Here is a 72,089-nt window from a genome sequence, read left to right on the forward strand (position 1 = left end):
CAAAGCTCAGCAAGGATTCCTGTCAGCAATGGCTGGAGAAGAGATGAGCCTGTAACACAGGAAGTGGCTTGTGAAGCAAGAAGCAGCCTTCCTCATTTACCAACAGTTCCCTTTTCTGCTTGACCCCTCTCCTGGACCCATTTCGACTAGCCAGGGAATATAACAGTGCAACCCTACCTGTCAGCAGGGAAGCATGTTTGTGCATCTCACTGTTCTATCTCTACCAGAGCTTGGCTCTTGGATCTCCTCAGGCTCCTGATAACCTCCTGATGTTACCACAGCTGTTTGTTTAACATAAACCCATAAAATTCCTGAGGTTACCACATCGCCCTTTTCTCCTGTCCACACCCAGGACCTCCTCTCATCTTCTTACATCCAATAAACAACTCCCTGCGGGGTCCACATTTACTGTGATAACTAACAAGTCCATTAAAACTTCAGCTCTGACACACATTTTATACAGCAGCCTTCAGTGCCCTGATGTCAGGTAAGACTTTGCTGAGGCATTCAGACTTTACCAATAAAATAATATTTGTATTCTCACAATCATCTACTGAAATCTCCAAGAATGCCATAGCAAGAGCTATGAAGTACTTTTAAGGAAATATATATATATTTATTGTTTTAATTATTTTTTTCCCCTATAGAAACTTCAGCAAGTTTAACTTTATATAGACAGGGTGGAAAGCTTTTCACAAAGAAAAAAAAAAAAAAAAAGATATTGCTACAAAGCCAGTTTTGTCCAGCTCACCTATTCCTTTGGTTCAGAATGGATCAGATGCAAGTAGCACCATAATCAAGTTTTTCTGGTTTGGACCCTGGGTGGACAGAATATAGCTGAAATCCAGATGAGCCACATTTTTTACATCAGGTAAGCCAAGATCACATACAGGGCAAAACAAAGCAATTTGCAAATGTCCCTATCTAGGCTGCAGGTCTGCAAAATATGCTGAGCTGCTTGTGCTTGTTTGGAAACACTCTTAAGTCAGCAAGAAGGTCTCTACTTGCTGCATTGCTTCATCCCTACCTGGGACAAGGTCCTGTGCAATTGTTTGTACAGCTGGATAGAGCATTCAGGATGTCTGTTTGAGATGCAAGTCCTAATTCCCCTCCTCTCAGTCACTTGAGAATATATTTTCTGACAGGCTGTACTATACACAGTTTCTTCATTCAGTTTTCTCTGAAGCTGAGATTTTGATAAATGCGTAGGTCTACAATTATACAATGGAATAGTAAAAGAGGATGAAAATACTAGTCAGTCTCTATTAAGAGTTTTTCTTTTAATAAAACAAATATCAGAAAGTGCTTATTTGTACATACCTTTCTGCAAGTCCTCGGCCTGTTTCCCAATCAAAGACAATGTTGCTCATGCAGCAGCAATAAAGCTGTCATACCGCCTTTGGCTGTAACTTGCAATCTGTCCGTATCCAATACTCCACTGAAAAGAAAAGGTACAGACAAGCCCTCAATCTGGATGAATTGACTGGCAAGGGGCTGTGCAACCTAAAGTTCAGCTTCCTTTTTTTCCTTGGCAAATGCATTTAAATCCTCCAATATAGACTTACACCATTGCATCCAGGTGCCTTACCCACAGAAGCTTCAGAAATTAATCACACTTTCTCTGCAATCATGGAAACATCACTGATTTAGCATGGAATTACTTTTCAATTTTTCTCCTAAATTTTTCTACCTTTTCCTGCTTCCCACAAATACCTGTCCTGGCTGAAAATACCACATATCGTATTTTACTCTTGCAGATGATTTTATCTGTGACAGTTAACAAGATTCTGCAAATAATTTTTAAAACTGTTACATCTTTGACATTTCTTAAATTGTTTTACAGACTTTGTTGCTGTTTGGTTATGCTCATAGGCACCTGTAAATTCAGTATACTCAGAGATAGTCTCATGTCCCACACTTTCGCAAACTTTCAGATTTGTGATTCATTTTAGAAAAAAAAAAATGTCACAAAAAAAAAAAAAGTACCTTTTTTGTTATGTTTCATAGGAGAAATGCAAAACACTTATGAACAAGAACTGCAAAAGAAAATATTGGAGCAGGGAGCTGTGTTTATAAAAGTCTTCTTGTCAGTTTAATGTATGCAAAATGAAAGATACTCTATAAAGCCTGTTAATAAAAAATATTCCCAAGCTAAACCAAAGTCAACGGCAGTATTTTTGCTCAACTTTAAACATTATTAGTTTCATAACTAATTATCTCACAATTGCTAATATTTTGCCTTGATGAACTCTGTGCTGCCTCTTCATTATGAAAGTGCTGCAAGGTAATACAGCAGTTACATGACAATGCAAATAGGACCCATTCAATTTGCACAGAAAAAGGTTGCAAGGAGCAATTAGCACTTCATTAATGTGATATAAAATGCTAATTTGCCATATATCCCAAGTGACTCAAAACTCCTTTCCATCCATATGTGCAAATAATAGTTAATATGATGCAGTGTGTGTGAATCAGGTTCATGGTGCATTAGCCGGAATCCCTGTGTCAGTTTTCTGTATAATAGCTATTAGTTAATATGAACAGTAGCTCATATTTAACCTATGACAGCAGTGTTAAATGATAAAAGGATCTGCTGGCAGCAATATCTCATAATTCCACCCCTGTAAAGTTCTCCCTTCCTTGCTATCCAGGATGAAGTATTGGGAACTGACTTCTAATCTAATTTATAAAGCAGATTGAAATGAAGTGCTGGTAGCACTCAGCTCGGCTGCTCAGCATTTTGAGAGGCAAGATCATTCCCAGTGACTTGCACAGCTCAGGCATTTGAGCACTCACTGGCAGCTTCTAATGATCAAAGTATTTGACTTAAATAATTGATTTATTTATACCAGTAAAGAAGCTCCAGGGGGTTGTGAATATTATGAGATATAATCACACCACTAGGGAATTAGAGACACTCAGATGTGCCTTGTGCCTGCTAATGCCCTGCGGGTGTGATTAGGATATCACACATCAAAGGAATTTGCTCTAAAATTTTTCATATAATAAATTAATAAAAGTAATTTATTTAAATAATTCCACTGATTTAACGGGACAGATCTGATGTGAGATGCTGTGTGCAATGAACTACTGTGGGTTGATGCAGGACAGAAGAGAAACCCTGACCATCTCCAGTAGCTGCCACAGCACCAGCAGAATACTCTGGGTAGCAGCCCATGATGAGGTGTTAGCATCACCTCAAAGCTTACTGCCTGTGATGAGCATTCCCAGAGACTTTAGCCAACCTGCATTGTCTGAGATGGAGTAAACAGTGCTCCTTCAATGAATCCTTTCCAGAAGAGAAATGTTGATTACCAGTGACACAGAAGGCAGTACAGCATGCTGGCACAGGCAAGCTCAGCGAGAGTTGAAATACCTCATAGATAACCCAGTCTTCTCTGACCAGGTTATTTGTTCAGGTTTTGAAGAAGAAAAACTGCCTTACCTGTTTATATGGTATGGCCATCGTAGACTGCGAGTGTTTTACAGTCCTTAATGCACTTTCACCCCAGCATACAAAAACAATAGGGAAATGTCCTTATTTCAATTGTATTCATAAGAAATTGAGTCACACAAGAGACCAACTAAGTTGCTTAAGGGCACACAGAGTCTGTGTCAGACCAGGGAATTAAATTTGAACCGAGTTTCTGTAGTTTGCTTCTATTCCAGAAGTACATGGGCTTTTCCACAAGGACATTACAGAGCACATTACAGCAACAGGCAATTAACATCTTGTTATCTTTAACCTCGTCTCCTGCAAGGGAAGTATACAGACATTTCAATTCCAGGGGTACAATTCTTTCTTATATCCAGGACTCACAGGGAAGTAATAAGGGCAATGATAGGAAACACAAAGGCAGCCTTTCAGAAAAAGGTTGTGCTTAACCCCTGTGGTTCCTCTTTGGTATGAAGACAGAAAGCAGTATGTGGGGACAAGTTGTGCCTTGGACAAACTAGTACTCCAGGTGAAAAACATGATGGCTGTTCTTGGGTTGCAAAAAGAATGAGTAAATAAGACTTGTTGAAACCACATCTCTACTCCCCTGGGGTCAGGCATAGCCTGTCTTTAATGCCCTCCAAAGATGTTGCAAAAGAACTCCAAATCAGCAACGCTGTTTAAACAAGTCGTGCAAGTTGTAAGTAAAGAAATCAACAACAGCTATAAATTTATCCAAAAGCACCATCTCTGTGGCTAAAATTGGAATGGGAGGGGCTTCAATGGATTTGTTCATGCCTATGGGCAAAAGCCTGAGGCTGCATTCGACTATTCCACACTTAAGTGCCATTCCCATCCTTGTGTATCTGTTCTGATTTTGGCACAAGAAGCATTGTGCATGCCTACTGGGCCCACTATCAGTCTATGTCACAGCAAGAGGTACCAGGAGACATATCACAAATCAGATGTCCATCATATCATACGTGTTTTTATTGCAAGGGTCTGAAGTCAGCTACCCCAAACACATCCAAAATTCAGTCTCGCTCACTCAGGGAGTTCAAAAGAAATTCCTGTCTTGGAATTTCAGGATTTAAATTGAGTCTGGAGTCATGCAGTCCACTACCAATTAGCCTGACAGTGTTACACATAGCATGCTGTGTTGAAAACAAATGTATACATTTCTCTGTGTTTATAACCTCTCTCTTTCTTTACATCATTCTTCCTACAAGCACATAATAAATACAGTCAATCCTACTAATGTAGTTTTATGGGGGACTTTTTTCTCTCCCCACCTTGGGCATACAGCAGCATTCACTCAATGGGATGTGACATAGGCTCTGTGAGAATGCAGCCCCATATTTAATAGCGCTGGTTCTGCCCATATTATCTTGTAACGTGACATCTATTTGCCTTGTACTAATTATGTTGCTGTGATTTTTGGGTTAACCCATCCTGATTTAGCTTTGAAGAATCAAAATGAATACAAATACTGTAAAGAACCAGAAGGACTCAGAAAGAGTATTCATATACGGGCCCATTTTTAAAAAGAAGGATAAGAATTCAGCAAATCACTGACATAACTATGATCATTCGAGACAGTCATGTCACCAACTCTGATCCCAATTTCAAATTCTTCTTGTTTTCTGTGACTGCCAACTTGAGCTTCAACAGCCACCTGATCTGAGGGAGTCTTATGCTGACTGGGTAATCTCAGAGGTGATGCCAGGCTGGATTATAACATGGTTCGGTAATTCTGATCCTAACACTACCTCAACATGCATCCCACAGCATGGATGCCTCTTAGTTAAAACTGCAAATACAAAGAGTCTACCCTTGAAGCACACAGTCAAGTTTGCAAGCATCCAGTGAAGATCAAGGACTATTAACGACATCAGGTTTTAGAACAGAGGGGTTTGTTTGATTGTTTGTTTTTTAACAGTGTCTGCTCTGTTATCTCTATCAGCTGTGACCTGTGTGTTACTCTCAAGGATAACAACAGCTACAACACCTTGAGCAAACCAGCTTCTTAGGAACCCAGAGAAGTGAATCACTGAGAGAGACCAGAAAGCACAGACCTTCAATGTCTCAAAGAAAATACTTATTATTAATTGGAGACAAAACTTGAATGTCAAGGAACATAACAGATGATGCTTATAAATATGCCAGAATGTTCCATGATTATAAGTACAAGTATTATTTATTTCTATATATGGATGTCTATAAGGGACTATGAAATTCTCTTTATTTGCATGCAGTGGTGCCCTTGGCTTTAGCTAAAGTGAAGGGTGGCTAGAATTTCTCAAAACTCAACCCCAACAGAGCAATGGGGAGCATGGAGGGACCTTGTGTCTACCATGGCTAAGCTCAGAGGAAGGAACATAACTGCATGCCAATGCAGGCATGTGAATCACAGGACAAAGGTGACTAAAGAGTAGCTTTGGTGAGCAGGATCTGGCCTTGCAGGCTTGGCCATAGCAAACCAGGGATGGTAGTGACTAACACATGGCTCTGATGAGCCAAACCACGGAGACAGCCCAGGAACAAGAAAGAAGGTCAAGGCTTGGGGTGATAGTGGCTCATTTTCCCAAGGATACAAAAGTGTGATATTTGCATAAACTGAATCTCTGACTTGCCCCTATCTTCATCCTCCATTGCAGTAATTCAGTCTGAAGGTAACAGATGAATGAATCATCATGCCAACTCACACCCAAGTGAAAGATGTCAAGTAAAATCTAGGGTTGAAAAGGAGGAATATCAGGGCATAGGAAGCCAACAGTAAGGCCAGCAAGGCCAGAGGTCTTTGGAGATGAGAGGCAGTAGGGCAGATCTCTGATGGGTGGTTTTTTCCTTATCCAGAAAGCCACCCACCTTGCAGCCTCTCACACCAGCTGAATTCAGTTAGAAGTTACTCTTCTTCATTCCAGTGCTGGTGTCCCAGGCATTGTGAAATCTTAGTGCTGGCAGTGTTTGCAGCTGTAGGAAATAAGATATAAACTCTAGTGTCATCAGTACACTGCTGACAATGGAGCCTGGTAACCCTATCACCAGCTAGGGCCTGAAGGAACAGAAAGGAAAAAAAAAAGAAAAAAAAGGCAGTTAAATAAACCACAGACTTGGTGATCAGCAACAGACCTGCCTGTTCATTCTGCCTGGAAAGGAAATTCCCTCCTTTTGAGCTGGCTGTTAATGTGCCACTCTCCTCCAAAAATGTGTGACATAACATGGCATTGTCCTCCTGAAACAGCCAGGCTTCTCAGCAAAAGTTTAAAATTTGGGACTTCAGTTAGATGATTAAATCCACACTTACTCTCCTGGAAAAAGGTGCTCAGGGGGTTTGAAAGTAGAGAAGTATGAAAGAGAAAGTGCCAACATGAGGCACAGCAGCTTGAAAGTGTCACTCCATGTACTGATCTCCTGGTCTAGCCACCCCATAGTCATGGAGGGAGGTACCCTACCTTGCATGGCTGCTTTGTCCAGACTTTGTGGGCCACATGGATCTTCTTTTTGAGAAGAGGTTCTGTGAATCAAATGAAAAAAAAATGTTAACTGCAGGGGCCAAATTTAGTCTGTGGTATACACTTGTAGAGATAGAGCCAGTACCATCCTGGGAGGTACTGAGTGACATATTTCTACATGAAGTAGAAAGAATAACGCTTATCTTTTTAGAACTTTATATTGCTCCTGATAAAATCAGTAGGAAATTTGTCTTTGGTTTCAAAGGGAGTAGAAGCTGTACTATAAATTTTAAATAGAGTTTGCAAGGTATTTTTTTAATCTTGCCTTCTTCCAGAAAGTTACAAAATGAGAACAGCTTCTTTGCAACTGATGAAAACAAATGTAGAACTCATTACTTCTTAGCACCCATTGTACATGACAGAAGCACTGTGTTTTTTTTTTAAAGTGCACTCCCTGTTTGATGAAGAGCTGCAATGATTTTAAGTAAAATGTTTAAACCTAACTCCTCATTACTTGTAGTCCCCCACCCCCCTGCTTGCCTGACAGGCTTGGAGGCTGTGAAAGGAGGAATGTAATGAGTATACATTAATGTTATATACTTTCCACGGTTCTTGTTCTGGTGTGACCAGATTTATGTACAGAGTAGCTTGAATGTAATCCATCAAGATTATACATAGCATTGGTTTCAACATTTCTGCAGGTAGCACAGCCTCCCAATTCTCTTAGCTGTGGTTGTATGAAAGGAACTGAGATGTGGTGACACAATGTTCATTTGTTTTGGTGGCAAGACTCAATTAAAACAACATAACGGGGTTTAAAAAAATACTAATCTGTGAAAAAATGTGAAAGTGAGTTAAGTAAAACCTTCAAATATTCCCTTGTTCAGGACAAGCTGTGTGGGCTGACAGCTGCTCCCAGGGGAGCGAGAGGTCTTAGAAAAAGCCCTGCTGCGAAAGGACTGGCTGTTAAGGCAAATCCCCACCAGTTGGAGCCCTGAGGAGGGTGAAGCCCAGCTATTGATGCCCAAACACAGAGAAGACATTGTAAAGGAAACATGGGGGATGAGAATGGCAGTGGAGGAAACAAAATAAGGACCATGTCCCACACGGGGGGACAACAAACTTGGGAAAGAAAGAAACTACTTTTTCGCTCAACAGTTTTCAGGAAGAAAGACATGTCCCGTGGTGTTCAAAACACCACCTGGGCAATTAGGGTCACCCCATGCTTGAGGCATGGAGGAGAACAAGACTGTGGGTTCTTAAACAGAAAACATAAGTACAAGGAGCCTTCCTTGCAAGGAAGAATCATTTCAGTTGCTGCCATCATTGATGGACACACACAAAGAGTGACCTGAGTATTTCTATCTTCCCATTTTCATCACAGGTTTTGCAATAGCCAAGGTTGTTCCCAGAACCCTAGGATCCTAGGGCCTTGTCAGCAGTGGTCCTATTTTCCAAAAAGGATTGAAGTCCAACCAAGTCATGTTTTAAAGTCTTTTCTCTTCACATGCAAGCTAAAATCACAGGTGTGCTGCAAACTGTTAGAAGTAAGTTTTAGGCAGTCTCAGTCAGGGGTGGGCAAGGGAAAGGAAGAAGGGACACATAAGGAGCTTTGGCTCTGTAGAGTAGCTCAGAGTAGCTTCACAGAGCAAGGATTGATGCAGAGAAGAAAAGCTCTCATTGTTATTATACATTGTCCAGAGCCATAAAAGGATTGAAATTGAGGGCAATAATCATAATAATTTACATTAGAGAGTGCCTTTCTTTGAGGAACTTATAGGTAATTTTACACACCTGCAATTCTGATATGCGATTACACCTCTCTATGTTGTTACTCCTATAGCTGTTTCATGGCATAGCATATAGAAACCCTGAAAGTTAAAATGCCGTGCAAGGACACAAAGTCATAGCAGCTACCAGGACCACAAAAGTCCTCCTCCCAGACCTCTCACTGAATAGATCTGTATAGTCAATGCTGTTAAGTGATATGAATATAACAACCTATGAAAAACAGAAACATTGAAGGAAGATTAAACACTAAAGGAAGACAAGGAGTTTCCTTATTTAGCACTGCAATGCTCTAAGTCTCTTGTATACCATTCCTAAGTTCTTCTAATGCATGAGTTGCAGAAGAGCAGAACAAATTGCTGGAGTCCTCCACATGAAAGAATATTTCCCATGTGTGAAGTTGGATTTATTTCCCCAGAATTTTATTCCCCCAGAACCTCTTTCCATGAAATAAATACACTCAGGGAGAGGAATCTATTTGCAACCTCCATCCTTCACAGTGAATTGTCTATGATAAAGGTTGTTCCTACAAAATAGGCAGGGTATTCAGCTGTGGAAATATAATTAAAAGACATCTGTACAGTTCTTGGAATCCTCAAAGAGAAGATGTGGCTAGCAAGACCTGGGACAGCCCATTAGCAGCCTGGTTTTCTCATGACAAACTTTCATGTACACCCCATGGCAGTTTCCATTAAAAGCAGCATTGCATTTGTTTAAATTTGCATTAAGAACAGCAATGCTTTAATTCTTAGAAGACAAAATCATCCCAGCAATTACTTTACAAGACAAGCAACTCTGCCTTCATTTAAAAATAAATAAATAAAAGGAGCTGTGTAGTTTTGGTGTGCACAGAGAGCTGCAGGAACTACATGGAGCTGGCCACACTGAACCTACCCCAGGAGGGCTGATGAAACTCACAGCCCTCCAAGATGCACATACTACAGACCTCTAGTGTGAGACACCAAGATAAAGCTGGGAAAGAGGTGTAGCCCATGCTGCTTTAACATACTCATATTTTCTCTTGGACCCCTATCTCCTGTGCTGGCACATCCATGCTCATGAACTCACAGCAACAAACAGTGAACAGTCCAGCTGATTTGACATTAGGTGGGCCATTCATTGGACTTGATGATCTTAAAGGCCTTTTCCAACCTAAATGACTATTATAGAATTAAAACTATGAATTTGCAATGTGATGCTGCTGTGTAGGAACTCCAGCCGTAGTCCCCAAAGCACAAAGGATACTCTGAACTGCAATATGTGGGGCAGAACAGATCTGTTTCTGGACTTATGACAGATCATGTCTTGTAGGGGCAGCATATGTTTGTGTTTCAAATGGTTGTGCTTCTATCAAACAAATCACAAGGAAAGATACAGCAGTGTTTATGTTTTCACAAGCCTCACACAACAAACTAACACCATTTCCAAATAACTGCCCTAGCTGACCACACATCAGCAAGCACCTCTATTACTGCAAATAAAAAGAGCAGTGCTTTAATATAGGAATAGTTTGCAAATCACGAATTCCCTTTTCCCAGGCCCCAGTTGTTACTTTATTATCACCACCATCTTTAAATCCCAGAGAAGGAGCTAGGGATTTAAAACAGATTATCAACATTATAGCAACATTTATGGAACTTGGATCTAAGCAGAAAAGTTGTAAGAAGGAAGACTTCGGAGGAATTACTGGATGGTTGGTCTGTGTGCACTGCTGGAATGCTTACTGCTTCTCCAGCTAAGTTTCGGTTTGGTTTTACAAGCATGGCATCCTTTGCACATTTGCACATGGTATATGAAACTTCACCCTGCTTTCCCAAAATAGCAGCTCTAAATGAGTTTCATGGTAGATGTCCTGCTGATCATACATGGGTTTATGAGCAATACAAAGAATCAATAGGATGCTTGCACTCCATGCATCAGCCCAAGTACAAGCACACTGCAGAACGCCTGCCACATGCCCACACAGCATTATTTGCTGGCTAATGAGCAAGGAAACACAAATATAGTCACACTACAACTCAAGAGTAAGTTGAGCTGAAGTAGTAGCATACAATGGTGGAGGAACTAGAGAGGAAGTGGAAGGGAAAATATGGTAGCATGTCTTTTGCACTCTCCCTTCTTCTACTAAACACATGCAAGGTCCTCTATAAGCCAGCAGTAAGCTTAGGATCCACCTGAGGGCATCATCTTGACACAGCAACACACCATATTCACATGCAGCACTTAAACCCTTAGAAGGGAATATTAATACTTATCCTTCATACTTTAAAACTCCTACTAACAGGGCACAGGAGTTAGCTGGAGCAACACAGATCATGAGATGCTAATCTCTGATATAACTAGAACTTCAAGAGCACTAAGGATAAATTTCTCCAGCAAGACAGATCACATTACATCTTATAGAGTTATGGAAAGGCAGCCAACATACTGTGATCCCCATTCCTACTATGTGATCAAACACATCCTACTCTTTTATTCAAAGTATCTCTGTTTTGTTGCGTGACAAGAAACCCACACAACCAGAGAGGAAACTGCAATGACAAGAGAGTCACCTCAGCCCATGACTGGGTTGGAGGTGTGTCCATCACACAACTGAGCGTGATCCTAATACGTGACTAGAGCAGAAGCATCACAAGCACATGGTTCCAAGTTCATGAGCCCTCACATCACAGAGTCCAACATTCATACAAGAGAAGCCATCACATGTGACAATTGGACAAGAAGGAGTGTCCCACCAAAAAAATAAATAAATGGGCAGCCTGCAAATCACTCCTTGCCTTACAGCTCCAGGGACTTTGAGGCAGCACGTCTTGAGCTGGATGAATTAATGCCAGGTCTGGATATAACTTGTAAGACTTTAAATTGTGCAAACCTACTACAGAGGCAAAAAGGAGGGGAAGTATTGCATATATTGCATAGTTTCTAAGTTCTTCCCCACCCAAAGAAGCTCAGTAAGGTGAACGGCTGCACTGCCAGCAATTTTCTCCTACAACGTCTATTTCCCAGAAGGCAGGGACCAGGCCTAGTTAAAATAATCAGGTCCCAGATCATAACATCTTGCCCTCCTTTCTGCACCAGGAGTACCATTATGCTGGTATGCATTGCTCAGCCTCTCACTATCACACATACAATTAAGTTCAGCTTCTAAAAGCCCTACCTGTAATTGGAGCCAGCTGCAACCTTTCTGACACATACTAATTGCCAGTAATGATTTAAGTGCAGTAAATTCGCATGCTGCAATTGTTTTAAATAAGGGAATCTCTCATAGCTTTTCCCTGAGAAAAATCTGTTAATCTTTGCTGCTGACTTATCAAATCCTCGAGTCACCTGTTTGCCATCATTTTCATGAGCTGATAACGTGTTTATTAGAGCCATAATATGCAGGTGGAAGCGTAAAGGTCTCATTTGGTGGAGTATGAATTCTGTCTAATATATCTGCATGGAAAAACTTGGTTTTACCATTCAGCTGTGCCTTTGCAAAGAATAAAATCCAAAATAGTATCTTTTATTCTTTTCAAATAGAGAATTAGCTTTTCTAAGCTCAGTACATATCCCAAAATACCTTTTGGATGAGCATGACAGATTGTTTTTTGTTAAGCCCAAGATATCACTTCCTATGGTGAATGCATGTAGTCCTAGATAATTTCAGCTTAATTGTATTCCCCTTTTAATTACATATATATATATATATATATATATAAGCAAGTTCTACACAGAAATATATGCCATGTTGATTCTACAAGGCTGGCTTAAGAGTTCTTCCCACAAACTATTTTAATTTCCTACAGAAGGTACCTGAGATATTGCAAACAATACATTTTGGGCAAAATTAACCTAGTATCTCCCTGAAATATTCAATCTCCTTTCTGAGTAGTGGAAGATTTTTTCTTCCGGGTGGGAGATATTTTTGGTTGTAGTGGGTTTTTGTTTTTTGTTTTTTGTTTTTTTTTGGGGGGGGGGGGAGGAGGAGGAGGAGGGAAGGGTGTTTGTTTAATTTTTCAGGCATGCTAGTAAAATTACAGCAGTTTGAAAATGAATGTGCAAGGTTTGTCAGTCTACTTTTTCCACCAGTAAGCTACTTAGAGTGGACAATCACATAGCAAATGGGTTCTGCTGCAGCTGAGTTCACTGGCTCTTCAGCTGGTTTATCTGTGTGACTACATGACCTCAGCTCCTAGGGGAATGCATATGAAAAACTAGCCTTAAATGAATGTTGTCATGTCTAAGACCAGGAGAATAAATACACTGTTCCAAAACAAAAACGATGCCGGTTGCATTACAGTAAGGAACCATTCCATTGCTCACGAGTATAGTGAAGGAAACAACTGTCTAATTTTTATTGCCAATTTTTTTTTTTTAATCGGAATATTGAAATTATCTTCCCATTTCAGGACATATATCAATAAGACTTACTATATGCCACTGCCATCACAGACTCCACAGTTTTCTTTTTTGTTTTAGAAATGTCCTTAATTCTTGCCTGTGTCAAGTAGGTGAGGGCATGGACAGACAGAACCTACAGCAAACCATGAACAACCACATACAGTGTGGGGCTTACCCCAGAAACATGTTCAAAACCCTTGCCTGTGAGACTTTAGGATCCTCCTGCTTCTATCACAGGGCATTAACAGCAGGGGAAATGTATGGGCCAAAACGTGAAACAAGGATACTCAGCCAAGTATCTCCAGTTATATGAAAGATAAGAGAAATAAGTACTAAAAGAGAAGTACTAACCAGCCACTCAAAGAATCAAGGCAGCTTTGCCTTGTGAAATAACAAGCTTGAATCTGAAGAGAAAGAATATACGAGAAAGAAAAAAAAAATAAAAAAAAATAAAAAAAAGATGCCAAGTGAAAGCCTAGATTATGACTGGGACAGCCAAGCTTTCCAATTGCAAGAAGAATTTCATCTGAGTTAGGACTCCTCAATTTGGCTCCTGAGAATGTAAAGTAGAGGCCTAATTCTAGGACAGTATGTGGTTTACTATAAAACAAATCTAGCATATAATAATTTCCTTCCACAATTCCCATGACTTGTGGCATGGGCCCAAAACCTCTTCCATGATTCACGTCCAAACCTCCCAGGAGAGCTCTGATGGCCAAATTGTTAGTTTTAGTGCATGAGTAGTTTGGGTGAAATGACAAATGCTAACACTCACTCACATTGTGGAGAAGAGATGACCACAGTTATGGGCAGACAGCAGAACTCCACTGATGGTTTATTATTAGTATCTTGAATATGCGTAAATCCCCCCCCTCCTTTTTTTTTTTTTTAAGGTAAATAACATTTTCCTACCTAACTCGCCACTCCTCGGGGACAATTTGTTAGTCATTCCACAGCACAGGCCAATTCCTCTTTTCCAGAGAGGAGAACAGAACGTCTCAGCAGATCAAATAATCAAATGCACTGACATTCTGAGGTGCCTTAAAATTCTTAAAGTCTGCTTCTATGCCCAATAATCTCCTGAATCTGCATTTTATACAAACTCTGAGCCAGTGCTGACCATGCCCAGACTAACACCTCCTGGAATAGCTTTCCCTACCACTGAAAACCTTGCCAGAGTAAATAATGTACCAGTTTGCTGATGCAGTCTATTCCAGAACTCCTCCTAGCTTTAACCTTTCCAAATAGTCTCTGAATCTGAAAATACAGCTAATCTGTGGCTTCAACTAGTCAATTTATTCATTCCAAATTTCATGTTTGTTGTTAATTATCCTCTTTTTCTTCCTGTTTGCAGATTAATCATGGATCAATCCATCAAATCATGCACAGAAACAAGTCCCAGCCTCATGGTCTCTGTTCACTACCCACTGATCAGTTATACCATGCTTTTTTCCTCCTTGTCCCGGTCTATATGGCCAGAACTCTTGAATCAAAGAGAATACTGACAAATATTAAATAATATATGTACCTTTGGCAAAACTTTGCAGGAAAAAAAAAAAAGGCATTTGTGAGCATTTTTTGTAAGCACAAAATTTGTGAGTATTCTGGATTCACCAGTTTTCTAAAAATACCTCCTTAGATATCTGACTATTAGCAAGAAAAATATTAGAGAAAAAAAAAATAATTAAGAAACTCGTGGAAAAAACTTTGCAACATTTGACTATTAAAACAATCACTGGAAAGACTGCATTGTGCAGTCAGCTCTATCTAACCACCTCACCTAAAACTTGTGGCAGTTAAAGATAAGTAGACAGTGGCAAGCAGAAAAGCAGAGGTAAGCCTCAGAGGACTAGCAACATCCCTTTTTTTTTTATTTCAGAACAGTTCCTGCTTCACATGTGGTGTCCCACACACCCAGTGGACCACGAGCTCTGAGTGGGAGCAGCAAGCCAGCTATTCCTGTTTTTGAAGCAGAAGTGAGGGCAGAGAAGGAGAGGACCATGGTGACCACTGAAGAAGCAGAATATGAAGAGCAAGATTTCCTGATTGAGGTTAGAAGAAAACATGACTGAAGAAAGTAGTAGTCTCCTAACATATTTTCTGACACCTCCCAGAGATATCTAAGCAGCACTGGACTTATCAGATAGAGGTACTGAGAAATGGAAGTGAGCCAGGGGCCCATCATGTGAGGACAGGGGACAGGCAACACTAAAATCTCAAGCTTACAGACCAACGTAAAATATATGGTGTCTATGCAGCCCCTTAAGCATGGAAAGAGTAGGGTAATACTGTGGGAGACAAAGATGGGCCTGAAACCCTGTGTGTTAAACAGTCAAGGGCATGATGGAACGGAGTTGCTTACAGCCATTGCAAATCCAGTAGTGCTGGTAGGAATAAGAGTTCAGGTCAGGCCAAGGCACTCCAGCTTGCCAAACTTGGAAGTGGCTTCATTCATACCTAAGCATCCTCTCAGCCTCCTATCTGATGGGCTCTTAATGCAGTTCCCCCATCTCCCATGTGTGAATAGGCAGTTGTAAAGTTATGTTCTTACTTGCTGTAGGATACCAGAGCTGCAATAACAGTGAAAAGTCTGGAGAGAATTCAGGACAAGAATCAAGTATTTAAGAAAAATGCCTGGTTAACTATCATTAATAAAAACCTCTTCACAGAGCGGCAAGTTTCTGTATGTTATTTATCATCTGAACTTCCCTTGAAAACAACCGCTAGCCCCCCGAGGACTTTTCCAACAGTCACAGAAGATGTCTAATGAGGCAATGTTTAAGAGACCTAATTATGAGAAAAAATAAACCTTGATAACCATCTTATCCCACATACAGCTCTAATATGACTTAAAGCTTATTTTAATAATCCTTATAGGTGAACACAGCACAGTCCAAGCTGCACTGAACTGATGCAGCTACTGAGAGATGGTGAAGAGGAGCTGGAAAATCACCCACGGCAAGACACCAGACCAAACGGAGGTTAAAGAACAGAGACAAGCTACGGAGAACTGAAAGCAGCAGCCTTGAGAAAGCAGGGCTTTGCCTTGCAAACTAATATCATTATATCAATTTTGGCCACTTTGCTCTGATCACCTGTGTCAACAAGGCATTTCCTCTGTTCTGTACCTTGAGCCACGTTGCTGCACCTGCCCTTGAGGGAGGAGTTATTGGATTAACCCAGCTTCCTCTTATCTGTGTTTACTCACCAAAACTACTCTTCAGAGAAAACTCCCTGAATCAGTCCCAGAGCTGCAGTTTCACTCATATGCAAAAACCCAGATGTAGCATTAAACATGCAGAGCTAAAAAAAAAAAAAAAAAAAAAAAAAAAAAAAAAAAATGACCTCATTGTGAGTAACCACCACAAGCCAAGCTGGGTGAAGTCACTGGGGATTTTTCTTTCCAGCACGCCCACACCACTGGGACTCTTTCTGAGGGACAGACACCTGCAGTGCTGCTGGGCACAGCCAAACCTTTCTTCCTCACTTTCCCTGAACTGGGGGAGAAGAAAGTGGGCAGCCAAGAGAACAGATGAGGAAACAGGTTCAAACATGTTGCTTTTGCTACCTGCACTGGGCCAAAAGCAAATAAAGAAAGAAAGATGAAAAAAAAAAATGGAGGGAAAAAAAAAAAAAAAAAAAGGGAAGATGATGATGGGAGTCATAAGGAATTTTGCTTAACACCACTGCTGGCTCTGCTCCAAACTCATGACCCTTACAGCATGTCACTGAAGGATTGCTAGGCAAGCTGCTGGAGTCACTGAAGCAAGAGAGAGAAGTCCCCAGATTTCTTAGTGTATGTAATTTTGTATACCGTGAGCTAACCATAAAACCCCTGAGATACCTCTTGGTTTTAATCTTAAAATGGGCCTAACAAAGACACAGAGGACAAGGAAGGGAGAAGAAAAAATTAAGGGGTAGGGGTGGGGAATCACACAGCCTTTAGCTTTAAAGCTAAAGTTCTGATATCAAAGATAGCAGGCTTCAGCAACATTTTGTTATGTGAAGCAGTCATTCAATCCAGACCTGGGAATAAAATCTCAGGGCTGACTGCCCAATTGCTGAGGCGGAGTGAGACACAGTTCGTAATGAGTCTTCCCACAGAACAATCGGCTTCTTCAAGGTGAACTGAGATCCTAACCAAAGGACAAACAGGAAACTGTTAATGACAATCTTAAAAGGTTAGATAAGAAAACAGGTGCTAAAGTGCCTTATATTTATCTACTTGGCTTTCACCTGCAGATATTTGTCACCACTTAGTGCCTCCTGTGCAGACCTCTACTGACCCACCATATTACTTGCAGAAGTCTTCACTTCACATCATTTGTACTCAAGAACTGTAAGCTCATATCTGCTTGTGAAAAATCTGAAAGTGTTCTTAAAGGCAAATGAGCTTGCATTTCGCTCATCTGTGAATGGTGTTTTGCCTTTGTAGAGGCCATTCTCTAATAATATAAGCCTGTATTTTTGTCAAAAACAGTGATTTGGACCTTAAACCCAGGAATCCAAAAGGTTTCATTCAATACATCTATTAACTTTTAGCATACTGATTTCTTGGGGCAGTGTTCCCTTCACAGCAACATGAAACTCAGGAAGCTTTCATCATGACAGAAGGACCAGTTCAAAATTCAACAAAACATTCAGATGTAACTCTCACAAATTTAAAGCTGTAACATCTAGCTTTCTAGGCCCTTGTGCCATTTCTACTGGCAGAAGAGTAATCCCTGCCAGTAGAAGGAAGCCTATACCCATCAGTATGACAACCTGCAATTTCAGAAAAAAAAAGCCACAATTTTCTAAAAGTGGGCAGGAGAGAAGGATATCAGCACACTGAAATGTTTTCTCGCCCTCTAATTCTAAGCACTTATACCATTGCTTCTGAAGTCCCCTTCTTCTATCAAGTGGAAAATTTCTGAGATTCCAGAGGCACACACGTGACTTGGCTAGAAAAATGCAAGGCCCAACCTTTTAGCACACAGGCCACCCACATGAAGAGATCACTCACAGGACCTGGGATAAGAAATCTGAACTCACAAACAAATCAAGAGTTTGATCTTGGGCAGGTTTAGCAGGGCTCAGAGTCATATCAAATGAGTCTAACAGGAGGCTCTGGCTCTTTGCAACCAAAGCTTTATGATAGAAGAAGACATGGATCAATATTGGAGAATAACAAAATGCTGTGAATGTAGGTTGGTTGCAGAGGTACAAAGGAATACTAAAATACTTTTGAGTTGTAGGTAAAGAGGAGATGGGAAAACACAATTTCTCACCAGAGGAAGGAAAATTAGGAAGGAAGTGAAAAAGAGGAGTTGACAAGCAAACAGGACACTCAGATAATATCTGTTAAATTGAGACTTTCTCAATACCTAGAAGACAGAACATATTTAAGGCATAATGATGCCTTAATACCACATCATTTTCTGGTATTCTGAAAGTTTACATAGCTGCAAGGCAACAGTTTTTCCCGATAAAATCATTCAGCAAGAAGCTTTCTAGTGATTCACTCAACTTCTAAAATAAACACTATCACAGCTGATTATAAGTACTTACCCATGCTGTAACTGCTGTCATGTTCAGATACACAGAAGTATAACACTACCTTCAGTAACAACACCAGGAAAATGACATTAGTTTTCTGAGTCAAGCAAGGTCTTTCTTTCAGCTCAAGGGCATTCATCTGTTTGCCTGTAACACGGGAACTTTTGAATGTCATATCCAGGCAAGCCCAATGTTCAGGAGAAGTTCTACAAATCAAAGCACAGACCATATGATTTTGATGACAACCCGTTCACCCAAAGAGAAAAGTGCAGAATGCATGCAATCCCTCGCCTCTCCCTAGCCAAACCAATAACTTTATTTCCCCCTACAATTGCTTATACACGGAAAAGAAAAATAACAGTTGCTATTAACCATCTGCTTCTCACCCCATTATAGTTAAAATGTGGGCAACTGAATAATTTACTTCTTTTTGCTCTGCCTGGGAGATAAGACTGCTGCGAATGAAAAGCATGTTTCCAGATCCTAGCACAGGAACAAATAAGGGACCTTCAGCAAATGGGAGAAGGGGGGTAGGAATGGGGGATGGGGACAGAGGAACACCCTGTTTCTTGGTAGAGATTAAAATGGGAATACTCTAAACATAAAAGCACAAAATGGTGGCCAACAGGAATCCCTGAAGAAGCAGTAGATGGGAGGGTAGCTTGGAAAGAAACCATGGGGAGAAAAGCATGATGAAATGAACCCTGGGTGCCTACAGCACATTCATGGTTACAGAAAACACATAACATGGTGATTTCCAATATTACGTCTTTCCAAAAGTAGTAACAGCCCCTCTGACAACCTTTGAACTTTTTATGAGCCAGGTTTGTTGAAAGAAGTGGGTTGAAATGAAGTCATGAGGGATGCCGGATTTACTGTGTACTGAAAGGTGCTAGAGAGGCAAAAAGACAGGGTAGGCCATAGTACAGGCCAAATGTCACACCTAGGGACAGTCAAGGAGCATGGTGTTGATCTGCACGTATGCATCTAAAGGCAGGTGCTTGCTGATAAAGAGGCGGCATTTTTACCTCAGGGTATCTAACACACACGTCAGCTACCTTAAGGTTAAAAAAACAGTGAAGATGAGGCACTACAAGTTTTACCACAAGGTGACTTGCCAAGATGATTGTTGTGCCCCTGCCCAGGGTTGACCTGAGGGAGTTTACCTCATGGTAAAACTAATAGTGTGTTACCTTCACTGAGATTTCCCATTCAGGCAGTTGACATGTACCTCTGTTACCCTGAGGAAAAAACACTCCGTTTGTTCTAACAGTGAAAGTTTGGTGATTCGCATCTCAGTGCCCTGTTCAAGAAACTGAAACCACTTTTCACTGGCTCTAGATGTCATTAGTATTTTTTCTTTGCTTACTTTCATTTAAAAGCAGATCATTTGACTAATACACAGATGCATACATACAACAGACAAGACTCTTCAAAATCTGCAACGAACCTTTCCAAGTACTGTGAATACACTTCATAAAGATCTGCAGGTACTGACTGAGTAGTCAGTTTGATTTCTCCACACAAACTGAACATTTCATCATGGCACTGTCCTGCAAACAGTTGAGAGGAAATTTAATAGAACACGTTCAATTCTTTACCACCATCACTCTGGAGGAATTTTGAATAAACCTTATTATTCAGCATTGAAAAATATGTCAAAAGTCAACATGCAAGTGAAAACTCTTTCATGCATACCCATACCTTATTATTATGTTCATGTGCCAGTATCACAAAGTCAGTGAATACACATTAAACCTTTCACAAGCATTAATTATTCAGAATAAAGCTAAATTTTTCCTTAAAGTACATATTATTAAAAAATTATCAGAAGCTTCCACACTACACTAATTGGGAGCCACTTTCATGTTCCCTGAATCACAAGACAGATATGCTGGGCAATCACTGTAAGCCCTTCAGGGCAGGGGCTGGCCCTTCTTTGTTCAAGAAATGGCCAGTATATATTTTTACTCATAGTTCACTATGAACAACGATCAGTGACAATTAGTAGCAATCTCAATGATCTGTAAATGCTCCTTTACTAAGGATTTTAGAGAGCTGTCTTTTAACAAAAGGTCTTTTAATTAAAGCAGTCTTGGCCTTTCTGCAGAAACAGGCAAAGGAATTGGATTGATTTTTATGTGTCTCATTCAACCAGGCAAGATACAACAAGGTAGTCAAGCATCCTCTGACCCCTTCCACATTTCCCTGTTCCAGTAAAATGACCTTTCCCATTCTGCAGCACCACGAGCGGCTGGCTGATGGACATAACTGGCAGCTGCCCTCAGTACAATACTCAAAAAGATTGTGTATCTCTACACAGCAGTCAGAAACACATGGTGTGCCTGCTGGAAGCCTTTTAGGTGCATTGGCAGATAAACTCCCAACTGGTGTCTCTGGCATTTCCCTCTGGGATAACACAACATAACCACAGAATCACAGAATCACAGAATTTCTAGGTTGGAAGAGACCTCAGGATCATCGAGTCCAACCTCTGACCTAACGCTAGCAGTCCCCACTAAACCATATCCGTAAGCTCTACATCTAAACGTCTTTTGAAGACTTCCAGGGATGGTGACTCCACCACTTCCCTGGGCAGCCTGTTCCAATGCCTCACAACCCTTTCAGTGAAGAAGTTCTTCCTAACATCTAACCTAAAACTCCCCTGGCACAACTTAAGCCCATTCCCCCTCATCCTGTCACCAGGCACGTGGGAGAACAAACCAACCCCCACCTCGCTACAGCCTCCCTTGAGGTACCTATAGAGAGTGATAAGGTCGCCCCTGAGCCTCCTCTTCTCCAGGAAAGAGAAGCCAGACTGCCTCCTAGCAAAGAACCAACACCTCACGTCTGCTCTGCCTTGAGTGAGCCACCATTTCAGACATCTGCACCCTTTGCATGACTACATTAGGAGTTCAAGAACCTGGGAGATCTATGCACCGACATAAGTCTCATACATAAGTCTCTTAAGTCTCAACACAAGGAAGCTCAGTCATATAGCAAATAGAAGTTAAGCAGGCATACATAAACAGTTAGCTTTGGGCCCAGATTCCTCCTTTCCACCATTCCAATAGTGTAAAGTTTTCCAGACTTCCAGGTACACAAACACAGAAAGTTAAGGTAGAAATAGTTTTACAGTCACAACTAGTGCAGCCACTAAGAATAGGCAGGCATAAAAAATGACATTTTAGCCATCTCCTAGAGTACTTCAAAGGTCAGGAGACTTATCACACTTTATTTATTCATTTTGATTACAGGACAAGGTATGGATTATATAGTGGCTCTGAGTTGGGACATGCAAAGATGGTGTTAACAGTCACTGTAACATACAATGCAATAAAATATGGCCTGGATTTTCTTTTATTTCAGAGGTTTTGGTCATGTTTACAAACCTTACTGTATTGATATAAGGGCTAAAAAATGTATTCTGGTGGGAGCTGAGATTCTCAATGCCACCATCTTCATCCAGAAGCTAGAAAAATGTCAAATATTGTGAGAATCACAATACAAATCACAAGGGAGGGTAGGCAACAATCTAAAAGAACCTAGAATCTGCCATGCCAGATCAGGCCAACTGCTCAAGTCCAGTATCCCACTCCTAGCAGAAGCATTTAATCACTGCCTCTGATTTAAAGACAATAACCCCATAATGCACCTGGCCAATTATGAAATGCTGTGTATGGATAAGGGAAAATCCTTCCTGATCCCTACAGAGACTAGCCAATGTCCTGAAATATGAGATTTAATTAAGCCTGTCTTATTACTTCAAATGTTACAACTATTCATAACATTTTCTAGGCCCTTTTCAATCCGGCATGGCATTCACATTTACAACCTCCTGTGGCACAGGAGTCTACCAGCTCAGCTTCATGCTGTGAGGCACCTTCTGCAAAAGAATGAAATTTACGGCCCTTTTTTCCTCATTTTCTTAACACAAAGCCATGCCAGCCAGAAATGTATGTTTTTTCAGGTGACATCACCTACCTCAGCTAGTCACCCCCAAGACCACACAGCTGTTGGCCTGGTGAATGGGACAGGGCCTTAGCGCAGAAACAAGGTGACACAAAAAACAATGACATGAACCTTCTCTTGATACTTTTTTTCCCCTACTCATATTTTTATCATCCTCTCACCTGTTAATGAAACTTATAATGAAAGTCTTCTTAACAAAGGGAAAAGGTTGTTGTGGGCTGAGTCTCTGGTTAATTTGCATGGTCATCATAGCAAGAGTCTATAAGTAACCAATGTCAAAATAAACTGTGAAAAATTGTCAACCAAATAGCATTTTCACTCCTATCAATAGCTCACAGAGTCCCTAGGACAAGGCGACAAGGCTCCAGGTGGAGCAGCTGTTCCTCTTTGCTAGAGAAACCTCCATCTCACATTTGCCCTTGCCTCACATACATGATACCCTGTTTTACAAAGAACAATGTTGAAGTTGGACTAATATTGCTACACATGGAAGGTATTGCCACCCTTAAAGCAAGACACTAGGTTTGCCTGCAGGGGAAAGATGAGGATTATTATCTACAGTGGAACAATTGTTAATAAAAACATTTTTTAATTATATTATTATTACTTTAACATCCATTCTGGAACACACACTGCTTTCTACCCCTGCAAATGCAAAAAAATTCACTATTAACATTTTGAAAACAGCAGATAAGATAGAAATGTAAAACCTTAGGTACACGTATAAAGAGAAAAGGAAGGAAGGAAGAGGGAAGGCTACAAGTTAATAATTGTTCAAAATCTGAAGTCTACAGTAAAGAGGGAAATAGTTTCGTTCTGTTAAACAAACATCTTAGTAATCACAGGGTCTCCTGCATGCTTGTCACAATCCTCTGTGTAAATTACAATAAAAGGATTTGTAGATTTGTTGGTTCAGACTTTGCCTTATACAAAGTCACTTCTGAAGAGAATTACATTGGAGGAGGGAAAAAGAGGAACCGAAGGAGAAGTCCATTCAGAGAAGAAAATGTTGTAGTTTTGGAAATTCTCCTCCCTGAAATTGCACAGTACCTCATTTTGGAAACTCCCGAGTAATATTGCAGCAGCCCTGGAACTGAACAAGATTCTTGGCAATGCCAGCTGACAATCTGCCCCAACTGTGGCTGCAATGCTACACAGCCAGCGAGGCCAGAACCCTGGCAGCCCATTGCCTGATTGTGTGGACCACTATTGAACTGGAAACAGTTTCCTCTAGGGAAAACTGACATTTCCCCTGTGATTTTTTTTTTTATTTTTTTTATGTTTCATGTTGGTAACCTGTATGACAGAGAAAAAAAATATCAAGAAACTGGGGGTGAATTCAGCAGAAGACCCCCAAGATGGTTGGAGGCTGGAGCACTGGCCCTATGAGGAGAGACTAATGGATGTAGGCTTGTTCAGCCTGAAGAAAAGATGGCTTGGGTTCAGACTGGATGAGGAAAAAGCTTTTTCACCATGAAACCAGTAGAAATCACACAGTAGAATAGGTTGCCCAAAGAGGCTATGCAGTCTATGTTTCGGGGACTTTCAAGACCTGACTGGATGCAGAGCTGAACAACTCAGAGTCCTTCTGAGCTCCTTTCTAACCTAAATGATCCCAACCATCTCCACCAAACACAGATCTAAGAACAAAACCACTGGGAGGAGATGGACTCACTCAATTGCAAAACACACCATCCCCTTCCATCTCCTGCAAATGTCATACAGCTATTCAGCTTCTCCTCATCATCAGTGCCTCTTGATCTGCATGACCAAAGAGCTTATCAAGTACTTCTTGTGTTATCTGACACCTATTTATATACATTTCTACAGCTTTTACTTCTGTGGTGCACAAACAGTGCACAACTGATAATGAATCAAGGTTCCTCAAACATCCAGAGCAGAGCCTACAGCCACCAACTCCCTGCAATGTCTGGAAAGGCTTCAACCTTTCTTTTAGTTGTTGTGTCCTATAAATAATATTGTCTGTGGTACTGAAGGCTCTGTTTGACCTTCTGTGACAGATTACAGCGGTAGGCTTCACCTTCCCATTGTTTGCCATCTACCTGGCTATTGTTAGCCAACTAAAAAGTTTTCAGGAGCAAGTGAGGCAAATAAAGTTATCCCTAAATGTTTTCCTTCCTGTTAACATCATGCTTGAAAAAAAAAAAAATATGGATATCAACAAGTGCATAATATCTATTGAAAAACTTTGAAAAGCTTTCATCAGACTTCAGATGTGACGATGCTCAGCACACAACAATAAATATATTGGTCCATACAGATCCTGAGGTCCTTAAAATCCAATACGAAGTATATGAAGTCTCTGTGAAGATTCTAACAAAACTTTACAGGCTTTGGAGCACACAAACAGAGTGGGAACAACAGATTGCTATGATTTCAGAGAACTTTGTGGTTTTCCCTGTTTGCCAAAGCAAAATGTCAAGGGTAGGAATCCAGGGAAAAACAAATGTACATGGAAAAACAAATGTACACTTTTACCGTCCCATACAACCATGTTAATTAAAAACATGGTACTTTTCAGTATACTGATCTCCACACCTCTGCAAGGTAAACATGACACCCTGTTTTACAGATGCTGAAGTGAGGTGCTGGAAAACTAGGTGATAATGTTGAAAATCATACGATGAACAGAGAACCAAATCCAGGTTTCTCAAATCCCAGTATGGTGTCTATACACTGTTAATGTATCTTTTCATACAAAAATTAAGTGTCTTCTGTCCTCAGAAAAGGCTTGCAAAAGTCTTCAAAAGGTTCATTTTCTCTCAATTTACTAAAAGATTAATTTGTGAAAATTTAGACAAGAATTTGACTAAAAATATTAACCAAATAAATGCTCAGACTAGATCTCCTTTGAACACTGTGAAATGGAATTACCTTGGAATTTTTGAATTGTATGTGCTTTTTCTACCTTTTGCTTTTTTCCATTTTGTACAGCAAGAACAAGCCTTTACCGGCTGAATAAATGAAGAGACTGGGGTGGTGGTGTCTAGAAACTACAAGATTAGACAAGTAAAATCTACCACAACACCTGCTGCTCTTCTAGATGCCCCACATGCAGCATTTTTAGCAAGAATTACTGAGTCAAGAGATATCTAATTAACATTTAGTCCTTGTGCTTTCCGAGTCTGACCCAGGTGCAGCAGTGAATATGGTAGCTGAAGTTTCAGTTTTCTAGCTTTCAGTTTTTAATGAAAAAAAAAAAAAAAAAAAAAAAAAAACTATTTTCTATCAAACAGTAGTTTTAATGGAAGGTTTTTTGAGCAGTCCCATTGCCAAGTGCTCTCAAGCCCCATTAATTCACTGTGTAAAGGCATTTAGTATCTCTAAGTGCTCAATACTTTTGTACTTGACCCTCTGGGATCAACATAACATGATACTTAGAGCCAGAAAAGTAGTTCCAAGTAGCACAAAACCTGAAAGAGTTGATTCACATTCACTGGCAGCTTTAACTGGGATGGACAAAGCATTTACCGTTGCCAGATGTCACCTCTGTCCTTCTGTTGGATGTTACCATCCCAGGGACAGTGTAGCAGAACAAGCATCCCCTCCCGAATCCGCAGGGTTTACAGCCTGAAATCAGCAGCAGCTCATGAGTACAGCAGAATAAAATCTCCTTTGGCTTGGGTGCAGGCACACATCACATTCAGACAGCCCCGTGGCAAGGCAGCATCCCCAGCAGAGGGGTGGGGAAGATAGCTGGGAGCCGTTTCTCCTTCAGCTATCTCTGATTGAACTCTGTCACCAAACATGAGTCAACACCCAAAGCCAGTTAGCTGGCTGCTAGTGTACAGTGCTTCTAGTTTATAAAAAGGAATGACCCCATAAAAATAGTTAGGGCTCAAACTTTCAGTATGCACATCTGTTCTTGGAGGCAGACTCTAAGGTCACTTTGAATCGCGGAATGAAGTATACAGCTAGTGAAATCCAAGAAAAATGACTGCCTTTCCCCTTGTGTCTGAACTTTTATCTGCTCATCTGAACATTTTGCAAAAACCAACAGAAAACCTATTACAAAGATTGCTGGTGCATGAAATGATTGAGAAATATTTGCAGTTTGAAAGCAGTTTCACTTCCTGCCTTATACCACAAAGAAGCTTTTTAATAAAGTTAACATCACTGTTATTTGTTTTACAACTATGTTCTTATTTGTCTATTTTTGATTTCTTGAATACTTATGTTAACACAAAGAAAAATTTGCTCTTGGAGCCAGAAGTTCATGGTTTTTCATTGTAAGCCATGCTGATGATAATGTAACGATGTTTCTAATAATAATACTTTGCACTTACACTGTTAAGCAGCTTTCATCCAAGTATTTCAATGCACACTACCAATTTTAGTTAAGCTACCTAAATACATGCATGCGATTTTACAGCTGGGCAGACTGGGTGATTTTGTGACCTTCTTCCCGTAAGCATAAAGCCTGAAAAACTAGATTGTGGAGTCCTGAGTTAAAATACCCCAGGAACCATTAAACTATACTGCCTAAACAACACCTATTCACAGTAGTTAAGCTCCAGAGCTGGTAGAATACTAATTAAATTAATTTTGCGAATGCTTCTGTGCTGCTATTTGTGAGGTTGTGTTCCAATATGCAGACAAGCTGTTAGATAGTCATAAAATATATTTGTGAGTCCTGCAAGTAATGAATTTCAGCATGAATAACTATCTAAAGACAGTCCTACGAAATAAAAATCATAACAAAAAGCTATCGTATGTTCCCTACTATTATTTTTGGTGACTTAAAATGTTTCAGCTACCCACTCAGAAAGCCACGTGACCAGTATCATAATCTTGCAGGCTATGTCTCTTTCTAGAAACTACTTTACACTGTGACCAGAATAAAAAGGCTAAATTTGTTCGTTATGGTTTTGACTAATTCTGTTAAACACAAAAGCAAATACCTTTCTGACCCACAAGGGAATTTCTATAGGGATGGCTGACCAGTAGCTCTTGCTTTCTGTTCAAAAGGAGGGTCGCTGGTTTCTACGACAGCCTCTTACAAAGTTGTGTCATTGGCAGTGGTGGCGTGTCAATTACCCGATGAATATCACACAGCAGGTCTTTGTTAACAGGGTGATACTTCAGCCCTTTTCCTGTGCTGCATCGAAGGTCACATTTCTTGCATCTTCTTCTGAAGCCATCTGGGGGCATCTGCTGGCTGTTGGACTTGCTGGACCCTGGCTCAGATTTTGCAGGATTCTGGCAATTCCCCCGCAACTAACATGGCATGTATATGTTGAATGTCCCTCCCACACCACCACCACCACCTTTTTTTTTTTTTCCCCAAGAAAGTTAAACATGCATATTTAAACTCAGAGCTTTTTATTCCTTTAGGGCTAAGTGAGTTGCAAGCCCCACACCAAAACACACACCCAGTTGGTAACAAATGTGGGAAAAATGCATTAAAATGGAGTATGAACATCAGCAAGCAAAGACGGTATCTGGTTATTGATGTGTAACTCTTTCTTCCATGAAAAAAAAAAAAAAAAAAAGTAATAATAATAATATTAATCTTTGCCCAGAAATAATCCTACAGTGAGTTGAAGGGTGGGAAACTATAGCAATGTATATATTCCTCCTGCGTAGGTAGACCTGAGTAATTTAGATCCATTTGTGTAGCACTCTGTAAGGTTTAAGCATCAGCACCTGAAACAACTGGAAATAGAAGATATTAATGAAAGAGTGCAGTGGCTTCCTTGCCCCCAGGAAGGGGCTTCCTTGCCTCACAGCAGACTGAGGCTTTTGCCACTCTCTGTCCAAGCCCTCCTGTTGCCTGCTGGCCACTACACGTCATGCAGCAGGGAAGGCTGCATCACCACTGGGCATGCAGGATTTGCACCCTGTTTCCAGGAGGGAAGTGCCACTCTGGAGACACACGGAGAGCCCTCTATGCTTCAGAATTCTGCTTTTTAGCCTTATCCAGCAGTAAAATCATTCCTTGCAGATGGCAACATCAGCTGATGGTCCTTTGCTGTACCCACGTTACATTCAGTAGCCAAACAATTAATTTTAAACACCATGTATAAAATACCGTGCTACTTTTCATGGTAAAGACATTAAGCTGTTCACTGTGGCAGCCTTGGCCTGATTTCTTTCTTTCAGCTTACAATTTATTTTTTTTCCTTATCCTGACCATGCACTCAAACACACAAAGATCATCAGGTCACTGCAGGCAGGGCTGGGCTGATGGTGAGTCTCTGTGCATGCCCATCACGTACACATGTACCTGGAAGGATGACCATGTTTCAACCTGGAAAGCAGGACATGAACAATGGACAAGTAACATTCAACAATTCAAGTAGTATATACAAAAGAAACCTTGGAAATCAGAGGACAACCGTTCCTTGTTTCACCAGAGAAAATGAGGTCAATTTATAACAGGGAACAAGGTGTTTTAATAACAGTATTTTTCTCTGTATGATACTTTTTTTCCTGCCAACTCCCCACATTTTGCGTCTATGCTGTGACATCTTTTATACCCATGCCCCACATCCCTGCACTAACTTTATTGTTACCCCGGTTCCTTCACTCCAGCTTCTTATAACTAAAAACTCCACGTACATGCACATACATGGAACATATATACCTGTGTTCCTTTTCACCCATATGAAGAACCTGTAGTCCACTGTCCAACTGTCCACTGCTCTGAACCTCCTTTGCTCTCCAAATTCTCTGCATTGCACAAGATTTAGAACCAAACCTTGTAACTCCTTCTAGAAATAGATGTAGGTACCAAATGTGATATTAAAAGTGCTGGGAATTGTACCTCTTCACACCTATTTTCCACTAGATCTGAGCACTCATCATTCAGGGTATTAGCTTGCCTTCTCAGTCTCTGGAGCTAAGCAGGGGCAAGTCAGGCTGCATTTGGTCACGCAGTTGGGCTAACATATACAAAATATTTGTATTCACCATATGAAGAACGGATGTTACCATGTCGATGGGCACTGTAATAAATAACAGGTTACACAATACAATGGAATAATCTTCCATGCTATAGGAATAACAATTGGTAAATATGCTGGTTTCATTTTTATGGAGCATTTCAGATTTTGTCTGGGTTTTAGTGCACTGTAAGCAACATTTGCTTTGTGTTAGGTTACTCTTCCCTTTTATTCTCTTTTAAAGCAATGGAGATTTGTTCTATAGTTACTGATTTTTTATTCTTATCATATATACCACTGTGGTATCCATATAAATGCAGCAAGATTAACCGTTCAAGTGTGACTAAAGAAATCGTGGAAATAACAGGGATAAAGTGATATATTCCCCAACCCCCACTTCAGCAAACAAACAAAAAGTTGCTGAACAGTACATGTCAGCCAACATAGAAATCTTCAGTATTGTTCCCTTCTTGATCTTGATTTAACAGGCAGAAAAATTGGAAAATGTGGGAGGGGAAAAAAAAAAAAGGCACTGTACAAGTACAGTTATGAGGACAAAGAGAAATTCTCATGTGCTGCATTAAATCCAATTTTCAAAGCCTTTCCCAATGTAAACCAAAGACCTCCTTACTGATTCAACTAACAGAGGAAATCACAGCCTATTGATCCAGTTAGCATAGCTGCAAGTTGTACGCAAGTACGCAGACACTTATTAAACACATTTTGGAAACAAAAAGTTGTTTCTGGTACATCATCCTTCTCAACATGGCTGTAGCAATGCTGCCAATTGTGCTGCAGTTTAATATAGATTTCCTATGGAAATTAATTCCACATGCTGATGCTTTACTAGTTAATGCCTATGAGTTACTCATTTTTCTGTTTTGCATTTATCAACTGTCAATTTCATAGAATACCCCCCACCTTCTCATATTATGAGACAGCGAATAGTAGCTCCTCATGTTTCCTCCACTCAGTAGTTTCCAATAACTGTCTTATGCTTCTCAAGGAAATTTTACAGTGTTCTAAATCTCTTTTTATACAGGCCTCTTAACTAGGATCATTACACTCCTACTTGGTCTATTTTATTTCATACAGAGTTTGTGAAGCAATCAAATACTTTCAGTATAATTGATAAGACCTTTATTTATAGAGGTTATTGTTACTGTTTTCCTTATTAGTCTTTTCCTTTATAGATAAAAGGCAGTTGTTAGGTGCAGACAAGCATACATCCCTATTGAGATTGCAGAGGACAGGTTGTGTATTCACTTTCTCTAAGTGATCTCATGTATTTCTGTAGGGTTGACTGACTGTGTTAAGGCTATAAATTGGTTTGGGATATAGTTTTGCAAGGAAAGCATTGTTAACCAAAGCTGGATCCTCTTACTCTATTCATATGCTTTTTATTCTACTTTATTCTCCTTCAGCAAGTCTTCACTTGGGAGATTTGCAGCTCAGAAACAGCCTGAAGTCATTGTCTCACAATAAGGAAGCATATCTAGGGAGACCAATTTCCCTTCTGTATTATCAGTACTCTTCATGTACGTGATAATTATAGGTCAGGGCCTGATTCTCAGCTTACCACCACAATAATGAAACTCTATTAATGTCCACTAAGTTGCTCCCACTATAATAGAGATTTCCAAACCCTACAATCAGTTAAGATAAATATTACTGTTTTGCGAATGACCTTGTGTGGATCTTTGTGACCATATGTTTGAGTTCTAACATGCATCCTGGACATAAACATCAGCACACTTTTTTTTTCAAACAATTTGTGAAAGTGGTTTTGTTAAAAGCAACATTTGGTAAAAAGTCCTTTAGTGGATGAATTTCTGCACTTAACAGAAAGCAAGAAAACAATTGTTTCCTGTAATTGGACAGTTTGATTAGAGGCAGGTGGTGCAGAGCTAAGAAAACTGGAGCCACGAAGCCAATTTTAGCGTCAAGCACATTTCCTTTTGCTTTAGGATCCAGAAGCATAACATGTAAATTACTTCCAAAAAAAAAAAAGAAAAAAAAGAAAAAAAAAAAAAAAAAAAAAAAAAAAAAAGAATGTAAATTTAGTTCCTATTTATTATCCCTACTGGTACTCTCTCCATAGTAGAAGCTTGCAGCACAGAAAGGAGGTGTACATTTGATGTTCATAACACACTACGCACACAGAATCATGGGTATAAAAAGAACATAGAAACACAGAATTAGGATTAAAAAGAAAAAGCTCCTAAAGATTTCCTTGAAAAGATATGCAAGAGATGAGGTGAGTACCTGTTCTTGTACAACCCAATTCAAACAACACACCTGCACTAAACTATTATTGAGAGTAGCTGTATTACTTATTATTTTTATCACTAGTGAAATAAGGAGTCCCAGTGATGGACCATAAAGCAGCACCTCTGAGTGCAATGGAATTAAATTTCCTTCAGCTCTTGCTGAGATTTCAGTGGGTATCAATCCCAATTACTACACAAATAAATACAATAACCGGGTCTGCTCATCCACCTCAGCGCGCATTAAGCCAGAAACCATATCTAGTCAAGAAGAAACTGTAGATATATGAGCAATCTGAAGAGTGCAGTGTCAGTCTGAATCTTGCTCCTCACCGCGGTGTACCCGGGTATCTGACAGAGCAGACTGACTGATATCAACTGCTTTAAATTGCCCTAAAGTCCTGCCTGCCGTGGGAGAAGAAAGAGACTGAACATTTTATATACAGATGGTTTAAAGTATGCAGAATACCTTACATTGAACTGGGATAGAATTAATTTTCTTCTTCATGGTCCACTTCACATTGAGCATTCATAGGAGTACAGCTTGAACAACAGGAAGATAAAAAGCTCAGGGACAAATTTGCTGCTCCTGTAGAGCAGCGTGTAACTTTGGTCAGTGTTCAGAGTAAGAAATGGATCTAAACGAAGAGAACCAGCTTCTCATAGGATGATAACACACCAATTGCCACCAAACACTCCTCACCTACTGAGCAAACTGGGTGTGCAGGAGACATCCCACCCATCACCCCCATCCTGACATGGCAGAGAGGATGACGTGACCCCATTCCACCCGCTCCGACCAACAGCCTGCCGCACGTCTCGGCAGCGAATGAGAACAGAAAAGCGATCCCAGCGGTGCAAGGCTCGCAGTGCGGCTCAGCTGGGCCCCGCGCGTGGGAGGAGGAAGTCGTCTTGGTTAGCTGTCACCCAGCACCACCACCAGCGGCTGCACACTCCCACTCCCGCCACCTGCATCCTACCCGAGCAAGCAGCACCTCTTGGTCCGGATTTAGACGGTGTGTGAGCACACAGCCTCCCTCCTGCATTGCTGGGAAGGGAACGGGGAAGGCCCCTGCGGACGGCGGCGCTAACCCACGAAGCGCTGCGAGCATGGGGGAGGCAGGAAGGAGCTGAGCTCGATGAGTGCAGGGCAAAACGTGCAAGGGTGACTCCTCATGTTATGAGCAGCTCACAGCTGGGCCCAGCATCCCAACCCAGTCTTGAGCATGGGAGTGCCTTTGGGCAAAGCTTCATCCAGAAGCACTGCCTGGTACGGTACTCAAAGGAAATTCAGACAGATCAAGTTGGAAGTGCCAGCAGCGTGATCGCAGGGACAGCTGACACTCATGAAAAATACATGAGGATGATTTTCAACACCACTTACATATGTGAAGAGGCAGAATGAACTTCCCCAGTTGGTGCTTGTATCAACACATATAGAAACATTGGTACTATTGCAATAGCAATATTTTCACAAGGAAGATAAGTATTGAACAATATCTTTTCTGTATTGGGTATAAACATATCTTCAATCAACATCAGCCATGCGTGGCCTCTTTTCCATCTATACTTTCTGTCAAAGACACATTCATCGTGGGCAGCACCAGGCATACATTCTAGGCAAGTGACTTTTTGCATTAGTACTTGCACCTTTTAGATGAGGTAACATGCTGTATACAATGCCCTCGATATTTATAAATTAGACTTAGTAATAACACGAGATTAATGAATAATAGACCTTCTAAATGGTTTCTTAAAGTCAGAAAAAAATGCTCTTTCTTAAAGAAAACTACAAATTCTGAGATGAAAGTGTGGCTATATGAAATCTAGGAACGGCCATGCATCTCTGACACATTTCACGGTCAGAGCTAATAACTTGTTAGATCCATCTCAAAATATTCTCTAGCTTTTTCTTAGTCATCCAAAAATTGTTCTTACTCTGGACATTAATTCTTTGAGAGGAGCCCAGTCAGGACGCAGCAGGATGATTCTGTCAAACCCATCATTAGTTCAGTTGTGACCGGACAGAAAGATTTCACATAAGAGAAGTAGCCATTTCTGACAAAATGGGAAGTGCAGCACTTTCTGAGCATCTTCTAGAGCTCATGCCTCATTTGGCAAGTTTCTGTGATATTCACTAAGAGAAAAAAAGGATGAACAACTTCCTGGACATTGGTCTGGAAGAGGCTCCCTAAAACTAAGAATGTGTTCCTCAACACTAAATAAGAAAGATCATTCTCTGTTAACGTCTGTAATATCTGATTGCTCCATAAGGTCCATAAGTTCAATTCTAGTCACAATGTCAGTCCACTGAAATTCTTCACATTTCCTCAGAATAGTAAAACCAAATAGATTCTCTTTGTTCAACACAGTATTTCTCATGCAGCCATGCTGACTGTGAATAATCAGATCACAGTATTTAAGCTGTCTCACTATATTTTGCTTTAGCTTTTCCAGCATTTGCCCCATGGCTATTGTCTCTTTTCATACTACAGTATTTACCTAAATGATGCAAAAGCACGGGGACACTGTGTACACTTGCGCAATTGCTAGATGGACAAAATTGGAATAAAGTCAAAAGAGATTTTAAAGATGTTTAAGCATTTAACTCCTACAGCATTAGGAACAAGGCATGTCACAAAACCTGGTTGTTAGACTGGGACTGGAACAGAACTGCATTCCTCTGTACAGCTGGAGTCTGATGGTCATGTCTGAAGTGAAAAGCGTCTTTATCCCTAAAGCAGAGAGAAAGCAGGCGCAAATCAGCTGGAGATAAGGTCAACAACTATGGCAAGGGAGGAACTCCTGTCCTTGTTAAATCTCCAGCAATTTCTAGTCCAACTAAACCTCCTCCAGGAGCTGTGAAATGCACCAGCTCCTCCCTAACCTACAACCTTCCACTTCAGACACAGGACACATTCCTTAGCCCATCCCGTTACAACAAATATTCTGCAATAATCATATCAATACCACAATAATAATAATAATAATAATAATAATAATAATAATAATAATAATAATAATAATAATAATAATAATAATAATAATAATAATAATAATAATAATAAAAATACTGCTGAAACAAGGCCCTCCAAGACACATTCATTCTCCAAGAGGAGAGGCTGAGAGAACAAAGACCATATGGCACGTGTTACTGAAGGTGCTTGGATACTCCATTGAAATGTGTGGTACAGAAACACACATAAAACAGAAACCACCCAGCTGATAGTACTCTAATATATTCTGATTCTCATCTAGGTCATGACTGATGTTACACTCTTACCAGTCCTCCAGCCTCTCCTTGTTATCTCATTTTGTCCCATTTGCCTCAGCATTCAGGAAAGCTAGTTACCTAAGCATGGGTTATATCGACCTTGAGAAATTGAGTTTTCAGGCATTTCGATTTCATGATCACCTGTTCAGGTGATCCCGATCTTCTCTAGTAATTCGCTTTTCTCCCTTGGGAAATTTCTGCCATCTGTCTTCTATTCCTTCCCGAAAATGGAGGCAAAGATAAAGCTTTCAGCAACACCCTCAATAAATGCCTTCACTTTTTCCTCACAGGCCCCATCATCCCTTTCAGTAACCTCTTATTCCAAATGAACTGCAAGCAAATACATTTAATTCTCTTTAAAAGTGAGCAAGGGTTTCTATCATCTGTTTTATTCTGGCCCACTACATATATTTCAAATGCTTATGCACGTTTCCTTTCATTCTCCATCTGTCTTTCTTTTTTTTTTTTCTTTTTTTTTTTTCTGTTCACTTTCTGTTGAGGATTGTCATCTAATGTAGAGCATTATAAGAGAAGTCAGGTCTTCTAAATCAGCTGCTTATCCTTCGACTTGCTATGTGACCCCATGTGTGTCATAAAGCCTTTTTAAGCCTCAGTTTCCTGTCTTTAAAAATGATGTTGCCTGTTTTAACCAGTATATTAAAATAGTTTAATTTCATCAGAATAATAACACCTTATAAATGCTCAGTACTATTTCTATTTCATGCCAATCATGCCACCCACATTAATAAACTGCTTTGTGTTTACCTCTGGGCTGATAAATTTGTCATAATCGATTCTCAGGCTCTGGGTTCACAGCAAATAACTAAATCTCACTTTGCAGCCATCACTCCCTTGTTCTTGAATCCTTTCCCTTCCTGTGCAACTTTCCTCTGAAAGTACTTCATGAAACCACACAGAGACAGCCTGTTAAAGTGAAACTTATTTTTTAAGCTCAACAACAGCTACTGTAAATAGAATGGTCCCCTATACTGCTAGTTGTTCTCATTCTTTAAAGATTTTAGTAACAGTGTCTGAATTCATGCATTCATTAAAAGCACTTTCAACATGTTGGAATCACGTTGAAATGGGGAAGGAGAATCTAATACAGGTAACTGGGGGATGGATCTCATCTAGTTAGTTGTGGCTTAGAGAGATGCAGAAAGTGTGTAATATTCAAATAATGCCAACAAATTAAAATTTGATATAATTCACTTAGCTTTGGTTAGGGTTTTTGATTTATTTCTAAGTATGATATTATGTGAAATAACTGCCAGAGACCAGACACTCTCATTTTAGTTTTGAATGGCCTCATTAACATTCAGCTCCATGAATTCTACTGTTTTTTTTAGCAAAGCAAAAATGCCCTTCCTACTCAGAGCAACCCAACAAAACCTAATTTGGTTACTGTCACTGGAACCTTTGTGGACATAAGTCCAGGTGGCCTTTGTGCTTCATGTAATAATTTGCTAACATCTTTTACATGTCGAGCCTTAGCTACATTCCCCATATGCCCAAAACTCCTCTCATGGAAATGATGTGTTGTACAATTCATTGGGATAGAAACACCTCAGTCATCATTTATCCTTGTTTATAAGAGTTTGTATTATCTCTTCAGTTGGTTGCTCTAGCAGAGAGAATTTTCTATCTGTTGCTTTCTTTTATAATGTCCTATAATGTTTCCTCTGGGCACCTTCAGTAACACCCATCTGTGGGATACAGTGCATAAGGAGAAAAGTGATGATTTTCATCATTACTTTACAATATGAAGGCTTAATCAATGGCCTGATCTTAGACATTGACAGGACCAGAGCAGAGCTGAGTGCATATTCCAAGTCAGGTATTCTTCTCTGACCACATAAAAAGGGTTATGGAGAAAACACAGCTATGGCTCTGTCTCAGTAAACCCATCAGGCACAATAACCCACAGCAGGATCACTCCAGGAAACTTGGAAGGGAACTTCAGGTTCTACAAACCAAAACTTTTTCTGTATATTTTCAGTGATCAGCTATTTACAACACATGCCTATTATTTCCACATACGACTCCTCAAGGGTGCTGCTTTTGTGCCCTGGCCTTTTACGCATTTACTCCTAAACAACATTCATGATTTTTTTTTTCTTGAATATTGCTATCTAAAAATTTTCTTCTCCCTCCAACATCAGTTACCTGTTCTTCAGGTCACCTGTGCTCACCACTATTTTTTTGCCCTGTCTGATTGCCTTAGCCTACAGCACAGATCTCTGACCATCCTTTCCCACTAACCAGTACTAATGAGTGGGCAGGGGCTGCAGAAGATGCTGACTTCTCAGCAACACTTTGATTGTTCTTGAAGATAAAGTGTCTACTATTCTTCCTTCATCATCCAAAGATAAACATATACATTTACCAGCAAACAAAAGTACTGCTACTCTCATATAAGAACTGTTAATGTTACATGGACTGTTGTATCTATCCAAGATGGATTCCACTTCCCTGTTGCCTTCTGCAAGCCTCTTTGACTTCAGGCCTTATTTTTTTCTTTTTCTCTACATGAGGATATATCTCCCTGTGCTCTTTTTCACAATAATGCAGCACTTTCCAAGACATTAAAGATTGGTTTGGCAACATCAAGCTCTTCCACCCCTTCCTCCCCACTGCTTCCTCACCCCTAGAGCTCAGTTCTCAGCCAACGACCTGCTGAGACTCTCACCCTGAAGGCTGCTCCATCTCCAGCCCACTTAGCTGGCTTCTGCTCCCCAAACCTGAGAAGTGCTGCGTAGCACAACTTGCTTGAACCTCTCACCTTTGCATTCAAGCAGCTTTGGAGGCCTGATCCCCAGGCACTTCATCCTACAGGACGTCCTCCTACCTCTTTAGACTCTCACCCTGCAGATGTACCTCTTGGAAAAAAAGGAAAAGGGCATGTCTCACCCACAGACCTTTCTGGTTCAGCTGATCCTCTCACAGAGGATGATATGTAGAATACATATTGCAGTCATAAATTGTCGATAGTTAAAAGAAAAGGAACCCTGCGGAGATATCTGAAATCTCAACTCAGACAGGCAGCAATCTAAAATAAACTACAGTTGGCGTTTCAGCTTTGATACTGCTGCCACCAAAGGCAAATGGCACAATTCCCATTGATTCCAATTAAATCATAGGCCCTCCTTTTCTTACTCATCTTTCCTTTTTAGATGTCTCTATTTGCCTTTCAGTAGGACTTTTTTCTGCAATACGGTGTAGTTCTCATGACCACTACATTTTTTTCAGAGAAATCCGTACAAGTGCAAAAATTGGTATTCATTTTTTTAATAAAGGAAGTAGGTACGATTTTTGGCTCCCTTAATTAGCAACATGGATGAAAAAGCAGCATAGTTTTGCACTCATGGTTAGGTTGGTTTCGGTTTGCGATGTAATCCATCCTAAGATCCATAACACTTTCTGCATATCTTTCTACTTAAGAAAGATCACTCTCTTATGACACCAAATGCATAAATACCAAAGTGCAACTGTTACCCATATTGCAGTGACACGGGTGTTTAGCCCTTATACACTTAGCTTGACCTTGACATGCCTTATCTCAAAGCAGACCTCCCTCCCTTCATTTTTAGGCAGTGCCTTGCACACATGCATGCTGATGTGTGGCATGCCTGCATTGGTGCTGCCACTCTTGTGGGAGTCATGTCACCACAAACTGTGCAGCTCTGTGCCTCGCTGTCCTTTCTGACAAGGACAGGCAATGAGAGGGTCTCCTGGTTTACATTTCCACTGTGACACCAAGCGTGATACCGAATCTGCGCTGTGGGCACTTTAGCTGCAGCTGTGTTGAGACATTTTGGGGTAAAGTTTCAGAGTTGTCAGCTCTCATGCTCCACTAGGCTCACAATCCTCTTTCCTGGAGGTTATTATCTCCTGTCCTTGAAACTTTGGCTTTCCTGGTTGCAGAGAAAAGCCTGAAAACATGGAATCTGATAATATTTTGAGGTGTGACTCATGACTTTTTACCATGAAGGGTACATGCTCTTGCCTCCTTTCAACTTCCCTTTGCCTCTTTGCATGCAGCCGTGCACCTGCAGATGGTCAGGGAGGAGTGCTTGCACTCATGCACCCTAAAAGCAGCTTCTGTGTATGCAAAAGCCAACACCCGCTTGCACAGGTGTCCGTATTCCCAACGGGCGGGTGCAGGGGTTCTGCTTGACAGGGCTGCATGTGTATAAGAAGTTGCCCCTTTGGGCAAACTCAGTCTCTAAATATCACATTTTAGCAAAGTAGCATAGCTTCTTCCACACATTCCTTCCACAGCGCATTTTTGCAAGTAGTTTTATAACAGATGTCTGTCAGGTTGTTTTTTTTCCCCTATCTGACACCACTTTGCAAAGCTTGATGCCCCTGACGGATCCTGGGATGAATTTGCTCTCCTTTCCTCATCAGAGTTCTTAAAATAGCTCAATGCAAGTTACACATCTTTAGGACAAGATTAGATCCATTTCCTGCATGTTTGCCCAAGCAGGGCACACAGTACAAAGCCTTCCAGAAACAAATTACTGTCATTCGGACACGAAAAGAAAAAAAAAAAAAGATATAAATATCAAATTGCCATTGCCTATTACCCCTTCAAGGTCCTCACTTTTCCCAGTGGTTCATTTCTGCCCCTGCTTTTGTATTGTCATATTTCTCCCATCCCACCCTCCACGATGAGCCCAGCCTCTATCTTCCCACATCCTCTTCTCTTATATATCTTCTGCCAATCCCCCCAGCACACACCTCTACCTCAAAGAAGAGGACAGGAGGGAGAATGACCCCTGTCTAGTTCTCTGAATGTGATTCGTTAGCAAAGGGAAACAACAACCACGACATGAGCCAACTTTCTTTCTGTACCCTGCCTGAGTGGCCATGCCTCTGAGAGTGGCCATCTTGGGGCAGGAAACGCCTCGGTATTTTTGTTCCGCGCAGCACCATCAGCAACAGCAGCAACACATTAGAAGAAAAAATAGTAATTCTGAGATTGCTGTATAGAGGAGGAGGATGGAGGATGCCAAGGTGGGCTGGCACGGGACCTTAACAACGCAGGGCTGGCAGCCCTATGCTTGGCTCCTCAGGGAGCTGCTGCTATCACCCTCTTGTCACTGAGCCCCTTCCCTCCTTGTGTATCACCACCCTGCACACCTACCCTGGATGGCACCTCAGGAAATGACAACCATAATTGGTGCTCAGGCTATCTATCAGGCACAAACAATGCAGTTGATGAGGGTAATTTTCAGATGAGTTGAGATAAGTATGTTGTGTTTCACTCTGACCTTCGCAGTTATTTTACACAAAGCCCACAGCTTGGTTAACTGTTTCTAATGCTGCTGCTGACAGTGCTAAATGTGGAGAGAAAGAACCAGCCCAAACAAACCACCGGGGAGGAAGCATTTACAAGCGTCTGTCCTCATTAGCACCAGTGCTCCTCAGCTTTCTCCAAGTTCTCCAGGGCTGGCAGGATGGAGGCCTTGCCCTGTAAGGGATATGAATCTCTTGATACTCCCTGGATCATTTTGTCTGAAATGACACTAGGTGATGCCACCAACCCCTCAACACCACGGCAGCCCCACGGGAACCTGCTCAGAACAGACTCGGTCACCCTCATTATGAAGCTACCCAAAGAAATATCACTCCAGATACCTTTAGCAGCAGCCCCTATGACTCAGATAGTGCTTCTCATCGGTAAACGTCAAAGGTAGCCAAGCATCATTACCCCATACAGATGGGGAAAACCAGGCCCGACAGGGTAAGTGATTTGCCTGCAGCCCTGTAGCACCTGGCAGACCTCAGCAGAAACCAGGGCCAGGGCCATGTTGCGCTAATTCACGGCAGAGAGCCAGTGCATTACACTTGCCTCAGAGGGGTTACAGCCTGCTTGCTCCTCTGCATGCATGAGCTGAGTGTGACCCCACAAACTCTTTTGCCTGGAGACAGGATGAAATATAAGGTTAGTGGGTTATTTTTGCCTTTAAACGTGTTCTTCAGCCTAGTTCCACCATCTAGTATACATGAATACGAAGCAAAACATAATGTGTAAGTAAGTGGCTGAACTCAGTAAAGCTGAGAGTTGCATTTAATAAAGTAGCATATTTGTGATTATGGAGTTTTGTTAAAAAACATTTTTAAGATAACATCTTATTTGTACAATGTAGTTAAAATAAATGGTTAGGCTAATCAGTGCAAGGGTTTAAATAGTCTTAAGTACATTAGCATAATCACTCGTGAAGCACATGTAGTTTATAAATGAATTAACAGCTACAAATTAACGAAGAAATGTCTGCTGTTTAAAGCATCTGCCCAATTTAAGGGGAGAAAAACAGGAAGTGGGGCGTTCTGATTTCCAGAGACTCCCAGTTTGTGCTCTGTGAAAACACTTGGTTGTACCCTCCGCTCCTCATCCTGCCCAGCCACCCACAGGGCTCTGGAGGGCAGCTCTCAGGAGGTAGGACCTGGTGTGTGAATGAAGCTTTGCAGACCCTAGTCCTGAACTCTAATCAGCTGCACGTTATTCAAGATTTTTGTATATTACGTTGCATTGGGGTTAAACTGTTACAGGTTTTAAAAGTACTTGTACCTTCCTGGTATTTCAAAAAATATATATCTTTTTTATTAATAAGATGATTTCACAGACCTATTGAGTTTTCTGAAGTGAGTAGGAAGCATGTTTCCCATCCTGCGTTCCCTCATCCCTGCACTACACACACATTAAGTAAAGGAGGATGGCTTCTTCACTTCCTGAGGTCAGACACACCTTGGCCAACCTGACAGCACAGGCCTCTTGGAGTTGAGGAAGGCAAGTGCCTACATGGCTGCTCTACAGTCAAGGAGCCCACTTAAGCATCCGCTGAAGAAAGCCCTGCTGGAAAGACCTCTGCAGCTCCACATCAAAGCCCCCATTGAACATGCAAAGGTGCACACATGATGTAACACATGGGCCTGGGTTCAAATGCTTCATTTCCTGGAATGAAGAATGAAGGACTATATGATTCTTGCAGAAATAATTACATGGAAAAGGTGAATAAGAAATGCTCATTGAGAATGAGGGACACAAAATAGAAATCAGGACCCAGAGCCTCCAAGGAGAGGTGATTCTCACCAGAAATGGTAGTTAAAAGGAGGAGCTCCTCACCAAAGGATACTGTGAACATGTACATGGTTTCAAAATTATATGAATTCAGAGGACAGACATCCACTGGGCTACTAGACACAGACTTCTATGGCTTAGGAAGGAAGTAAATTTATAAGCAAATATCCCCACATTTTCCCTGTATGTGCTTGCCCAGGCATCTGTCTGACCATCATTAAAAGACAGAGCTGGGGCAGCCATTTTATGCTCTTGTCTATGTTCTTATTTTTTCCTTTAGACTGATACATGTGGGAGTTAAGACCTACATTTTCCAAAAGGGAAAGCAAGGGGGAAAGCTTTACCCCAAGGAGGAAGGATGTTCCTATAGTGGTTTGCTGCATAAGATCGCTTGAACAAGCTCATTAACCTTCCCTTCCTCAACAACCACCCCACCCAAAAAAACGCACTGGCAGTGGGTGTGCTGGGGCTGTGGTAAACACCCCGTGTCCCCTCCCTGACAGCTGAGACGACAGGTTCATTCGTCACTTTTCAAGCTACAGTTTCATTGTGGGCATGTCAAACACCATGTATAGGGAAAAAATTCAGTAAACACGTTGCCTTTTCTGTTAAATCTGTACTAACACCACTTTTATTTTTTTTCCTGTGAATAAAGATACCACTATAGCACACTTATCCCTTCAAACATTAAGTCTTCAAATGTGATTTTGTATTGTTGTATTTGGGACAGATTAATTCTTTTTGTCTTCCTGACTGACAGGGAACCACTGCAAGACAGTACTCAGGAACCTTGCACTAGAAGTCCAACCTTCTGGCTCAACTCCCTAGTAAATTTACTGCTATTTTCGTATTAAGCTAAGGGCAACCCAGTCACCACTCACACTGAGAGGTATTAAAAATACTTCCCCCAGTTCTCAGAAAGAGAATAATCTAAAATCTCAAAGTATTTGAACTGAAAAGGAAAAAAAAAAAAAAAAAAAAAAAAAAAAAAAAAAAAAAGAGGAAGCCTTAACGTGAAGAGCTATTATTATGCCTTCTCACATTTTGCTGTAGCTAAAAGCATGAGTTGTATATATAACTAATGCACCACCCACCCAAGCAAAAAATACTTGCTTGAAAAAGTAAAAGCATGCCTGTCAGAGCTCATCCTCTTCATTCAGTCTCCATTGTATATTTTTGTGCCTGTGATAAATTAGCCCACTCCTTCTCAGGTGATGCTAGCCCTTCAAATTTTAGCACAGGGCACACTCAAGTAAAATCATCAATGCTTTCTTAAATTCACTAGCAGGATGAAATCACAGGGCGTCTAGTACTCGGCAAAGCAAAACCGAAATATGAAGGTAATGGGGTGAAAGTTTGAGGCCTGCCCTCCACTTGCACTCACTCACACACATAAATGTTTCCATCCTGGCAGCTATAAACACTGTTTACCATCAAACACCTGCAACATATTTCCAATACTCTCATGCTCACAGTCTGTGTTAGAATGTAATCTGTTTTGTATGCTAGTACATAGCAGAAATCTGAGATTGCCCTGGAGGGTTACAGTTTGTAGGTGGAGCTGCCTGGTCACATCTTTCTTCTTAGTACTCTTACTTCTGTCTTTTTCCTTCAAGCTCCTAAATGTTCTCGGTCTCAGCTTTTTTTTGTTGTTTTATTTTTTTGTTTTTCATTAAGCATAGCTAACCTCTATATCAGTGTAAGCCATAACCATTTTCTGGTGTATGCAGGCAGACTTTCTAGACAGTGAAAAAGAACAGAGAAAGTTAAGCAGAGACTCCTCTCAGTCAGTAAAACAGCATCTTACAATTTTAGCTCTAGAACCATGCTCACAGATACAGAGAGCAAAACAAGGAGATTGTACTTTATCTTTTCATGGAAAGATGGCACAATCTGAGAACAATTATACTTTTGGAAGGAGGTGGTGACAAATTCTTGGAATTTCTATGAACTGTAAAACAAGGTTGAGAATTTCTAGACAAGACTCCAGACATTCAAAGTATTTACCAACTTCACAGGTGGTTTTACAAGGATATTCCAGTAGATCTTGGACCTCTGTGGTGTACCATTACTAACATCAGTATAGCAGAGAAGTCCTCTCACTAGTTATGTTGCTTTCACAATCTCAAAACAAACTCAAGTGCAACACGATTGGCCCAGCTCCTAACCTCTGTGCAAAAGAAAACTATTTCTTTTAAGACAATGTCCAGGGAAAGCCATAATGTCATACATGGTTCCTAGACAAGGTCACCTCCACAGTCATCATATGTTTCTTCAGCATGTCCTAATGATGCATCCTAATTCTTCCTTAACCCACCACAGAAACCTGGACAGAATGAGCTGAGAAGCAATTCCATCATTTCTAGGGCAACTGTCCTGCCAATGCATCTGATATATAGATCAAAGCTGTACGGTCTCCAAATGAGAGTTTTAATAAGTACCTAGACTGAGTTAGAAAAGGTATAAATTTGGGTGCTAGATTCCCCAACAAGTACCATGACGTAGATATTTTGCCTCTTATAGCTGAGGTCAGCATTAACACGGTGACATACCTTAACCACTGGCATGCAAGGACAGAATAAAAGATTCCAAAAGATCTCTTCTCAGATGAAGTATTTGAACATGCTCCCTTGTGCTGCCAGGTATAATGGTATTAAGGTTTTTATGGAGTTCATGAGGTTCAAAGCCATTCCAAGCCTTTGCTTGGTCACAAGCAGTGATGGATGTGATCATTCAGTAGAAGATAACTCTGCTCTGAGACTTGTGCTTGGTCTAAACCCACAGACATAGCTGAACTCAACTTCGCACAAGGAAGGAGTCCCTGGGATTGTTCCCTATGTCAGTTTTTGTGGGATTGCTCCCTATGTTAATTTTTGTGATACAGAGCCTTCTTTTCCCAAGGTTGGGGTGGACAGGAAGGCCTATAGGCCTTCATGGCCACTGAGCCTTTCAGATAAGTGGGATTCGGTTTCCCTATACTGATATTTCTACCTTTGTTATGATATAAGTTTAGCGCTTTTAAATCATGCAAATGAGTCTAGAGATTGCCATGGGTGTGTGTTTGAGAAATCCAAAAATAAAATAATGTAATGCAGCCAAATACTTAATTACCAACATGTGCATCTGTTGTCAAACCATACGCTAAGTGAGTGGCACTGCTCATTAGTTCTGCTTTCAGGAGCTACCAGGCATTCGTGTCATCACTACCAAGAGTCTTCTGAGTCTGAATCATCTCCGGAAGGGACAGATTCTGTCACTCATGCAGTCACTGTTAACAAGAATGCTGATGGCGTAGCAGGTGTTTCCTCCACTTCTCTAAACCTGGAAAGGTTCTGGCACGGTTTCCCTCCAATTTTCCCTCTTCAGAAAGGAAAAACAATCTTTCTCTCCTGGCTCACATCAACACGCAGTCATGTTCCAATAACTCAGGTACTGGATGCAATAGCTCCTCTTCTCTCTGTTCTCTACAATACTGCAAGATTATCCCTCAGTACAAGGTTCTCGGGAAAGACTGCTGGTTTATCCAGCCCAATCCTTTTTCATGCAGTAACTCTATGGGCCCAGAAAAACAGAAGGGAGTCTGTGACCCATAAGAGTAAAAAAGATCTGCTCGTCATTTATCTGACCTGCTAATTTGAAGTGTGTTTGAAATGCTCTTGCAAAGTCGCTGGCTGATAAGCACTTTTAAACCTTTATGGACATCTAATGTACTGAAATGGACTTGGAGAGCTTCCTGAGCTCTGTCCGCATCAGGCAAATGCCAGCTGGGATTCAAAGAAAAGAGCAGAGCATTGCTACCAAGAAAACAACTCTCAAGCTGTAAAGAACATCTGTGATGGCGAGAGGACCTGCGCAATCCCAAATATGGGTCAGACAGGGCTTTGCTGAATGCCAGTTAAATCCCAGCCCAGTTCTCCCACATCGCCTCTGAGCCAGAGAAGCACAACACAGGTCTCTTCCCTCACTCATGAAATGTTTCTGGCCACAGAGGGTTCTTCGCAGGGAAAAAAAGCAGTTGGCCAACACTGAACGTGGCCAAGTCCAGGCTCAGGTAGTGGCATTTCTGCGAGCACAGCAATAACGGGTTGCACCCACGCCGCTGCTAAGAAGCTGGGGAGGGCAGGATTCACCCCCCCCCCCCACCTCCCCACGTCCCACTTTAATGTGCAACAAAAAGGCCAAATCAGAGCCTTGTTTTTTCAAATTGCAGAAGATGGCTCAGGCACTTCTTTTCACTCGTAATCAAATGCACATTTTCTTTCTCAGCGCAGCAGCTCCCAAGAGCCAAAGTTCAAGTTGGAACATCGAAACTCACATGGCTTAAATCACTGGTGGGATACCTCTGGTGCTGACACCGATGTACCCAGCTCAGGCCTACTGAGAGCTTGGACAGTGCTGGGCCCACACGCTCCCCTCTGTCAGCTTTCCTCTCCCTGCCAGCTGCAGCAACCAACACTGCCTACAGCAAATGTGTCACATGTAGGTAGGTCACTAAATATCATGCCCAAATGCAACACAGGACCAGATGCCATTAAAAAAAAAAAAATCCTGTCGATGTAAGCACTATGCTTTTACTTACCCAAGTCTGACAAGCCTCCTACACAGCCAGCAGCAAGCAGCTATTTCCCTTGTAATATCATCAGCCTCCAGTAATGTTCACTTGCCTGTTTTTAATCCCCTCTGCAGCCCTTCCTACCATCCCATGATAAATCCCTTCCCCTCTACCATTTCACAGCTGCCCAAATCTTTTCCTCTCTCTCCCTACCACATCTGGCTTATAGACCATTCTCTGCTTATTTCTGTTAACATTTTCAAAGTTTATCTAGGGCATGACAGACTTTTTTTTTTTCCTTCTTGGAGGTGGAGGGAGGAGGAGGGGGAACCTGCTGCTCAGCTGGCTTTGGCAAGCCTGGGCAGCTCTAGCTGAACTCCCCAGTCCTCTGCCAAGAACAGCCTAAATAGGAGCACCAGAAACATCTTTTAATGTTATTTGTATTAATATTTTTGGAATCTTCACATGCACACTGGAATTGGTTTTAAAACCATGAAAAAAAATAATAGAGGAAAATTGTTGGCAACTGCATGAAGCTCAGACTGTATCATACACAGTACTGTCGTAGGGAAGTGGCTACATCGGGATGAGGGTCCAACTGCTTGCATCAAAGGCATGTTTTTCCATCACTTTCTTTAATAAAGTTGTTCTTAAAACAAGGCTGTTTATAGCCTTTGGACAGGAGAAACCATTCCCTAGTTTGCTCATCCTAAGCAAGGTCTATCAACAGTGCTCGCATTCTTGAGGAGAAAGAAACCCTGTCCCCTCGAGGTATGCCCAAAAGGGAAAAACAAAGACCACAATGAAAGAAAGCTACCTATGTACCTTTCTCCTCTCCAGTTCCTTCTCCTACCTGCCAGGGAAGCAGGATGGGGCTCTGCAAGGCCTCTGGCAGCCCAGTGCTTTCCTGCACCACCTCTGACATGTGCTTGCAACCTACTACATCAGGCCCAAAGAGCTCCTCAGAATTTCAGGGATTTCAAAGCAGAGTGCAAACCGGGCCACTAAAATGTCAGTTATGAGGGAACTGATCACACTCTTCATGCTAGAGATAAGACTGGGCTGGGAGAGGGGTTGTTAACCTCTGGACCTAGGACCTATCTCCACAGCAGTTTGCAACCACAAGTCAAAAGCCTTCTTACAATAGCAAAACATACATCTTGACGCATAAAAGGAAGCAAAATAACCTGTGTGAGTAATCTAGCTATGCACACTTTAGGAGGGAAAACAGATAAGAATTTTTCAGGTGAAGTAGGGGGCATATACTTGCAGAGAAATCATGTTTCCCTGGCCTAACATCATTTCATGATTGCATCTGTTTCCCCAGCCAAGGAATGTCAATTTCTATTCTTCAGTAGCCCAACCCTTGATTCTAGATTATAGATGGGTTTTGCATTTTGGTTGTCCCAGTAAGAGACATCATCCTAATAATCTGCAGTATTGGAAAGCTTTTCTTACTAAGTGGACAAGCAGGATGTACATTCAGGCCTCTCCCTGTAATTCATTGGAGCTGGGAGAGCTTAAAAATAAATGACACAATCTGCACTTTCCTAGAAAGCAACGGGCTTTGGATTTTTTTTCATTTCTTTCTGCCATATGCTGGAAGTGACTATCATTTTACATTTATTATAATATTTTGAGTTGTTTTTATGTGCTGTACATTGTTTCTCCTGTAAAACAAGATCTGGGGAGGAAATTTGATAAAGTAATTTTATGTCTTATATTCATTGCTACTAATTTCACTCGCTGACAAAATTAAATTCCAATCATCTGAGTCAGCCTCTAATTTCAGATCATCATCCCATTTTCCCAGTGTTTTGTCAAATAAATACACTTGTATGTGTAAGTACATACAGAAACCTAAAAATGATCTACATGACACTCTCCAGCTTTGCAAATTAGAAGAAATTAGTTCTTCCAGAGTAAGCTATTTAGGTTTCATAATCACTTTCCACCTCACTTTCTAAAGCTATAGTATTACCAAACTTCTATTGCTTTGTGCGTGTAGAAAGCATTTTATTAGCTGAGACCCACTTCCTTGCTTCAAAGTTATTACCGCCTAAGAGCTTGACTATGACTGGGAAATGACAGCCCAGAGAATTGGCCTGCAAATATATTGTGGTACATACCTGCACCCATCCACAGAGGCAGGGCGCTGACCCCACTGGCAACCAAAGAGGGCCAGGGCATGGGGCCAAGCCCTGGCTCAGGATCACCCCACTGTTGGGCTGTCAGTGCAGTCCTCAGCACAGAGTTGTCCCACAGCAACCTGCTCGCTCTCAAACAATGCCTGGTCACATTTCAGAAACTACCAGGGACCATTCCCAATACATCTTTTGGATGGGCCACCTTGTTGGGGTGGGAGGGGAAGAGGATTTATGGTCAAAAGCCATGACGTGCCAGCTGGCCTTGGGCAGCGAGCAGTTTCTCGGGCTATTTTATTTATTAGTGTAGAAGTAATCATGAATACCACAATTCATTTAGCACAGCAAAGTTCGCAGAACGGGCACTGCCTCTTACTGGGGCTACCCTGACTGCTCCAACCCAGTGGACTCAGTTTGTTTGTATTCTTTTGTTCCCTAAGATATTTCTGTAGACTCTATTTAATCTCCCCAGTCTTCATGCATTGTCTGGGCTGATTTTTAATTGACCAGAAAATTAGATGAATGCATCTATTAGGCCAGAGCACTATTTCACCTTGATCTAGTCCTCAAACTGAGATTGTAGATTGCATCTCCAAGTAGCAATCTACTATCTCACAAAACTCTCCTCCTCTCTCATGGTCATTCTGTCCCTGAATCTAAACTCCTATTGGATTTAATTCCAAATACATTAAGTACACACTGAGATCAGCAGAAGCAAGTTATAGGAAAGATAAAGACCCTGTTAAACAGAAAAACAATCTCTGATTTAGTTAATACTACTTAGCAATTTCTATTTTCAAAGTACATTACAAATATGAATTAATCTTTGCCATACCCAGGGGAATTAGGTATCATTATGTATCTCTTTCAGATGAGGAAAACAAGAAGAAAGGACAAAAACAGCTGCTAACTTAGGGTTCCTTGGGTTTTGAGCACTCCCATCCTGTACAAAACAGAACCAAAGTGACATCAGGGACCACCTGAAGAATATGGTTTTCTTGTCACTTTACCACGACACTGTGGAACCACTGTGGGTGCTGACAAAGGTTTCATCTGCCTGACAGACACAGAAAATACAGAACAAATTAGGAAAGGAACCAGAACAAAAGCTCCTGGCACCCAGCCTACATCTCAAACCACTGGACAGCGTTGCCTCTCACAGTTAGAGAGATTCACAGCTCCAAGGGGAGAAAGGGAGAACATGCACCACAGCAGAAATCTGCCTGCTATGGAGCGTATGGCACATCTGTGTAAGGTAAAAGAACAGATATGTATAAACACTGGAAAAAGAAAGTGACTGTTCAAACACTAATAAAGATGAGATATGTTTCTGTGAATACTGCCCAGGTGTTCTTTGCAAATCTGATCTCATAGGGACTTTCTTGTAAAGTATCAAGGTGAAACAACATTCAGCTTATTATGCTTTTTAGTAAATGCAGATCAGTCAGTTCTCCTGCTAAAGTGTTTATTGATTTCCCTCTCTGTGGTTATGGTTTTCCCTTTCCACTGCTCCGTTACCCTGTCCTACAATGTTGCTTAATTCTGCTGCTGTCTTGACCAGTCCTGATGAAAGAAGGTGTTTGTAGCTACATGAAAGTGACCAGTTTTCCTTCCTTCCTTCCTTCCTTCCTTCCTTCCTTCCTTCCTTCCTTCCTTCCTTCCTTCCTTCCTTCCTTCCTTCCTTCCTTCCTTCCTTCCTTCCTTCCTTCCTCCCTTCCTCCCTTCCTCCCTTCCTCCCTTCCTCCCTTCCTCCCTTCCTCCCTTCCTCCCTTCCTCCCTTCCTCCCTTCCTTCCTTCCTCCCTTCCTCCCTTCCTCCCTTCCTCCCTTCCTCCCTTCCTCCCTTCCTCCCTTCCTCCCTTCCTCCCTTCCTCCCTTCCTCCCTTCTTCCCCAGATCTGCAACCTTTCTGGTGCTGCAGTATGCCTATGGCTTGAAATCATTATGCACTGGTTGCAAACAAACGTGAATAAATTAGAGTAATATTCAAATAAGTGGAAGGGAAAAAAAAAAAAAAAAGAGTAATGGGGAGGGGGACTAGGAAACCAAGGAAGGAATGCTAATTAATTTAAATAGATTGATTTGCCCTGTTTGCTCAAAAAATTAATTACAAAAAAAAAAAAATTATAAATTAAGAATTAAAAGCTCCCAGTAAGAGGAGCCAAAAGGTTTTCCTCTGGAATCTATTACAAGTATCTGAAAAGGGATTGTGTCTAATTAGACATTATTTTGCATCAAGATGACCTCATATTATAATGAGAGATATGCTAAATTACTTGGAAATAATTATAATGATTGAATATCCTCTATGACTGCCAGTTTGGGAGCTTTCACTTTCACATGTATTCTACCCACCTCAGTTTCTTATGGTCAGGAGTTGAATCTTTAGCAGGTACCTAACCTGGAAGAAAATAAAATTTTCCAAAACCTCCTCAGGTGTCAAATAACGTTTATTTATTATATTTTTTTTAACACTTAGCAACACAAGAGACAGATGCAAATTTTCATGTAATAAAACCACAGCCTAAACATGTGGCAGGTACCCAGGCACAGTTATTTGCACTCCATTCCCTGAGCAGGGCACTCAACGCAAACAGATGTTATTAATTTTTATCTTCGCAGTGAATGTATCCACAAACACTCTGCACTTCTAACACATACCGCTCTAGGATGGAGCTTAATTCTCATCTACGTATTTCAAAAATGTTAGCTCGGGGTCTAACAAGTGTCAGTTACGATTTCAGTCCAATGGTCTGGCTCAGTGAATCAGTCAGGCTGCCTCTAAATATTTTGCTGTCTACCAAAAGGAAGGTCCAGTACAATGACCTTTGGACATGCTGGGTTGTGTGATTAAGGTAAGAAAATGCTCATCATACATTTTGAAAGTTGGGTCAGAAGGATGCATCAATAGCAATGGATGAACTGCAGGAAATCCCCCTGTGTTTCGGGATCTTACTAATCCACACAGAGGTGGGTTGAGCTGCAGTGAGCAAAAGACATTGGGACAAAAGTGGAGCTGCACACCCTGAGAGCCACCTGAGGAAGGAAACAGCTTCAGAGTCACCCACAAGGCCTTGAAAGACACAAAGGATAAGGGCTTGCAGAGCTATATCAGGTCCCTGCATGTGGCCAGCATCTGAGTTCAGCTGTAAATCAGGCTGGACAGAATAAATATGAGGTCTCCTTCAGGAGGGAAAAAAAATAACTGCATCGACCTTCATGTCAGTGTGGCAGCAAGGCAGACAAGACAGCCAACTTCATGCTCATGGGAACGGATGAGGATGTCTCACAGTGCATTCAGCTGGTGTAACTGGTCTCAGGAAACATGATTACAATTTAATCTATCTGCTCAGACTCCATTTTTGAGCCTGGTTCACAAGGCCTGGGTATGGATCTTCCTGAAGGCCAGTGTATAGACAGCTGGCATGGAAAGGTGTACTGACATGGTGGTCAGCTAGAAAGCAGACGAGCAGAAAAGGGATCCTTGTGAGATAGCCACCTGCTAATGTGGCAACAAGGATGCTCCTGCTATCTGAGCACCTCTCCCAAGTGAAGGACTGTGCTCTTCTGCCTGAGGGGTGGCAGCAGACAGAGAGAGAAGGAATTACTGAACCCATAGGGCAAAACATGGCAGAGAATTAAGAGTAAAGCCCATTACTGGCTCCCACAGTCACTGACACAAAGGGTGGATTGGATGATAGGAGGACCCCAAAAAGCTCCAGCCCAAATGTCAAGCAAAAGCCCATCCCAGCTCCACAGAACATAGACATGCAGAGGCATCTGGGCTCCTCAGTATCTGCACTGCTCTGTGCCTTGCAAAGTAAATACACAAAGGGGAGCGTGCTGTTATAAAACAGGCTGGCATCTGAGCTGGGAAGAGAAGGTGCATTTCTCACATCCCAGTCCAGTGCCCTCATCCACCAAACCACAGCACTTGGGTCTCCCCACTGATGTGCGTGGCTGTCAACGCAGGCCAGCCACAACAGCCACATGCATTTTCAGCTGCTGTAGTGGTTCAGAAACAACACTTTTAATATTCTGTGGTATTGACTTATCCATTCATTGTATGGTGACATTAGCACCCATGAATAATCATAAAATAAAAAAAGGATAATTAATATTTAACTTTGCCAGAGGGATGTACTTAAGGGAGAAACCATGTTTTAGAAAGAGCAGCTGATATTTGTCAGCTGGAGAACAGGACTAATTAGATGCATCAGGCAGTGGTGACATGAAGTTGAAAAACAGCTTGTCATCTCTGAAATGACTTATAGCAAATGATTATATATAAAGATGCTTTGTTATACGCTCACACACAGGTGTGTTCCTCATTTTCCAAATACTTCCTGTGCCTATTGTTCCTGTGATAAAACAGGTGCAAAGCAGATTTCCTGTTCATAGATACACTGTAATTATATTTTAGGTAGAGCAGATATGTGGTCCATTTCTTATGGTCAAACCAACAAGGTGCTGAACACTGAAGCACCCTCTATTCTCACTGATTTCCGTGGAAGACGGTCAACAGCTCATAGGATCAAAGGCTTGATGTCTGAAACACATAAGGAAAGTGATGTTGTAGGGGATGAGGCAATGAACCTGGAGGCCAAATTCATGTCTGTTGTAATGTTGGTTGACTGCAGCCAGACAGTTCATTGATCACAGCAAAGGATTTGCCCCAGGGTGTTTTAATTTAAAACAGAATGACATTAATCTGAAGAACAAATCACCCAAATCCTAAACTCTGATCTGATGCAAGTCAGATGCAATATGACAGCAACTCAATCTCCTGGGCAGCAAGGCTGCTAGCTTCAACTTCACACTCATTTCCAAACAGTGTCTGGAAGTTCGTGAATGCTGCTGGAACAGGCTCAAGGAGGAATAACTTACCCCAGGTAGAGGCACACATCCTTCAGGACGCACAAGATTTACAGGAAAAGCCAAGCTTCAAGGGGGACTGGAGTGTAGGTACCGAGAACAGGATGGGCAGCTTTAGGAAATAAGTGCTTGAATGGTGAATGAGCTGTACTTATGCTGAGCAAGCAAAGCAGAAGCATAAATTCTGAGACACTGGTTAAACTCCAATCACGAAGCATTTTAAATAGCTTGTTAACTTACATAGGAAGTTGAACACAAACTCTGATCATTTGGATTGAGCTGCTCAGACAATAAAAACATTCAGGATGAAGTATGGCCATGTCCTGGGAGTAATTTGTTTAAAACAATATTTGAGCTGTCACAAAATAAAAGACAATATTTCTCTCTGTCCATAACGAAATCACACCAATGCATACACTTTGGCACCAGAAAAGAATATTTAAGGCTGTGTGTAGCACCTGTAATACACTGCTTATATTTATAGTCCTGCTATGATTGGTTTCTAAAGAAAAATTATGTCCACAGACAGCATGTTTTGTTCCTTCTCGTTACTCATATGCAAGAATGAAAGATCTATTACAACATATTCTTCCTTCCACCTGCTTTGATGAACTGCCTCAAAGCTCTCTGGGGAGACTGCTGCAAAGCCTGTGACTTAAAGCTTAGGCTCAGAAAACAGATACTGGATTGCAAGAGCAGACTCAAAGGTCAGTTGAGAGCAGCACAGGCAGCAGATTGCAGTTCCATTTCTAAAAGCAAAGGATACCGCTGTGGTACAGGTGATTCCCCTCAAGCCTATACCCTCACAAGGCAAAAACTTAACAGATCTGCCTTTAGGGACAAATGTAAAAAGTTCAACTTGAAACTCTAACACCTGTTTTACAGAGACTTCTCCAGATTGCATATTATTTAAAAATTGTGTTTCACCCCAGCACCATTTCTCACTAACTCAGTTAATGATTTCTACGTCTGCTCAGTTTTCCAAACAGTGTGTTTTGCTCTGTTCAGGTTTGTACAGCATGCCCATCGTTGTGATATCTCAACACCTCCCTGCAGTGTGACAACCCACTTCCCTGATGTGCATCTGTCACATGTTGATCTTTCTTTTTTTCTCTCTTCTCCTCCCAGGAAGAAATCTTCATAGATGAAAATAAATATGAATATATGCAGTTCACTTTTCAAATATAGCTATCTAATGCATTTATACTTTCATGCATCACATGTAACTTTTTAGAAAGCTATTGCTATTGCTGTCTGCTATTACCTTTGCTTTCAGTACTGAAGGCAGAGTTTAAGAAATTCATCTTAGTAGAGTACCTAGGTTTCTGGCAGGTCCCGTGTCTTACTGAAATTTACTCTGCAGAGTTGTATGGGAGCCTGATCAATTTTAGCCTCATGCAGAAGCAAAAAGGGAAATATCTGTTATAGAGCCTCAGACAAACTGTCAGGTGTTTGGGCCACGCACTTTGCAGATAAGTTCTGAGATCTCAACCTGGACTTAGCAGATAGCTATACCGAACAGTGAGGAAGATAACACTGTGACTAACACTGAACTTTGTACTCAGGATCTTGACAGCACTCTGAACACTGCAGCACCAGCTGGTTCACACGGACGCGTGGTCACCCTGCTTTGTGATGACACTGACCTGGAGAAGCTGAATGCTTTGTCCTTTGTCACACGCCAAGCCACCAGGGTGTCACAAACAGAAACTGGGGCATTGGGACACAGCCCTGTGTTCTAATTATGTGGCAACCAGCATCTTGCTTACACAGGCTTATGTGCATCTGCAAAATTAGGTGATTGACACACTTCCCATTGCGTTTTCTGCAAGCATGCAAGCAACTGCATGGCCAAATGCGTAGCACCTACTCAGGGCTTTGAATATTTCCTCAAACCTATTTTCCTTTAACCCTTTCAAGCATGTTGTTGACTATGGTTAATTACAGCTTTAGAGAGAAACACATTAAAATACCTCAGTGTATTTCCTAGAGATACAGAGGTTTCAGTATGCACATCTGCACAGCATTCATCGTGTTCCTGAACGGTCCTTTACAAAACAACATTTCTGTCATTACATTTTTAATATAACAATTCCCATGGGGAGGTGTTGATGAGGACTGGGACACAGCTGAACAGAAAGCAAAAAGAGTGCAAGATGAAGGGCTGTTTTCAGCTCACAGATGAGTGATGGTCCTTGTAGGAGCTTATCATTAAGTACAGACAAATTGTAAGTTCTGCTGTTTTCAGTAAAAGCCACTAAACCAAAAGGGAAGACGGAATTTGAAGGAGGTGATCTCTAAGTGAAGAATTTCCTTGAGTGTAAGAAAGTATTTTAAATGTGGAAATCATCAAAGTCCATGGATACTTTTGAGAACAACCAAAGCCAAACTGGCTCTTACAGCTGCTTTCCCATGCCTGGATGCGTAGAGCAGGTCCCTGAATCCCTAAGGATCACACCACAGGAGGGGGGACTCTGACACAGGGACATAGGACCACCAGCTATCAAGATGCTATGGTAGCCTCGGAAATCAGTTGGCAAGGCCATTCTAAGTCAGCACAAATATGACATGAAGCAGTGGTGGTGATTTGTGCTATCACGTGCATCACTTGTGACTAGGAGCACTTATCTTGGGAGTCTTCACAGTTCAGCTTGACGCTGGTAACTCATTAACGCAAACACTTGCAGCTGCCTGTGCACAACTTTATAGTTTGGCCTTTGGAAAGCCACTCACACCTTATTCTGTTAATCCATTAATTGCTCCCTGACAAGTGGTGATCTTCCTTGTCTTTTTCTGCAGCCAAGCCATGTGGATTCAGGATTTGCAAAGCATTGTGCCTCAGGTTTCTTGTCAGAAAAACCAAGACAGCAACATTTACCTACCTCAGCAGACAGTCCAGATGTTTAATTATTTTTTTTCAAAACTGATTATAATATAAATAAGAAATAAAAATAAATATATATATATATATAATTTTCACTGTGTAATTAAAAATGTACAAAAGCTGTTTTCCCAAGCAATATATAGCCTATTGAAATGAACCCAACATTTATCAGACTATTTATTGTTTTAAGACTTTGTAAAAAAGCAAGACCATTTGAGTAGTCATCGTGACCTGATGCTTAACTAGCATATATTCTGAGGAAACAACCCACTCATGATTAAAATACCACAATGTCTGCCATTTGTTTCAATCAAGGTCAGCCAAATTTCATATTTCGTGCTGGCTAATCTAGTCAAAGGCTGTTTGAGGCTCTAGATACAATATTAAAAGATCCAGCTTGATAAAAGCTAGGACAAAAGACGGCTGCACCTGAAGCTGTGTTGTTGAGACCGGGCTGCTAAAGTTACCGGCGCTCCCATACACTACACAAGATTTGATATGCAACTTCGTGGTCTCATGGGCTACCAGATCAATTGCTTGCTGTAATCAGAGTCATATAAAGCAACTCAATTGAACTCAGAAGGACTTACATTTGCAAAGGGAGCAATTTACAGCCTCTCTGTCCAAAGGAAAGGCTGTCATTCATGTTTACGTGTGCTCTTCAGTGCAGTAATTTCCATCCAAAGAAGTCCTGACCATGGTAGGAGAAATAAGAAGCACATGCAAGGTCCTTTGTGCCAGGAAAACTTAGAGGTTACAGTGTGGAGGAGCACAAGAGCAGACCCCACAATCAGGAGCATGTGTGCTTTAATAATGATAAATTATATGAGGTGTTTGTTGATAATTATTAATATAATTATTAATTATACATGATTTAACACCTTTAAAAGTGACATTTCTGGAGGTATGGAAGTAGAAGACTATTAAGATATGAAAGCCTTTGATAAAACTTCATTTTTATCACAGATCTGCCAGTACAAGGTATGGCTGTATAGGATTTTAAATATGAAACGCATCACTACAATGGTTTTAAGAGAAAAAATGTCAGGTGAATGTTCTCTTGGAGTACTAAGAGGTTTTAACTGTGCAGTGCCTAAATGCATTGGTCTGAAGTGTTTGCAAACAAGGTAAGAGGATGTTTTACTACTGTCTATCCTGAAAGACATGTGAGCTCAGGCTATGGTGTTCAATGCATTTGTACCATTAATGTTTTAGAGTGCAGCAACTTTGGTGACATCGCAGTGAGACCAAACAGCAGAATTGATGGTCACCAGTAGACTAAGTTGTTCAAAACACACCATGAAGCAGCTAAATGATAGTCATAGCACTATGACTCGTACAACAATAGTGCATTAGAAAGCTCACTCGGTCTCAAAAACACCTCTGTTTCTCTCATGGGAGCAGTCAGGTCTACATATCTACAATAACTTTGACATGACTTAGAAAAGAATTTAGAGCCTGTATTTAATTAACCTAGTTTGGGTTCACATTCAACATCAGCTTCATGGCAACTCTCAGTGGGATGGTTTGGGAGAAATCACAAATGACAAGGGAGGGAGAGAAGGAGGGAGAGAGGGAGGGCAGACTGGGGAGAACCTTCTCCTGCTCCAAGCAACCATCTCATACAAACCCATTTCTCCAGCCAGGTAGCTGGGGTTTTGCTTTGGTTTTTAATCAGTGGTATTTCAGCTCAGAATGTCCTGTGGCTGTCCAACAGAGAACTGAAAATATAACTGATAAAGGGATGTCCACACATGGAAATAAAAACCTGACCTTAGCTGCATTAGGAGGGATGCGATGCCAATGGAAACAGAAATTCACAACCCACCCCAGCAAGTTGTGACTCTTTAGTCATTTACACATGTATAAAGAGGGTATAACCTCCTTCTTCTCCTTGATGAAGTTTTACATCTACTTGTCAAAGGTATAAATGATTCCACAAGGCTTGAGGCATTGAATACTCATGGCCTATATATTTCTTATTAGCTATTACAATATCTAAAAAATATTTTATTAATTTGACAGACTTTATTAGTACAGAGGTTAATTGCCTTTCTCTGACACATTTTCACTGCCTACATCTGTGTCATAACACTGTTTGCTTCATTACTTTTTAAAGTGAAACAGCTAAAACTCAGGTTATTGAAACAATAACACATCTACAACCGTGCTCCTGTACCACACTGCTCACCATTCAGCTGATGAATCACCTATATTTCAGGCAAAGCTGGCCTAGCGTTTGGACGAATGCCAGGAAAACAGGTCAGTGTTATCAGCTGTAGGCACTGCTAGCCCTTTTCATTTCCCTTGCCATCTTCCAAAAATAGCTCTTTCCTGCAACAAGGTATTAGGAGTTAGGATGACAGCAGCTGAAGGATTCCTTTCTCTTTATCGGGGAGCCTTGCTTCTCATTGCACCGATTTTTCAAAGCTTGATTTGTGGTTTTAGCAAGACGTAAGATTTGGCTAGAAGTTTTGTTCTCCAGGCCATTACTCAGAGGCTGCACGTTGGTGCTGACTGAATGATTAAGTAGGAAAAAAAGGATTAGCTGTTTGTGCTGAAAAATCACCAGGAACCTCAGACACGCACCAGCACCTACTGATCAAAGGACAAAACAGAAATATGGGATTCCCACCACGAAAACATGCCTGTCCCAGAGGAACAGCTCTATCTTGCAGCCCATGCTCAAGAAACATCAGTCAGTGTGTCCGAAGTGCCAGCACGGCAGCCTGCTGCATGCTGGCCACGGAGAGAAGTGCTCCGAGGACACGAGGAGCAGCTCACAACCCAATTAAGGCCCGTAACAGAAAGCAGGCACCCAGAGAGCATCAAGGAGCAAGCAAACAACACAAACCTAGCAATGCCTGTTTTTAAGGTTGTGCAGGATCAGCTATGGCTGTGTCTCCTACGGCAGAGGTGGGTGTAAAGCTCTCAAGCTATGGATGAATGTCTGAGCCATGCAGAGTGCATCCTTTTCCTCTCTGTCCTAAAAGGGTCGCTGTGCACAGCTCACTGCCCAACCCAGACACGCGTTTGATATCACACAAACCACCACCCTTCACCGCCGGTGATGAAATGAATTTTAGCCCTCAGACTTCTCCCCGTTAATGACTTCCCTGTTATAGCCCACCTTCATCTCTGCAGCTACACGGGTTTGGCACCCAGCTTAACGCGAGCTGAGTGTTAACACTGTGGCCAGAAAGCACCTTCAGACCCCAGGACGAGGCGATAAGGCCAGCACGAGCAGCCTGGCAGCTACCACCCCGCGCCGCCTGGCCTCCCCCCTCCACTCTCTGCAGAACAAAATCACAGAGTACAGTGCACACAGGCAAGAAACATAATTACGCACACACACTATCTTGAGCCCTTCATAATTACATTTTAAATTGGTTTACTTGGAATCCTTTCAGCTAATCATTTTCACCCAACTCTAATCAACTCTAAGCACTAGAATAAATATAACAGCATCTTTACCTGGTTTTGCCCCTTTCTTCTGCCTTAAGCCCCCACACTCCAGTTTGTTGGGCTCTGGGAATTTGGACATGGCCAGTTTTAGGTTCAGCTTTCATTATTAGCAAGCACCAGGCTTTGCTTCCAAGCCACCAAAGCTCGCTGGCAAAATTCACACGTGCAAACCAGTGGCAGCTTCCGCCTCTGTGGAACCCCACAAATATTTTCTTCACTTTCAGTTCCCGTGCCTCTGGATATCTTATAAATACACTGCTGAAAGAGAATTCAAAAACCCAGTGCAAACGGACGCCTGCTTCTCATACAAAGTCAGCAATTACCCTGCTTTGCCTTAAAACTGAGCCTGAGCCAAGGGTGGCTAAGCTCAGCCTGCACCGAGGGAAGCAGATCACAGCTTCTTACCTGCTATGCGAATGTTCCTACACAGACAACTGTAAAATCTGTATTTTCATGAACAACTCAGCATTTCTCTGAGTTCCTTCTCATCTGCAGCTTGCACTCACAGTTTAGGATAGGAGGCTTCAAAATTCATCCCTAGATACCTTCAGCTTGACTCGCCAGCACTGTGCATTTCCTATGTCCTTCTGTTTGTCTTTCAGTACACGACCAGTCTCTCTCCTTTACCTCTGTGCATGCCCTGTGTTGGTTACAGCCCCAGCTGCACGGCAAAGCGCAGCTCCTAGCAGGCTGCTGGTACAGAACCTTCAGGGCAGCAAAGGAGAAGGGCAGGAATTTTCCCTCGGTTCACATGCATCCTCGGTAACTCTCCCAGCAGTGCAGCAGTGTGAATGCAGCAGCCCTCAGCAAAGCTTTAATAGCAAAATTGAAGGTGTAAAGCTTCATTACTTTTAAAATATACCACCTAGTTCTGCATATTCACTGGTATACATGCTGCTCCGTCTTACAGCATGGAGCGCTTCCCAGCCGCAGAGCTCAGAGCTTTATTCATACCGAGGAATTAAAGTTTCCCAGAACTCTGTAAGGCTGGCTACTATTTTTAGTTTCTCATTGTGGGCAGCTAAGGGAGAGACAGGGAGGTGAACTGCCTCACTGGGGGCTTAGCACGGGCCTGAGGTTTCAGTGGGCTGGGGGAGGTGGGAGGAGAGGGGATTGCTGTGCTCCAGAGACAGAAAAACTCAGTATTTTAATCGACAGGCAGAAAAACAAGTAAAGAGGAAATTAAATTTCCATAAGGCCTTTTCTCCATCCCCATCGTGAGGCATCACATCCGCCAGCAGCTGGCCGACAGGGAACATTTGCCCTTGGCTTTCTCTTGCCACATACCCACCTCACATAGCTGCACCCACATCCCGCTTCCCTCTGCACCAGCTCTTGTTCCCTGCCTCTCCCAAGGACCCAAGCAAGCTATTTGCCCTCAGTCAACTCGTGTTTGTGGGTTCTGATACAAAAGACAAGTGTTCATATGGCATACCGTATCTAGGAAAATGTCATGCTTCATACATTCAGTTATCAACCACTATGCCAAGTGCTTTATGTTATCTACAAAAAGCAGACTTCAGAGGGAAATGAACTACAGCAAATCAAAGTCTACTACTAGGAAAGAGAGGAGAGTTGTAAGCCAGGCTTGCAGTGCTCTTCCAGCTGCATAACTTGCTAAATAACTTTACCCAGTGGAAGAGTCGATAAATGGTCACCCAGTCACAATCACAAACAACTCACCTGCTGTTACCTGGAAGGGTTTTTCTCAGCCACTGAGACACAACATCCCGGGCACAACTGCGGCAGACAGCAGCAAGCCAGTTAAGAGACAGCAGCAAGAAGGGTAAAAAAAACACTCCCACAGCAGCTGGGAGGGAAGCGAGGAGAAAGTCCCACTCAAATACCTGCAGATGCTGCTTCCCCCAAACTGGACAGCAAGGTAGTACTCAGGCTTGATTCTCCATGCACATGGAGCTGAGCACTGATGCAAGTGCAACAAACTCATCACACCTCACTGTCCCACCTTTTCCCCATCTTCCCTTGCTTGCACACACCTGGACTGAAGCACAAGGGCCAGCCTCCCTACCTGCAGAAACCCTCTGGCCTCTGCAGCCAGCCCTGCAACAGGTTTGAGCCCTGCATGGGAGCAGAGGATGAGCAGCCCCGTTCACCTCTGCAGCAAGGGACATACCTGCCACCCAAAAAAAATAACCCGTATATTTTTGTCTTAATGCAAAGGGCTGCAGAATGGCTGTTTCACATAATTTATATTTTTTTCCTAATCTTGATGCTGAAAGGTTGAGAGCCACTGAATAAGAGACGGCTCTGAAATGTACCAGCTCTTCCAGATTTGGGGGAAAAGGCTGCGAAATTCAGAAATTAAACCTTGATGCAAGCTTTATAGAGGCTGCTTTACATTGTGTTAAGACAAAAACGTGGCCTGGATACATTAAAATTTCAGTGGTTTGTCCTTTGGACTTGAATCTGTATTTGACAGTGTGAATGTATATGTATCAGCAGTTAAGGAAATTACCATAGGAAATTAAAGGCACTAACACACAAATCTGTGGCCAGTAAGAACAATAAAGAGGAACTGTTTAAATATACCAGGAACAAACAAAGTCCTAACAATGGGATAGCTCCAACACTAGATAGGAATCTCAAAATTGTCAGTCATGATTCATAAAAGCAGAAGCATTCAATAAATATTTCTGGTTTGTATTTGGAAAGTAGCAGGATGATGTATTCTTATCTCATGGTGATAAGGAAACACTTTCTATTCCATCAGTTACTCAGGAGAAAGTTAAACAGCAGCTATCAAAACTCAACATTTTTCAATCTGCAGCACTTGGTAAGTTGCACCCCAGCATATTAAAGAAATATGCCAAGGAGTTCTCCAGAAAAATTCATGCTGATTTTTAACACATCCTGGACCACTTCCAGAAGACGGCAAAAGCTCACAAGGAGTCACTGTTTACAGAGGGCAAAGCAAGGAGCCTGGGCAATGACAGGTTGGTGAGCCCACCGCTGACCGAGGAATCAAGTGGATTGATGGGAAGGGTTAACAAGGTAGCAGGCTTTCCAAGACTAATACTACCCTGTGCAGCTCCTGGCCTGCATATCACATGGCTCAGCAAGTGCCCTCTGCCCCACGGCTCATTTGCATTGCAACTTCATCCCACACCGACAAGCTCACATGGGTCAGAGTTGAAAAAGGCTCAAAAGACGGCAGCGTAATTAATAGTCATCAACACGGCTTCGTGGAACAGTCTTGTCAAATGAGCTCAGTGTGGCTTTTTAGTGAAATTACAAGTTGAGCTGATAAAGGTAGCTGTGTCTTCGTTGTGTGTTTCAACATCTGTGAGGCATTTAACTCAGTCCCACGCGGCACTCTGATTAAAATAATTAGCACTACCCAGAACGAATGTACCTCATACTAAATCGATTAAAAGATGGTGAGCCAACAGAGCTCAAAAAGGCAATCCTAACTGAATCATCCCCATCTTCGGAAGATGTCTAATGGGATCCCACAGAAGACTTGTCTTAGCCCAGCGCTGCTCACTAACCTTAGCAATTATCTGGAGAAAATAAAAGAAAAAAATTGTTTCCATTAAAGCTGATCGAAAAAACATACTGGAGTGGTAAATAATAGAGGTACAAATAGTTATACTGGCAGATCCGCATCACTGGGTCAAGTGGATTCTTTGGAACATGAGTTTTAATAAGCCAAATGCATCAGGTACAAAAGAGCTCCAGTGTTTTTTTATGGGTTGCATTATGCAGGAGATCAGACTAGAGGATTGCAACAACCCTTTCCATCCCTCAAGACATGCCAGGAGCCCCGCAGCAGACACAGGAAGATCTAACAGGCATTCTGTAGAATTCAGTTGGACAAATAAAGCTTTTTTTCCCAGCTGCATCCTCTAAAGTAACCAGGAGAAGAGCAGGCAATGATGAATGTTAAACACATCATATTCACACATGTTGACTCTAAGATGGTGAGACAAACCTTTCTGTGCATCCTTAACAGATCACTGGGATTGACAGGCTCTACCGAAGGGTGCTTCAGAACAAAAACACAACGCCCATCCCCAGCTGCCATCATTAGGTTTCAGAATAAATGATGAATGAAAGGGAAAGGATGGAAGCAATCCCTCCTACTCTTTGAATGGCAGGAAGACATTTCTGCTTCGCATTTCACGTGAGAGATTGCCATGAATGTTCAATCCCCCAGAAGGTCAGTGCTGAACTTGAGAACTTAAGCATGACTTCTTTTTCCTCTTGATTTTCCATGTTGTCTGCCTCAGACTTTGGCCTAAGCGCTCCAGCTCCCAGGCATGCAGTCAGCCTGCACAGTAGAAGGGGATATAGTCATGGCCATGGCCTGATCCATGCTCTTATCCATGCCCTCCTTGCTCTTATTAACAGAGGAAGCAGCTACCAAGTGTGTGTGTCAGGTCCTAGCAAAGAGCATGCAAGAAGGCACAGGAAGTTTCACACTGCCCAGCATAAGGATCTTGCTGACTCATAAACCTCATAAAGGTTTAAAGTCCATTTTACTTTAGAAGAAAAATAAAAGAAGAAGCCTTGGGCAAGGCTTCAAGCTCTTCTCCTTCCACTGTTTCAAAGCCATTTTGTTCAGTAGGCTGGAGCCCACAGCCCAGGGAGCTGATTTCTGCCCCATCAAACAACCCTCTCATTCGGGATGGACTGGGGCTTTCTGGGGAAGGGAACCATTGCCCAGGGGAAGCCTATCAAAGAGAAAATGCTCACTTCCCAGCCTCAAACTCCAAAATCTTGATTTCTCCCAGAGCGGATGCTTCCCAAAATAGCCCCAAGAATAAACCTAGAACGTGATCCGAGAGGAGCAACAAGAGCAAGGGACGCATCCTTCAGCACCAATCCTCTGTGGAAGCTGCCGGGCAGTTTCTGTACCCTGCTGAAGCAGCAGGGACACCTCCAAGCTGAGTTCACCGTGTGCATTGCACTCCAGTCTCCATCACCTCCACCACAGCACAGAGAAGTAGCAATTTTCCAAAAGGCTTACAGAGAAGAGTTACCATCCTATAAAATACCAAAGAGCTGCTTTAACATCTCTGTGGAACAACTCACCAAGGGAGGGAAGAAGGATATCAAGTTCTGGGCTCCTTGTGCTGACAAAATGAGTTATAACTGTTGTGAGAAACTACTTCGTGCTTGTCAAGCCTCAGCCATAACACTGCAACAAGGCAAGAAATTAAAATGAATAACTCATAAAAAGAAATCAAAAGAAATAAAATGAATAACGCATTATAAACAGGAGGCATATTTCTTAGAGCAACATTTTTTTAATTGTCATTACACAAGGTGCAAAGAAATCTTGTGTTTAAATCTTGCATTTAAAATCTTGTATTGTAATGCCTATATCCAAGAAATAACGTGGTCTCAGGCTCAGAAAGCTCACCAGTGCCTGCATGCCTGGCGGAGCTGACTAAAAGACCAGTAGCAGCTGGCAGGAAATGGGTAAGAAAGCTGACCACAGATAAACTGTAGGATGCTAAAGAGTAGCAGAAGATATACTCTGGGAGAGGAAGCCAAGCTGTCAGGTCACACTGTAGTCTAGTGCATACAGTACATACAGTCCGCTATTGAAGTATGTGGCCACCAGATAATGGTCAGGGGACACAGCTGTCAGTCGGCGATGAAGTAACTCCAAGGAGCCTGCAGCAGTGTGGTACAGCTGCGGATGTTTCTGTTCGGCAGGATAAAGCCTGCCTGTCTCAAGGGTACTGTAGCAAATTCAGCCTCATGTGAGCAGCACTAAATAACGAGGTTCACAACGCTCGATTTAAATCAGCATGGATCAAAACAGGATACTCACTGCGTAGCCTAAATAAAACTGAATTTGCACACGCTCATTTTGCAGGTAATGCTGCCAGAGGCTTCAGCAAGCGTTTTTCTTTGTGCTGCAGAGTTAGGAAATCCACAGCTCGGCAGAGTCCATGAATTCACTGTCGACTTCAGTGGGAACAGGGCAGGGCCTCAGGTATCGTTTAACATTGAAACACTTTGCCTGGGCTGCACGCTAGCGTGTCCGCTGCGGAGATATTGAGCTTTCCTCATTATATGGAGAAGATAATTATGGGTCATTAACCTGCTGGGTGGCAAGCAGTACAGCATGCTAAGTGCATCCAGGAGAAGCGTGACGACAGCAGCAGTCCAAAGGAGAGGGCACGTTTTGCCAGTTTTGCCAAATGAGTGGATGGCCAGAAAGCTGCTGCTAGAACACAGAGCGATCAAAGAGCACAAGATTAAAATATACTAAATAATGGCTTATAAACACAGGCCCTTAGTCACAGAGCTCTGCGGGAGGCTATTTTAGACAATTCATTGGATGAAACCTTATTTGAGGTTCGGGAGCCCTTCATGTGAAGGAAGAGCCTCATCGGGACTTACAGACATGTGTTTAACAACATTTGCCTGATGACCCCGATGGGAGGCACTAGCTTTCAGACCACTCCAGGAGAGGCCCACTCTCATCCTCATCCTCTGAGGAAAAAAGGAGCCCTGCTCATGCCCAGTATCATTTCAGCATGAGGGAGAGCCACAGATGCACTGATGTGACATCGCTTCAGTTTTGGTTTGTTTTTCTGGTTTGTTTGTTTTTTTTTTTTCTTTCTTTTTTTTTTCTTTCTTTTTTTTTAATTCCAAGCTGGGTCCTCTAACTCATGGAAACAACAAGGCTTTGCACCTGGGAAGGCCGTTGTGCCTTTCCCTCCGACACGCAGGATATCAGGGTTAGCTAAATATGAGTTCAGCTGCGGGACTGACTCACCGCTTGTTCCTGGAACCGCCTGAAGGAGGGGAGGATGCTGTGGGCAGGCTCTAACTGTATCATCTGGGTTAGGGCCGGTAGCAGATGGTCCTGAAAACATACTTCCATGTGGGTTTAAAATAGCACAGCACCCACAATCAGCTGAATGGGGAAATGTGAAAAAGCCTGTCACACAAGGAATGCTGCTGTGAAGATCTGCAGTCAGGAGGGGGTCCGAGGCTTCATCAGCCCTCGCAGCGTGGAAGTGCCTGATGCTCCTCGCTCACATCGGACTTCGCTGCTGACTGATCCCACCAGCCCCGTCAGGAGCATTCTGGCCTTTGTATCACATTTCGTGTAAGAGAACTATTTTTTTTTTTTCCATGCTGTAAAGTGAAATGAGGAAACTTTTCTGAGAGCGGCTTTTCTAGTTCAACAGCACTCCCTGTCCACTGTGGTGCAAAAGCCTGAGCCTGAAAAGCTGCATTTAAAAAAATGATCTCTTCTCCTCCATGAGTCACCTGCTGTACGTGTTCGCCAGCAGTAGTGGCAGCCTTAAATAGCCCGAGTCTACGGTTACATCCCGCGGCTGCCTTGATGCCACACAAGGAGCAGGAGAGGCGGTGACAGCAGAGGATGGACAGGCTGCCCCGAGGCACCACGAGGCCAGCTTCCCCAAGGAGTGACAGCTAGCTTCACCTCATAGATGCTCATCTCCAGCGGTCCTCTCAACAGCCAGCACGGAGATCCCTTTCCCACGCACACCAGGGAACCCTGCTGGGATTTATTTTCTCTTCTCAAGGCTTAGGTTGACCCCCAAAGCTCCCAGCAGTGAGGGGAGTGTGTCAAAGTGAAAAACACGGGGCTACATCACTTTCTGTGCCTGGTTTCCCTAAGCTGGTGGGTATAGGGATGGGGGAACAAAAAGAGCACCTTGCCATTCCTCTTATCCTCTGTGCTGCAAGGGCTGTTACTGAACAAAACCTGTTTCCTCCTTCAGTAGATGCACAAATGCATCAGCAAAGGTTTCTTGCTCCTTCCCCTCTCCCCCTCCTCCTGCCTTTCTGCCATGCAAGCACCAAGCACAATCTAGGCGGTAACCTTTAGAGGAAGAGAAATATCACAGGCACATCTGTTTTTACAGCTAATTGGCCACAGTTTTTGAAACGGGCAGAAGTGGCTCAGATGAACAAAAGAAATCCCTGAGAAGCCCTGGCCCTGGGGGAGGCCTGGCTCTAGCTCATGGTGGAGCTGGTGGCAAAGGGCCCGCTGACACCAGAAGGACACGTCGGGGTTAGCTGGAGACTGCACCACCCGACGGTGTAAATGGGTCCAGCCCCATTTGCTCCACTGGAATTGCGTGTGACTGCGCAACAGCAAATTTGGGCCTCTGCTGAAGGCAAAGGCATGTTTAGAAAGCACAGCTTTTTCTAGGTCTTTAAAAGCAAACACGGGATATCTACATCTTGCACTTTGTTTTCAGAATCTGCCATAAACTGTTTTAATGCTGCAAGAAAGCATTTCAGAGCACATTTTAAAAAACAATTTTCTGCGTTTGGCTTGACTGGGTTTTTTATCAGCACAAAACCATCAGTATAGCACCAGCTTGTTATGCACTTACTGCCAATACAATAACAGCTATAACTAGAGATGCTTTAGATGGAGATTAGTTATTACTGCCTCGTTTGGGCAGAGTGGGCTGAGGGAAGAAAAGATTGTCACGGTGTCTCTGTAGCCCTCAGTCATAACCGTTCCAGAAAGTATTAAGCTTCCTGCTTGCACTTGTAGTACTTATCCCACATATCCCCCAACTGCATCAGGAGACAGTCTCCGAAATCTAGCCTCAGAGGTTTTAAGAGATAGGAAAGCTATCTGAGTTTATACAGGGCTGTGATTTCCACCCATTTTTTTCACGTTTTGGTTCTACCTAGCTGCAGGAAGGAAGCTTCCCTCCGCTGTCACCACTTGCTGATCTCCCTGGACAAATCCGTGCAGGGCCAGTTACTGTTCCTCTGTGCAAACAGCAGTTGCACAAATTGGGCAAGGCACTTTCTAGATGCAGAGGAAGGCACAAAGGTACAATCTTAAAAGATCTGAATAGCACTTCTGTTTCTGTGTTCAAGTATGTAGAGAAGAAAGTCTCCTAAGATAATCTCTTTCCTTGTTGCCTATGCAAACTATATTCCCCTTTAGTGGGAAATGATCACCTCCCCAGGACCCTACTCACTTTTACTGCCTCTCTCTCATCTCACTCCAGTAATTCAACATACAATAGCGAAATACCAAGTCTAACGTATGCCACAATCTGGGTACACAATATTTTGCAATAAATGTAAATTTGATATATATATATATAAACAGAAAGAGCCTGACTGTGAGAAAGAACCACCCTACCTACTTCCCATTCGTGTTATGCAAACATTTTTTACATGTGTCTTTGCTCACTGAATGCAAACAGTGGGTATGTGCATAGCCATGCCCGCAGAGCACACATTCTTCATTAAAATCCATGCAATAAATTTGTATCTGATTGACTTTTAAACACTTCACCTTCCCACAGCTCCATCTTCATCAGACTTAGTGATCCAAATCCCGTTCTTCTTCGGGCAGCCTGTCACAGTCAGGGTCTTTTGTCTCCATTAGTGGAGAGCTTCCTCCTGTCCCCATGGGCATTACTGGCCTGAACCCCAGAATTAGTCACATCCAGTCTTGCACCACTGGCAAAACGGAGCTTGGTGTTATGCAAAGGGAATATACAGCTCTTTCCAGCAAGGTGCTACTTTTTTTTTTTTTTTTTCTTCTGGAAAATCAAGGCACATGAGGACGTTAACATGCCTCATTTTCACATGAGGGAAAGTTTTTCTCAGGTTATTTTTAGAAAGATTTATTGGTTTTAATTTTGGTAGTCAGATCCTAAAAAAAGGAAGCATGGCACATGGCCTCTTAAAGAGTTGCAAAACCCACTCTCAATAAAATTTAATATGCCCTGCATTAGCTTTTCTTTAATGCACACTGTGTGGAGTGCAGCAGTATAACATTTTTAGCATCAATCATTTCGGCACACTCCTGAGTAATGCGACTACCTCACACCTCTGCAGATAGGACGTTTATTCTACAGTACCCCTTCTTTTCTGTGTGCTATGTGCATGAGTGCATGTCCACAAACATGTGTATCCCTGCCAGCTTTTTCTTGCTCTTGGAGGTTACTCACCAGTGCAAGAGTCACTAGCAGCACAGAGATCAAGGGAACTGTGCTGACACAGTCTTGCTCTAACAGAGCAGACTTTCACCCCAGAAAAAAAACAAGAGCTCTGAGTACGTGTTGGTTTGTAACCTGGATGTGCACGTCTGTGTGTGTGCCTATATATGTAAATTTCTTGTCCACCAATTCCTGATGGAACGAGGGTGGCCAAATCTGCTGCTGCAGTAAATTGATGGAGTCCTGTGCAATTTGACAGAGCTATAACAGGTTACACCAGCTGAATGGTTGGCTCAGATGCTCCAGAAAGCTGCTCCAGGAAATAATTTTGCTGCCATTTCTATTATGTGAAAGCAGAGCTGCTATAGATTCTATTATTTATTGCATATTTCATGCCACTGGTGCAATCAGGAGTGAAGTATAGAATGAAGAGGAAAGGGTCACCAAATCCAGTCCCTCCAAGATCACATCAACAGATGTTTTGCTGAGAACAGCCTCTGAATGCTTTCTCCATAACGCACAAAGACACACTACAGCACAGACCACAAAATGTTTCTATCAACCTAAGAACAAACTAAAACTCCTAGGATACAAAAACAAAATAGTTAAAAACCAAAGCATACCACAGGAAGAGTGAGAGATCAAAGCATCACCAGTATCATAGGTCCCAGCAGTACCAGGGAATTTGCTCCTATCCCCTAAAAGAGAGTCCATTCAGGTGCCACCATATATCCTGGGTGCCAGAGGAGCCATCTGGAGTTTTGGCTTCCTGAAGTTAAAATATGTGCAGCAGATTATTTATCCAAGTAGATACTGACTGCTAACATTTTGGCTAACAATGCAGACCTCCGTGAACTGCATGCTCAACTTTCTACAGCATAGGTTAAATACAAAAACTGTATAGAAAAGGACTTTTAAGAAGAAGTTCCTGTTAATCAGCCTGTCACTGCAAAACTATATAAATAAGCTCATATTGCCCCACAGGTAAGATTATAAAAGTGGCAATGTGAAAAGTACTACTGATTTAAAGCAAGTATCCCCACTTCCCTAAAGCTAGTTTTACTTTAGGGATAGTATCTCATATAACACAGAGATCATAACATTTGGGTTTTCAGTAGACGCAGTCAGATCAGTGCAGCTTTGAACCTCACTCCTCTGGGGGACATTTACTGTGCTTTTCAAAGGAACAGGTAGATTTGAAAGCAGAATTAGCTTCATATTTAATCATTCAGGGTTATCACCTAAGACCAATTTTCAAACAATTGGATGTGAATTGGCCACAGGACATGGTTAAAAGGAAGTTCATACAAAATAGAGCACGTGAAAACTGGAGCCAAAATACATATGGCCTAATTTAAAAACAGGATTAAAGGAAATTCACAAAGTGATTTTGCTGCCAGATTTAATTAGTATGTTTAATATGTGAGATCACCTGAATCTACTTTTACTTGTTTTGTGTCCCATTAAGAGTTTCACAGGAGCAGTAATATGATTGAGTGGCCCTTGTGAGGGATGCAGCTTAGGCTGCTTTGAAACAAATTGAATTAATTTAAAATGATTCTTTCCAGGTATGACATTCTTGGAAACAGATGTGGGGACAAAGAGGGAGGGCATCAGAAGCATAGATGCATAGACATAGTAACAATACCCATGTTTTTTGTATATACACAGGCACCTTTTTTAATATCTACAGAAATATTTTAACTGTAGAAAGCCTATTCTCATAAGATTATTAAAAAGCCTAATCTCATAGGATTGCAACCAATGTTACCTGTTAAAATCACATTAGTATTTGAGATACTGCAGAGGCAAGGGTCCTCATACAAATTTTCCATCTCTACAAGTTCCCTAAGATGTGATAGTTGTGGGGATTGGGTCCTGGGGTTTCTTTTGGAAAATGTTAGAGGGGAAATTTGCACCCAAAGGCTTTGCATGGGTGAGACAGGGTAAGACTCCGGGTCGCTGGCTGAGTTAGATCCATGGTGGAGGAAACGGGGCCTTATTTTCCGTGACATTCACAGCTTTCCACTTGATTTCACTATCGTTGATTGATTTACATGAATCTCTCTCAGATTCTGCCCTGCTGAGCAGCAATGTAAATCCCTAAATTGGATAGATGGAGCAGATTTTAT

This window comes from Netta rufina (genome assembly GCF_964035555.1).
Source record: "Netta rufina genome assembly, chromosome: 3".
Taxonomy (NCBI): domain Eukaryota; kingdom Metazoa; phylum Chordata; class Aves; order Anseriformes; family Anatidae; genus Netta; species Netta rufina.